Source organism: Crocodylus siamensis, chromosome 4, assembly GCF_052110815.1.
Source record: "Crocodylus siamensis isolate JL-2025a chromosome 4, ASM5211081v1, whole genome shotgun sequence".
Taxonomy (NCBI): Eukaryota; Metazoa; Chordata; order Crocodylia; family Crocodylidae; genus Crocodylus; species Crocodylus siamensis.
This window is the reverse complement of record NC_143398.1, coordinates 145,429,641-145,501,271: the sequence shown is the minus strand read 5'-3', so window position 1 is coordinate 145,501,271 and position 71,631 is coordinate 145,429,641. Positions and strand designations below refer to the sequence as shown.

Here is a 71,631-nt window from a genome sequence, read left to right as displayed (position 1 = left end):
ATTCAGGAGCACAGGCATGACTGGTTGGCACACCAGTGCGGTATAAAGTTCAAGACCTTGTGAGAACAGTGGGTTGTCATCATGGACCACAACTATTGGTTGGGGAATGCCCGCAATCCATGTCCTTTATGTGACAACTGGATGCTTATTGTGCACTAAACTATGCTACTCCATAGCCAAGTGTCTCATGTAGATGCATCCAGGGTTCACTAAACGTATATTTATATATAACCAGCTGCACAGAGTATGGGACACCTGGCATGAAATTGTCCTCCGTGCATAAAGATGAATATAGAAAATCCAAATGGATTTTTTTACCGTAACAACAAACACAATAACAAAGGGGAGATGCCTTGTTGGACCTGGTGCTGGCCACAGGAGATGACCTGGTGAGGGGGCTGCGGGTGCTCGACCACCTGGGCAACAGTGAACATCACCTGCTGGAATTCACCATCCAGTGCAAGGTGGCAAAGGCCTGCAGCAAGGCAGCAACCCTAGATTTCAGGAGGGCAAACTTTACCGAGCTAAAGAGAATAGTCAGGGATGCACTGAGGTCCCAGAGGGGAGGAGAGCCAGGTGTCCAAGGAGAGTGGTTGCTCCTCAAGGAGACGATCCTCCAAGCCCAAAGAGAGGTAATCCCAATGAGGATCAAAGGGAGCAGGAGGGCACACAAGCCCCCATGGCTCACCAAAAGCATCCAGGAATGTCTCCTGGCTAAAAGGGAGGTGTACACCCAGTGGAAAAGAGGGGACATCACCAGGGATGACGATACTGCAGTTGCTTGGGGATGTAGGGGGGCAGTCAGAAAGGCCAAGGCACAGATGGAACTGGGACTAGCTTCCTGGATTAAGGACAATAATAAGTCCTTCTTTAAATACATAGGGGGTAAAAAGAAGGTTCCGGGTAATGTGGGGCCCCTGCAGGACACATTGGGAAATTTGGTCGTCAGACCAGACGATAAAGCCAACATATTTAATGATTTCTTTGCCTCCATCTACCTAAGCAGGGACTGGAACAGCCACCCCGCCCCAGCTGGGCCCCCTTAGGCCCCAGGGGAGGCGCACCTAGGCCAAGGGTTAGTGAAGAAGTAGTTAGGGAGCTTCTGGAGGGATTGGATGTATTCAAGTCAGCTGGTCTGGATGATCTCCACCCTAGAGTACTAAAGGAATTGGTGGAGGTCATTGCAGGACCCCGGTGCAGCTTTACAAGCACTCGTGGTACTCTGGTATGGTGCCAGAGGACTGGAAAAGGGCCAGTGTGGTTCCCATCTTCAAAAAGGGGAAGAAGGAGGACCCAGGAAACTATAGGCGAATTAGTCTTACTTCGATCCTAGGCAAGCTGTTCGAGAAAATTATGCTGGCACACATCCAGGAGGGGCCAGCAGGGGATTTCATGCTTAGGGGCAACCAACACGGGTTCATCAGTGTCAGGTCCTGTCAGACCAACCTGGTGGCCTTCTATGATCAGATCACCAAATCATTAGATGCAGGGGTAGCAGTGGACATAGTCCTGGATGCATCTCAAGCAGGTCCAAGGAGGTGATCCTCCCCCTCTCTGAGGCACTGGTCAGGCCACAGCTGGAGTACTGCATCCAGTTCTGGGCACTGCACTTCAAGAGGGATGTGAACAACATGGAGAGGGTCCAGAGGAGGGCCACTCGTATGATCAGGGGGCAGCAGGGCAGGCCTTATGAGGAGAGGCTACGAGACCTGAACCTGTTCAGTCTCCGCAAGAGAAGGCTGAGGGGGGATCTAGTGTTTTGTTACAAACTAGTCAGAGGGGACCAGCAGGCATTGGGAAAGTCCCTGTTCCCCCGAGCACTGCCAAGAGTGACCAGCAATAAAGGTTACAAGCTGGCAGAGGGTAGATTTAGGCTAGATATCAGGAGGCACTACTTCACCATCAGGGCGGCTAGGGTCTGGAACCAACTTCCAAGAGAAGTGGTGCTGGCCCCTACCCTTGGGGTCTTTAAGAGGAGGTTGGATGAACACCTTGCTGGGGTCATTTGATCCCAGTACTCTTCCCTGCCATGGCAGGGGTTTGGACTAGATGATCTACTCAGTTCCCTTCTGACCCTAGAAACTATGAAACTATGAAATATACAACAAACAACAAATGAAAACCTTACAACTCCCCATTATAAATCACACTGTATACATCTACACATTGCATGGATCCCTGGTAACATAGTAGTAAATAAGCTCCTTGGTAGCAGATAAGGAAATAAATTACTTGGTAGGAAATAAGCTTCATCCTCCTTGATGCTCCTTGTATTCTGAGTCTGGTGAGCAGCAGATTGAATCCATGTGGCTGAGATAGTGGTGTTGATGTGAAGGCTTCAGTTTCTTTGACAATGGGTGGATGTTCTTGGGAGAAGGACTGCTATCAAGAGATGGGAGACATCGGACGAGAACATAAAACAGCATCTTTGGGCATTTTCTGGCCAACTGAGTAAAGGAGGGCTTTAAACTAGGTTTCATGGGGAGTGGCAATTACAACCTTCCAGCAACAGAGCACACAATCCCAAGGTGAAAAAACTAAAAGAAGCAATTCAATGTGGGAAGGGCTAGAGAGCTACAGGACAGCAACAAGTGGAGCAAAAGAGAAGTGAGAAGATCTAAATGCAGTAGGAGGGGGTTTACAGATGCAATCTCCACCCAGCTCAGCCAGCTGAGGACCTTTGGCATTTCCTTGTACCCAGGAAAAATGGGAAACCATACCGTGTTCTGAAAATAGGCTTAAGTACAGATTCTTATCTGGCTATTTATATTCACATCACCTATTGCAGTGGTCTCCAACCTTCTTTAAGTAGGAGATCACCTTTGGCATTTAAAAGCAACCCAAGTTTTACTATGCGTCGCCAGCCCTCCCCACCCACACAGCAGGAAAGCGGGTGCAGATCGAGGCAGAGGGAGGTTAAACATTATTTGGGGGAGCACCTCCCCAGCAGGTAAGTCTCACCCAGCCAGGGCCCCACTCAACTTACCCCTGCTTCTGCTTCTGCAGCACGGTCCCTCACTGTGGGGGCCTCAATCTAAACCCTGCTCCTTCCCTCTCCCATGGACTGATCTGCTGGGCTTGGATGTGTGCACACATGCATGCGGGCACTCAGCCCTCCACCCCAGCCTTGGATCAACTCCAAGAGGCTCTGAGATCTACTGCAAGGGGCTCCGAGATCTACCAGTGGATTGAGTTCCTCTGGTTGATGACCACTGTCCTATTGGATGAAGACCTCTTCCCAGAATCTCAGTGTAGGTTTAGGGCATCAAGAAGCACAGCTGACATGATCTTCACTGGTCACCAGCTGCTGGAAAAATGCTGGGAACAGCATAAGCCTCTTCACAGTCTTTGACCTCATGAAAGCCTTCGATTCTGGCAACTGAAAAGTGCTGTGAAGGATCCTTTTGAAGTATGGATGCCCACCGACATTTGTCACCATTCTTTGCCTGCTCCATGATGGTATGCAAGCAGTGGTTCTCAGTAATGGATCTATCACAGACTCTTTTGAGGCTAAGACATGAGTTGAGCAAGGCTGTGTCATGTCTCCAATACTTCTCGATATTCCTTAGCTTTCAGACTACCGAATGGATGGTAAACTGTTATAATCTCAGCTGTCTCTGTGCCAAAACCAAGACCACTCCGACCTCAATCATTGAGTTTCAGTACACTGATGATGCTGTAATGTGTGCTCACTCGGAAGCAGACCTTCATGTAATTCCTGACATCTTTACTGAGGCGGACAAGAAAATGGGGGCGATGCTTAACATTCAGAAGATTAAGGTCCTCCATCAACAAGCTCTTAATGAGCAGTCCCTAGCTCTGGAAATTCAAATTTATGGTGAGACTCTGAAGAACGTTAAGTATGTCCCATACTTCAGAAGCCATCTCTTGTAGGATGACATTGATGAAGAAATCCAGCATTGCCTCAAAAGTGCAACTGCAGCCTTCAGATACCTAAGGCAATGGTGTCCAGAGATCATGACAGCAGATCCAAAACTAAGCTCATGGTTTATGAAGCAGTCATGATCACCACCTTCCTGTATGGAGCTGAGATGTGGACAACATACAGGCGACACCTCAAGTCTCTGGAGAAGTACCATCGGTGCTGCCTGTGAAAGATCCTTTGAATCCAGTGGGAAGACAGGCACATTAACATTAGTATTCTTTCACAAGTCAACCCCATGAGCATTGAGACTTCAACTTTGCTGGGCCAGCCATGTCATCTGGATGTCTGACTCCAGACTCTCGAAGCAAGTCTTATTCTCCAAGCTCAGCTAAGGTGTATGCTCAAGAGGAGGGTAGAGAAAGTGTTTCAATCACATCCTCAAGGCTAATTTGAAAAAATGCAACACTGACATAACTTATGGGAGACTATTACCCAGCACCACCCCAAATGGAGGAAGAGTCTGTTGCAAGGATCTCAGTACTTTGAAACCTTATGATGACAACAAAAGCTGGAAAAGCAAGAGTAGCAGAAACAGCATATTGCAGACTGAATCAAGAATTCAGTCACCCACTAGAGGTGCACAGATATTTCAGTGGCATATTGAATTGGCACTGATAAAAGGAAAATTAACATTATCGGCAATTGTTTTTTTTGGTTGGTGTAGCTGATAATGTCATTGATAAATGCCATGTGCATGTGCATGTGCATGGCCAGGAATGAACGCTGGCAGCTTGGAGAGCAGCATCTGGCTGGTAAGTCTGTGGGGGAGGAAGAAGCATGGGGGAGAAAAGGCGTGGAGGGGGGCAGATCGAGGACCCCATGGTGAGGGAGGGAGGGAATACAGCAGGGGCAGGTGCTGGCCAGCTAGAGTGGTGAATGAGATCCCAGGAGTGGGATGGAGGCACAGGCGATTTGTCTGGGAGGCATGGGAGGGTGGGGAAGGTGGCAGTGGGAGCATTGGGAGGGGTGGCTATGGGGTGGACTATAGCCACCCAAAAATTTCTCATAACCACCCTTCCTAGTGCTGTCACTGCCTGTCCTGCCCCCTCTCACCCCAAGCACAGCTCTGGCCCAGCCTCCCAGCCAGGAAAAGCCTGGTGCAACCCCTGGCCCTGAGCCTGCAGCCTTTCCTCATTCCACCCACAAATTCGGGGAGGCACATGCCTCCCATGTCTCCTCTGGGGGTGCATGCAGCAGATCAAGGGAAGTGACTCTTCTCTATTCGGCACTGGTGAGGCCACATCTGGAGTATTGGGTCCAGTTCTGGGTCTCCCACTGCAGCAGGGATGCGGACAAATTGGAGAGAGTCCAGCAAAGGGCAATGAAAATAGTTCGGGGGTTGTGGCACATGACTTGTGAGGAGAGGCTGAGGGAACTGGGCTTACTTAGTTAGTAGAAGAGAAGACTTAGATTTAATAGCAGCCTTCAACTACCTGAAGGGAGGTTCCAGAGAGGATGTAGCTAGCTTGTTCTCGGTGGTGGCAGATAACAGAACAGGGAGCAATGCTCTCAAGTTGCAGGAAGGGAAATTTAGGTTAGATATTAGGAGGAACTTTCTCACTAGAAGGGTAGTAAAGCACTGGAACATGTTACCCAGAGAGGTTGTAGAATCTCCACCCTTGGAGGATTTTAAGACCCAGCTTGGCTTGATTGATTTAGTTGGTCTTGCTTTGAGGAGGGGGTTAGATTGGATCATTAGTCTCCAACCTTCTTATGCTAAAGATCACTTTTTGGAACTGAAGGCCATCCCAGGATCTACTGTGCCCCCCGCCTCCACCTGCCCACCCCGATCCCATTCCCTTCCCTGCCCCCTGTTCCGATTTCTGTGCCATAGTTGCACTGAGCTGTGCTCGCCCAGCAGCCAGAAGAATGTGGTGTTGGGCTCCAGCCCAGCTGGGTCTGGAAGTCTCTGTGATCCAGGGGCATGTGGGAGGCTCCTGCTGGTGGGCACGTCCTGGTGGAGGTCCCATGTGCTTGGGATGAGGCGGCTGCTGCTGCAGGCTGACTGCTGTGCCCCGAGCACAGGTTGGGGTGCATGGGCCCCCAATGCCTCCACTGGGCTGTGCAGTGGTAGGACCCTCCACCCACATGCCCCTGGACAACCAGATCTTCCCAGACCTGGCTGGGCCAGGGCCACCCCTACGAGTCCTCACTGCTGAACTGAGCTGTGCCTGCATGTGGGCAGCTGCAGCGGGACTTGAGGCACAGCGGCAGCAGCCTCTGCTGCCTCTGCTCCTGTAGAGATGCAGAGGGAGCCCCCCACACCCCTAGACAAGCCCCCCCTGAGCTCTAATCCTCCCACCACCTGGCTGGGCTGGGGTCCCACTTACCTTCTCTTGCTCCTGGCTGGGGCACACAGTCAGCCACTCACCACAGGGGTCTTAATCTGGCCCCTGCCCCTTCCCTACAGATTGATCTGCTGGGGCTGGGGTAGCATGTGTGCATATGCACGCATGCCCAGATGCCACCCCCCCACCAGTCTAGGATCTACCAAAAGAGGCCTAACCTGTAGGTCAGGATCTCTGGGTTGGTAACTACTGGATTAGATTACTTTCTGTTGTCCCTTCCAACCCTAATTTTTATGTTTCAATGATTTTATAATAGTTCAGAATAAATCTACTACTTCAAAATGACTACACCGAGACTAAAAACACTAGTAAGTAGGTTGACTAGATTTCATAGGACTAGAATTTATACATACAAAAAGAGTAGAATTATTTCAGAACAAAAGTAGACATACTTGCTGGTGCTTTAATCCACAGCAAAGGGTAAAAATCACAGGCTACATGCTAACTGCCTTGGGAAGAGAAGCCTGTCTTGAATACTAATTGGGCAGAGGGATACATCACACCTGCATATTATGTATCGATGTATTGAAATGTCACTCAGACAGGATTCAGGGAATCTGCAAAACTTACCTACAGCTTACACAATTTGCTGTTAAGCACTGTGTTCAGAATAGCTGAGCAAGAAACAAAGATTCCTGGATTTCTCACCTTTCTCTCCAGCTTCTGATCTCAGTGCAGCATCTCAGGGAAGATAGCTAAGAGCAAAAGAGTCAGTGAGAAGGAAGAAGCAGTAAACACTGGTTGGGCCATCTGCTTCCTGACAGCCCATTCCCTCATTCACCATGGACTGCAGGTGCCCATAGGGCACAAAACGACGTACATGCCTCAAGGCCTGCACCATCAGAACAATATCAAGCAGCTCAACCCGTCAATTGTTCTAGCTTTCTCAGTTGCACCAAAAAATGGAAGTGAGGGGAATGACTGAGGTCTCGGAAAGCTGGTGAAATGTGTTGGAGAAACTAGAAAGCAATCCAGAGGAGGACTTTTGGATCTTTAGTATTAGGCACTGCAGTTCCTAGTTGCATTGCCCCTTGGTTACCTTGTCCTTGTTACATACTTAGGTGGTCTATAACAATTGTCAGGGACTCGAACCCCAACTTCCCAGGTCCGTTGTCTGACTGCAAGAGACAGGCAACACCAGCAAGGTCTTATCTCAAGCTCTTTATTAAAGCGTGCACACAACAACAAAGAGTAGCCCATCTCCTCCAAGAACAGCCCCCCTTGATAACAAGTAAGTGAGTTTATATAGACAGTTTTGCGTCACAGATTCTACACCTAATTGACTCAACCTCCATGGTTAGTTAGAAACTTCTAGTGCGCATGACAAGATACGCGCACAGGTGGGAATTTTCCACTGTGAAAGAAAACAAGATATCAGGTCAGTGTGAGAAAACGCCTAATTAGTTCAAACAGGCTTATGGCTACATGCTTATTTTGATATGCTAAGTAATAGGGAGGAGGACTGCATCCTTAGTTGTTTCAGCTGTGTCTTTGAAGCACTGAGTCTGCTTTGTAGTTAACTTCTATACTATTATCTATGGTGTTGTTAGTTAATTTCTACAGCTACACAATAAGAGGCTTTGAGCAGTTCTTACATATAAGCATCTTCCTTATCATCAAACATGCAACTTTCTTTTCAGCACTGTTACTTATGCTAGTGGGTTCAAGGTAGGTTCAGTTTGTACCATCCCTGTTTATCAGTTCACATTCCAATTGTCATACTGCATACAGAGAGCTCATGATTATCCTGTTTGTAGCCTCTCAGCAGTATTTTTCTTTGTGGGCTTTTGGGCCTGCTCTCAAACATCCTATATATCACAATGAATGAGGAATTTGGCACCTATGAAAGGTGTTCCAAAAGCCCACACTCTAAACAGGGAGCTGCCTAGAGCTGGCCAGTAGGAAGCACTAATCATAGGGTTGCATCTGAACTCCCAGCCCTTTTCTGGATCTTCGGTGTGTGAACCAGGACTGTAGGGAAGGCTCACTTGGGATCCAGCACTCCGAAGATAGGAAGTCATAAGTGTTCTTTGAAAAGAATGATTAGGAAAATTGTTTAGATTATTGTTTGACGTACAGAGTTGGTCTGAATTAGCAAAAGCTCACTTCTTCACACACACATCTACTTTAATAACTATGGGCCTTTTTGCACATTGTACTTTGAGCCCCACAAATTATGGTCAGCTTCATGTTAGCTTGGAGTGTAGAGCAATCACACCTTTAGTTTAGAAACCCTCTCCGACTTTCCTCTGCCAGCACTCCTGGGACTTGCCACTAGAGGCCTGGTGAGCAGGGAGGTTCCAACCAGCCCTACTTCTCTATGATTCTGTATACTTCTAAGGCTGCAGCTTGCTCTTTACCTTTCCTGCTAGGCCAAGATCTCCAGCCCCACAGCTCCAGCCCTGCTTGTTGCACCTGATCCACATGCAGCGTGCCTTGGGCACAGGACAGTACTAGGAGATGTAGGTGGAAAGTTTCAAGGTTGTCTTGCTTCTGTCAGCTAGCATGAATCTGCATGGGTGACTGGTGCCTCCTGAGACTGGGGGGGCACAGTTTGTGGGTGGCAGTGTCGGTGGTGGCAGTGGTTGGGTGGCGAGTGGCGACTGCCTGCAGAAGCTGGTGACGGTGTTGGCCATGTTGGGGGTGGAGGGCGGTAAGCGGTGACCGCCCACAGAAGCTGACGGTGGCAGCGGCAGGGTGGCGAGTGGTGACTGCCCACAGAAACCGGTGGTAGCCAACCTCAGGGGGACACGTGTCCCCCTGTGCCCCCCCTTCATAGTTTCATAGTTTCTACGGTCAGAAGAGACCTGAGTAGATCATCTAGTCCAACCCCCTGCCATGGCAGGAAAGAGTACTGGGGTCAAACGACCCTGGCAAGGTGTACCTCTAGCCTCCTCTTAAAACCCCCCAGGGTAGGAGCCTGCACTACTTCTCTTGGAAGTTGGTTCCAGACCCTAGCCGCCCTGACCATGAAGTAGCGCCTCCTGATATCTAACCTAAACCTACCCTCTGCCAGCTTGTGACCATTATTTCTGGTCACTCCAGGCGGTGCTCGGGGGAACAGTGACTTGCCCAATGCCTGATGATCCCCCCTGACTAGTTTATAACAGGCCACGAGATCCCGCCCCCCAGCCTTCTCTTTTGGAGGCTTTTATTTATTTATTTATTTATTTTGCATTTGCTTGGAACAAAGTTCTCTACTGTTTTATTATACACCAGGCCATCACAGTGTTATGATCAGGTTCTTGCTGATTTGGGAAAAAAAACCCCAAACAAACAAACAAAACCCAATTTTCAGGTCAAAAAAGCAACCCAAAATCCACACTCCTCTGTGATCAAAATGAAACAACAGCAATACATAGATATATGTATGGTATGGTAGTGTATGGTATATGTATGGTAGTGATCCCTGGCTACGATGACCAGTTGCCTATGTGGATCTGGACCCCATCCCCATCCTCTCTCTCTCTCTCTCACACACTATCTCCAGGGGTGAAAAGAGGCTGTGAAAGGCATTTTCCTTCTCTTAGCATATCATAGTTCAGGGGGCATGTGGGGGTTTCCTGAGCCCAGCTCACTACAATGAATCTTCAGTGCTGCCTACTTTGACCAGATGCCTCAGCCTCCTGGCCAGGCTGGATATTCCTGATGCTCACCAAGGCTGCTGGCTGAGAGGGGAAACTTGAGCAAAAATAGCCCTCTGCTCCATCCCTGATTGGAGCAGGTGGCACACGGCAGCGTGCGGGGGACAGAGTGGGCTTGGAAAGAGTTTGGAGAGGTTGGACTGGCAGTCGCTGGGTGTATGTGTGTGGCTCAGATGAGCTCTCATTAAAACCTCTGGGCGGCATGGCTCAGTTTCCAACTAGGAGAGGTCTGGCTCAGCACTGAGGGAAGGGAGGAAGAGGTAGGGATGTGGAGCACGTGGGGCAAATAGGAACTTTTAAGGGAGCCAGGGATGGCAGAAAGTCTGGCAGGAAAAATGTGAGGCACTGTAGTCACATTTTGCTTGGTGGTGAGAGGAACCCACAAGGATGAAGGTGGTGGAGGGGGAAGAGAGGGAGAGAGAGAAGGGATCAGCTCTGCCACACACTGCCCATGTGGTGTTGGGCTGATTTGGAGGTGGGAGAAGGGTGATGCAGAGGCCACACTGAACAGGTGTGTGCAGGAGGACCACTGCATCCTGGGATACTGGAGGACTTCAACTTGGGTGGCACATCTGTTGGGAATGGCTACACATTAACATGTGGATCAGAGAGAATCCTGCCCTGGAGTGATGTATCTTTGACCCGCATAATGAGAGCTTTAAGTCATTTAAAAGTGATAATGCCAAACAATCCAGAGGTTAAGAGCTCCAGGAGCTGCTTAAAAGTAACATGTGACAAGGCCCTAAGAGTGAGGGAGACAAACTTCTGGTAATTTCTCCCCCCACTTTCCCCCTTTCCAAAAGATAAGGCTAGAAGTACCCTGTGATATAAGTGTTAGACAGAGGAGATACAGAGAGATCTTTATTCAGTTTCTCAATTAGAATGGAGAAGAAAAAACCCTTAAGTCTTGCTCTGATTAGTAGACTGTACTGCCTCTTGAATACCACACTACTGTCCAGTGACATTTTTTTCCCTTTTTGCAGACTGGCTTTATTCCTTTGTTGGTAATCCAGGAAGAAACAAGTTTTGGTAAAAAATGGGTAAGTATAAACAATGGGAAGACTCATTGTAAAAAAGACATATGGGCTGAAGTTACCAAAGGAGGATATTCTTGCTTAGTCAGCCACAGGAAGTATTAGGAATCTCACTGGAGAGAGCCTGCTATCTTGCAAGAGTCTTTCTGGGTGCATCAACACAAGATGCTGACTGCATAGTAGCTGAAAAATACTGCGCAGTAGCACATCACAGCAAGGATACTGCCAGTACACTACCATGCAGATCTTGTTCTGTAGTGTCACCTAAAAGACATTCGCCAGCACTACTGTGCAATAACTCTTGTTATTGTGCATTTATTTAGTACTTGCCAATACAAGTACTAAATAAATGCACAGTAATGACTGGACAGTAACATCTTGTGTAGATGCACCCCATGTGTCAGATAAAGGTCAGATAAGCTGTGGATGAAAGCTTCTGTATACTTTTCCATCTCACTTCTTTTGGATTGTTGTCTGAAGCACACTGAATGATTGTAAATGAATAAGAGAGAGTCAAAGTCGGAGAAACCCAGAAATCTAGTACATTATGAAAGCTTCAGACCATGAAAAATGGGAGTTATGAAACCTGATGGTATCAAGCAAATGTAGGGGGTTGTACAAACACAAGAGGGGCAAAGAGTCAGAAAGGGTGAATTCATGCTCAAGAGAGAAGATCCACATCTTGTAGTAGTGTCCCTTTCATTTAAGTAGCCCTGATAAAAAAGTTCTATTGAATTTAATAGAAAAGATGTCTTAGGCTCTATAGAAATTACTCAAAAATCCTACAATCTTATAAGGAATAAAAGTATAAGAAAGACTTTTTGCACAATCTACAGAATTTCACAACTGCAATATAATGCTATATGATAACACTCAAAAACTATTGAAAGGGATAAGGGGACAAACAGAGCCCATGAAATTAGGTATTAGGTGTTAATGAGAATTCACTGTTCCTGAAAAGAGAAAAGGGACACTGCAGTAAGGGAGGAAGGGAACAAGGGTATGCACGTACAGTCCCTTCCATGTGGAAGGAAAAGGGAGGACCTTGGCACAGGGAAAGAAAAGGCCATGCAGAGACTGCATGCGAAAAGGAGGTGAACACAGACTCTGCTGTGGGGAATGGCAGGAATGGAGGGCACAAAGGAAGGGAGGGTAAGGCCACTCAGAACTGCAGACTCACTTGGGATCCAGGTGGATGAAAAATGCCGTATCCTACTATATAAGATGCAACAAATGTGGCCTGCACAGAAAGTATGTGACCACAACCCCTCAGTGGACAGTTCAAAGATAAAAGGGTTTCACTATATCAGTGTTTTGGAGCTTCATGTGCTTGCAGCATTTATGTCTTTCTTGTTTTGTTTTTATTTAGAGGATGAACATTCCACCCTCATCATTTACGTGACCAACCAGGATTGGGATAATATTAGTGTCACAGTTAGTGCAAGGCCACTGTTCAAGCTGCTGGATGGAAACATGGTCTTCTTCTGGTTCAAATGGCTGTCATCCTTGATCACAACAGGGGTTCGCCCAGGGCAAACAAAGAAAGTTAATACAGTGACCAGCTGGAACTTTTTTACTCACCGTTTAGGCAAGCGTGGATGGCGGCTTTATTCTATCCAGGTATCGAAAAATAATGGTGAGACTGCAGAGTGTCTGACACCTCTTCATTGTACCTGGATTGTGACTAAAGATGGGATCTTCCAAGAAGAGGACCCTGAAAACCGCTGCAAATTTAAAGGAGACCATGACAGGGCTCGCCTACCTGTCTAGGGCAGTTTACCCTGATTCACTTGCCATACCTTGTTGTAGTAAAAATATCAGTGCAAAAATACAGGAGGCTGCCCAATTAATGATCTGATGCCTAGGGCATTATACACAGCTCTGACCTTCCCTTACCATGTTCCATGCTTTGCACATGGCATCCAAATCAATATGGTATTACTCCCCTAGCTCCATTGCTGGGCCACAGTTGGCCTCTGGCCCAAACTTGGCCTCAGGCACCCAAAGACTTACCTTGGCCACAGGCCCTCTCACCAGGGCCTCAACTTTTACCTGCTTTGCTAGGGCCTCGACTCACACATGCATTCTGGGCTCAGTGCCTCTCCACAGGCTTATATTACTGTGGACCCTCTTATATCACTGTGGCCCCCACTCCACAGACCCCTTACTGTGGTCACTACTCCATCCCCTTTTTGGGGCTACGGGGCATTTCACCCCATGGGCCTCAGGTGTCTGTAGATGTGCCTGGACCCCACTATTGGCCTACAGCCCACTCAGGCCTCAGGCATTTACAGACATACCTGGACCTCCCTAGGCCTCCCTCTGATTAGACATTGGGTGTCAGGCCCTCCTGGCCTCCATGTTGTTGCTCAAGCCTCACTCTCAGGCCTTAGGACTCTGTGTTGTTGTCTGAGCCTGCTGCTTTTTTGTCAGGGTGTGCTCCCTTAGCCTTTCCCCTCCATGTGGTTACCCACAAGGCAGTGGAGGTCAAGGATTTATGGCACCTTATACTCGCTGTTCACTAGGGAGGCACTGGTGGGGCATTTCCTGAGGGCTGCCCTGCCACCAGCAGCCCCACCACACCATGCTTCCCAACAGAGTATAGCTTTAGGTCGTTCCCCAGGACCAATGCAAGCCTACCTGCCCTGGTCTTTCTTTGCCCCTACAGGCTCCTGGGTGTTCTTCCTGAGCTACGCACTCTGGGACTGTATTGCAGCCTCCCTCTACTGGCCTAGTCTCAGTCACTGGCCCAACTTACTCTGACCCCCTTATCTGATGCCTCCCATCCAGAGGCTGTATTTCAGCCTCCTTCATAGTACCCCACATGCTGGCTAACCCCTACTCTCTTTTGGCTGTGATGTCCCCCCCTTGAGGGGATCTTCAGTGTCTTCTAGGCTCTGACCCCACCTCCAGGCCAGTTGGGGTGCCAGATGACTCTCTGCAGCCCTGGCCTGACCCTTGTGGTAGGCTCAATTGCCCTTTGGCCTTTCAGCCCTGGCCCCTTTACAATGACCAGTCAAGGGGTCAGAAAGTCAGCCTGGCAGCTGTCTTTCCTACTCCAGAGGGGTCCCTCCTAGGCCCCAACATAAAGCAGTCACCCCAGGCTGGGCTGGCTTAGAGCCCCAGAGATTTTCATGAGGCCCATTATTCAGCAGGGCTTATCTGAGCCCCTGGCTTCACCACCCCCCCCGTTCTAATCAGGGGCTTGATTAGCCCCTGTCTAGGCCCACCACTCTCAGCCCCTTCCCTAGGCTGACCTAGCTTTGCTTAGGCACAACCATCTCTTTAGGTCTTGGGACCCCACTGGGTCCCTAGGAACATCTTTCATCCCCACAGCTCCTTCTCTGCACCTCCAGATTATTATATGAGCAGCAGCTTCAGCTGGGTGATGTTCTTGCTCCAGCTCCTTGCAGCAACTGTTAGCTTTGCCTCTCAGGGCCTACTTTTATGCTGAGTCTCTGCAGCCCAGCTCCAATCAGATGGCCAGCTGGCTGTCCTATGACTGCCTGATTGGCTCTGCATTCACCTGCAGGCTGCCTGACAGCCTGCTCAGGCCCTTAAAGTGGCAGACACCAAAGGTTCACTGCCCCCCAACTCCCTCTTTAAAATGCACCCCAATGGTGCTCCTCCACACAGACATATCTTAAAAGTTAGAGATGGAAAAGCTGTATTAGGTCTCACCTTGAATTAGTTCAACACAAAAACTATAACAGAAAAATGAATATAGATATTTTACATACAACTGTTTATACCTTTCCAGTTGTCCCTCCTCATGATAGTTACACTTGGAAACAGTTATAAAACCTCCAAAAACTTACCACTACCACCAAAACCAGAATCTGTCATTTATAACATGCCTTTCTGAAAACATGAACAGATACTGAAATACAGAGAGCTATGTATGTGTCAAACTGAAACTACTCTATATAGAATTTTTAACTCTGTAGTTAACTAAGCTACAGTGCAAACTCCTTATATACCAATAGATAGATAGATAGATAGATAGATAGATAGATAGCCATTCTTTTGGTCACATCTATTAGAAATATTGTCATTAGTGGCACTTTTTGCCTTTCTGCTATTTCTCTGACCTGTGTAGTTCACTAATAGAAGTAACATGGGAAAAAAATGTACACCAAAGAACTGAACAGACATTTCTGAATATCCCAAAAAAGCAGTAAGGAGCACTTCTTTTTTTTGCATAGTCATGTTTAGATTAGAACTGCACTTAACTTTAACTGTTTTACTGATAGATCCTTAATTTTGTGGAATATCTGTTAGAAACAAACAAAATTTTGGACACTACACTACTAACTTCTGGTTTATTTTATTTTATCTTGCTAAATAGAATAAAAATATTTGGCCAAATTATTTTATGTCTTAGTTTTTCCATTGTGTTCAGTAGCACTGGAATTTTTTAACACAGGTAAAATAATATTTTGGGGGACATAGTAAGAAATCTAGAAAATTTTTATAGAATTAATTATTGTATTAGAATATTGCTTTCTGTTATGGCTGTTTTATGAGATTTTTCAGAGCCAAGATACTAACCATGTTTTTCAAACTAGATTAACAAACATAATTTAATTTTTTTTATATTCTATATTGTCAATTGCTGTTAAAAATAGCAAAAGTATATAAAAAGATATATAGTTTCATAGTTTCATAGTAGCTAGAGTCAGAAGGGACCTAGGTAGATCATCTAGTCCGACCCCCTGCCTTGGCAGGAAAGAGCACCGGGGTCAGATGACCCCGGCAAGGTGCTCATCTAACTTCCTTTTAAAAATCCCCAGGCTAGGAGCCTGCACCACTTCCCCTGGAAGCCGGTTCCAGGCCCTAGCCGCCCTGACTGTGAAGTAGCGCCTCCTAATATCTAATCTAAACTTACCCTCCGCCAGCTTGTGACTGTTATTCCTGGTCACTCCTGGCAGCGCACGGGGGAACAGGGACTCCCCCAATACCTGCTGAACCCCCTGACCAGTTTGTAGCAGGCCACAAGGTCCCCCCTTAACCTTCTCTTGTGGAGGCTAAACAGGTTCAGGTCCCGTAGCCTCTCCTCATAAGGCCTGCCCTGCTGACCCCTGATCATATGAGTGGCCCTCCTCTGGACTCTCTCTTGGCTTATTTTCTGTTGTTATGTAATCCAATCAGCCCTAAGAAAAAGGGTCATAAAATTAATTTTGTACTTGTGTTAGAAATATTATTAGAAATGTATAATGAATAGAGTGTTGTTAGAACTGCACAGTTTGCATCTCGTACCTGATAAGAAGCAACACCACCAAGGACATTCCCCCGCCTCTTGGCCAATTTACTATCTTTTTCTTATACTAAATCACACACTCCCCCAGCCTCCCTCTAGCCTTTTCTCATGCAGATTACAGAAGCTGGAATTCAACTGACTGTGTCCTTGAAAGCGGGGGGGATTTCAACTCTTGGTGACCTAGAGAGCTTTCTGAGCGTGCATAATTAGCTGATGCATATATGTCTATCTGCCCCGCATACTTAAGTAGTTAATTATAATGCACATGCAACGGATGACGTGACGTAATCACATGTATGTTTGTATGAACCGGAAATGAGTTGTAAGAGTTCCTGTTTCTGCACACGTGCCCAGGAAGAAAGAGATAAAAGCCAGCTAAGAGTTTTCCTTGGCAGCAGAGTAATCTGAGATTTTCTGTCTCTGCTCTGACCCTATTTGCAAATACACCTTTTGTTCTGCTAATAGTGTGTGTCTGAGAGTTCTTCGCCTCCCGAGAAACGAACCGCAACATTTTGCAACACTTGAAAGGTTTGTTTGTCAAAGCCTGAGATCAGCTTAAAATATATTTGCATTAGGATACTTGGGGTGGCATTTTATTTCTTTTCTGGTAATCTAAGTGCCAGGTTCTGGTTGTTTATATGGGATTTTTAGTCATCTAAGTTCCAAAAATGCCACGTACACACAGGCAGGAATTCAGTTCCTGAATACTTAAGCCTCTCCATATAGACAATTAAGTGTGTACATAGACTGACTGAGCATAGGAAAGTGGAGTTGCAAACAATTTCATGAGGTCATCCAGTCTAGCCCCCTGCTCAACACACCCAGTCAAGTATCTGCCTAACCCACTTTTGAAAGTTTCCTGGGATGGAAAGGCCACAGCCTCTCTAGGTACCTTGTTCCAATGCTTAACGTCAGTCCCCTCACTTAGTAGAAGAGAGCTCAAATTACTATGCCAAAGACCAAACAAGTCTGCTTAAAGATTTAAATGGAAATGTCGTTACTGATAAACAAAAGCAACTTGAACTTTGGATTGAACAAGTGGGTGGGCAGTTATTTCAGCTGGAGGTGTTTGCTCATTTGATGCCTTCATACATTCTATGGCTATCACTTGTGTCAGCTGCTTTCTGAATATTATCACAGAGTTTAAGCTAAGAATCTTGGGCACACCTCTTAGTGTTGCCCTGAGGGGTCAGGCCAATGCTGAGGATCTCAATATTGTACTGTTAGACAGGAGGGCGTGGTGTACAATTGCACATATAGAAACACACAGATCAATTAGGTGCATACACACGTACACTACCAGCTCAGGCACATACACATCCAAACCAGCCTAGGCACATGCATACCTATCAATTCAAGCACGTATACTATACACCCCAAAAGTTAGACACAGATCACGAATTTGTATATCATGCACACAGTGCCATACACACACACACACACACACACACACACACCACTCACACTAGCAACTCAGATACACACACATTCAAAACAACTAGTTTAGGTTCACGCACACCTATCACCAGTTTAAGCCCATACATGCTACACACACCAAATTTAGACAGAATCAGTTACCAGTTACCAACACCTGCACATTTAATACACATATGTGGATTACTAATTTATATACCACACACACAATGATATCTATATATATGTGTATTCACTAATTTACACATATACTACCCGCCTACACATACACACAGGTGAGTTTCTAAGTTGGATGTTCTGATGTGTATGTATGTATGTGCTTGGTGTACTTTAGATACCTAGGGAAAGGTTAAGGTAAGAAAGTAGAAGTGTAGGGAGTTAAAGTTACCAGGACTGGGATTAGAACCTATAGACTACAGGGGCCTGGGCTGAAGAATTGAGGCTTGGGGGTAACTTTAGGTTAATTGATCTTAATTGATTAAAAGACAATGCCCAAAGCCTGCAGGACAGGGAAGCAACGCTGGCACAGAGGCTGGGACTGGAGCCAGAGTTATGAGGAAGCTGAAAATATAGGTGGGGAGAGGCAAAATGGGACTAAGGGAAAGTGTGGGTGCTAAAGAGGGACTCTGGGTGTGGGGAGCCAGAGGATGGCTCTGTGGCAGCTAGAGAAGTTGCAGGGAGCAGCAGTAAGTGTTGGTAGTTGGAGAAAGGCTCCAGCTGCTGGAGAAAACTGCAGGACAGCCATGAGGAGCTGGGAAGCTACAGGGGAAGGGAGAAGGGGGATGACTACAGAAGGTGCAGGGGAAGCCTGAAAACAGAGAAACGGACAGCAGAAAATGACAGGAAAAGCAGCAGGAGGGACTGAAAAGCAGCAGGGGCAGTGGGAAAGCAGAGAAAGGCAGCAGAAAGTCACAGGGAAAAGGCAGTAGGAATTGAGAGGAGATTGGGAAACTAGTGGAGAGGGGTGGGGGTAGAGCTGAGATAGAGAGAGAGAATGAGGCTGGATTTAAGATAAGGAAGGGACTGGGCTTTAGTAAAACATGACCCAACTCGGGGTTGCAAATGACAGTGGTTTTATTGAACAGCGGATATGGTGGCACAATGTCTTATTGGTTCCCTTGCACCCACCCACACACATGCACAATGGCAGCAGGGGTTAGAGAGGCTTGGTGCAGGGGCTGAAGTCCACTGAAGTCCAGGAGGAGATTGAGAGAGAGAGAGAGAGAGAGAGTCCAAATTGTAGGAGGAGGTGTGCAGGTTAAAGCTACCTATCCCAGGCTGGAAAGGGTTCCTTGTCCAGTAGGTGTTGTCCAGAGGGAGGTTGCTGGCAGGGCCTCTGGGTGGACAGGTGGTGAGGCATGGTGCTGGTCCAGATGGAGATGGCACCCCACTGGGTCTGTCTTCACTGCCCCTTTTTATAAGGGCAGACCTTGTGTGACCCTAGTAACAGGAGGCATGCCCAGGCAAGGGTCAGCCCCTGGCATACTGAGCATGTGCGTTCCATGCAGGGACGTACAGTTTCGGGTGTCTGTAATGGTGAGAGTTGCTGGTTCTGCAGGGTCTTTTGTCTTTCAAATGCTGGGTTCTTGTCTCTGTTCCTGGGTGAGGTCGGTGGTTCCTGGATGAATCAATGCGAGGTGATGGTCCAGTTGTTACAGGCCATTCAGTAGAGGCCTGCTACCATTGTATTTCAATCATTCCCAATCATTCTCATTCATCAGGGAACCAATTTACATGGGAGGGGTACGTGACTCATACAGTTGTAACATGGGATGCCCAGGCAGGGACAGAAGATGGAGGCTTGACATATTAAATGGAAACTTGACATGACTTTGGTTCACTTACAAACACAGGCCTAAACCATACAATATCCATTTGAAACAATAAAAATCAATATGAAAATGATAATAATACAATATACAACAGTAAGAATCAACACAAACCTAATAATTATACAATATAAAATGGTGGATATCTAAAACCAAAAACTTGCTACCAAAATAAAAATGTTTAAAGCTTATCCTAAGTCTGAGCTCACTTATACTTATCTATAGGGAATAGAGAGGGAGGGAAAAAGTCAGAGATGGTTGGGGAAGGGGAGGGAATGCATTTTAAAGTAAAGAAAAAAAAAGAAAAACTGGGTTTTTCTACATTAGCCTTCTTTCTCTTTAAGCCTTTCTCAGATTTTTCTAGGGTTATGGTGTTGGAAGATGTGTTATTGTTGATTAGCACTGTTCTTTTGTTCTCAACCACAGAAAGTCAGGTTAAAAAATAGAAGTAAAAAGGAAACAAATAAGCAAAGATACCAGTATTGAATGGCTGCATGTTATGGAGGTTTAAAGGCTTCCTCTGAAACGTTTTGACCACTGTCAGATACAGGACATGAGATGACCATTAGTCTGAACCACTTGGCAATTATTGTGCTCCTGTATTCTTTTATGCTTCTGTATCTAGTAAAAACTATGCTTGGACTAATTAGAAAGAGCTTCCAAAGTCCAGATAGTAAGAAAGTTCATTGTTGTTTTTTGAGCTGGTTGGAACACAGCAGATGTACACACATGCACTTGGGGCCATTCAAAGGGGAGGGGGCCACTTTTGCTCCAGAGTAGCAGCTGTTCCCTTCTAGTACTTCCAAGTATTTCACCCAGTTAATTGGAGCAGTTTTGTTACATGTCATTCCTGGCTTGTCCACATATGGCTGTTAGCACATAGCACCCGCTGCTCATTCTCAAGCAGTAGTTTCCCTTTTGAAATTTTCCACTTTTGAAATAGCTTCAAATGCATCCATACTTAGGCTGACTGTAAGGAAATCCAGGACATCTGGGACACTGCCCCTGTCCCCTCCGTTCTCCCAGGTCAGTGGGGGTACTTCTGTTGAGCATGATGATAGCACCAGCTCCACTGTGTTTCTATGACACCTGTGATCAAAAGACTGTCCTGAAGGACAAGTGTCTTGATAAACAAAAGTAAATCTTTAATTGGGGTGAAGAGATAGTAGGCATTATAGACAATGTTGCTCTGCACTTCTCCGCCTTCCTGCCTACCTGCACCCCAGGTCTCTGCTTTTCCGGGATGCTCTTTTTAATTCTTACCAGCAGGCTGGGGATCAGCCTCCAAAGTCTGGGACTGTTCCAGCTAAACTGCGGTATATGGTCATTCTATCCATACTCCAAGCCTGTTTGGTAGCTCTCTAATGTAAATAGAGCACAGGTCTTGCTGCTGAGAGCATGAGGGAGGCTCTTTGCATTTGATCATTGTTGACAGACAGTTAACTGCTAAGCCTAAGCCAAAAAGCAGGGCATGGAGGAAAGGTTTAGAATAGGGGTAGGCAATGCTTTTTAGGTTGGAATGCCAAAAACCCTATAATGTTTATCTTGCAAAGTGCGAGCATGCCAGGAAAACAAAAATGAGGTGGGAAAGGTGGGGTGGGAGGTATAATGCCGCTTTTTTTGTACAGTAAATACCAGGTTTTCTAAACATTCGAAACCTGGTAACAATAAATACAACTTCATATACTACCTTTGTTCTTGTGTATTTTTTTGTTAGGCATGTTGTGATGAGAGAGAGAAAAAAAGAAAGAGTGAAAGAAAAGAAAGAAAAGAAAGAAAGAGGGAAAGAGAAAGAAAAAAGAAAAGAAGGGAAAGAAAAAAGAGAAAAGGAGAGGAGAGAGAGAGAAAAAGGAGAGAAAGAGAAAACAGAGAAAGAGGTAAAGAAAGAAAAAAGAAAGGAGAGAAAGAAAAAAGAAGAGTAAAAAAGGGTAAAGAGAGAAAAAGGAGACGAGAGAGAGAAAGAAAAAAGGAAAGAAAAAAGAAAAGAAAAAAGGGAAGAGAAAGAAAAAATAGGAGAAAAGAGAAAGAGAAAAGAGGAGACAAAAACAGGGGAGAGAGTGATGTAAAAATCGCGGTTCGTTTCTCGGGAGGCGAAAAAAAACCTTCAGCCACAGACACACTCTATTAGCAACACAAAAGGTATATATTTGCAAATAGGGTCAGAGAGAGAGACAAAAGATCAAACACTCTGCTGCTCCCGAGGGAAACTGCCCAGCTGGCTTTATCCCCTCTCTCCTGACCACGTGTGCAGAAGGAGGAACTTTTACAACTCATTTCCGATTCATACAAACATGTATGTGAATACGTCAAATCATACGTCGCATGTGTATTATAATTAACTACTTAAGTATGCGGGGTGGATAGGCTTATATGTATTAACTTATTGCGCATGGGTAGAAAGTATCTGAGGTTACAAGAGTTTAAATTTTCCTTGCTTCAAGGCTAGAATTGCAATTTACTCTTATCTGCATGAGAAAAGCTGAGGAGTATATGCTTTACTGTAACAAAGAGATAGTAACTTTGCAAAACAAAGAGAGAGTGATACCTTAATACAAAGAGCTCTCAGTAGCTCTCCCAGTTCTCTCACCAGGGAGGGCTGACAGCTGCGCTGTTTTAACAAGACTTATTGATAATACATTTTTAATAATATTTCTAACAAGAGAAAGAGAGAAGAGAAGAGAAGAGAGAAAAGAAAAGAAGAGAGGAGAGAAAAGAAAGACAGAAAAAAAGGAGAGAAAAAAAAGAGAAAAAGTGTCCATACTTGGGGCTGAACCTGGCAGGAGCCTCTAGCACATCAGTCTCCTGCAGTGTGTGCCCAGGTCCTGGACCCTGGAGGGGAGCTGCGGGTGGGTGAGGCCGGGCCCTGGGCAGGCGCTGCGGAAGGCCACTGTGCTGGAGGTTTCCGGTGGGGGCAGCACGAAGGCACAGAGTGCTGGGGCTGGGTGCTCGGGGCAGTGCCCGGGCGGCACAGGGAGAAGCAGGTGCAGGGAGAGGCACTGTGGGCGGGCTGGCCCAGCTGGACCCTTGGGAAGGTGACAGCCAGACGAGAGCAGGGGCTGGGGGGAAGTGGGGGTGGCCCCAGGGCTCTGTGGGCTTGGGCCACTGCAGGCAGGTGGGAGCACCCAGACGCACCTGAGGCTTCAGCCCCTGGAGGGGAGCTGCGGGTGGGTGAGGCCAGGGCCCATGCAGGCGCTGTGGAAGGTCACTGTGCTGCAGGGCTTGGGCAGACAGACAACCTGTCCCACCTGGGTGGGGACAGCACCGAGGTGCCAAGCACTGGGGCTGGGTGCTTGGAGTAGGGTCTGGGCAGCATGGGGAGAAGCAGGGCACAGGGAGAAACAGGCATGGGCGGAGGCGCCACGGGTGGGCCAGTCCGGCCGGGTCCTTGGGAAGGTGGCAGCTGGAGGAAAGCGGGGGCTGGGCTGGAAATGGGGGCTGCCTCAGGGGTCTATGGGCTTGGGCCACTGCGGGCACACAGGGGAGCCCAGTGGCACCCAGGGTGGGGCCCAGCCTGGGCTGCAATGGGACACTGCCTGGCCAGGACTGGATGTTGGACTCAGGAGGCTCCCGGCTCTGAGCTCAGCCTCCTTGCTTGCCAGGCACAGCGCAAGTGGGGCGGAGCGGCCCCCGGCCCTGGGAGACCCCTGGGCCCCAGGAACAGCTGCTGTGGGCGGTGCTTGGGACTGAGCTGTCTGGGAGTCTCCAGCACAGCTGCCTTCTGCAGTGCCTGCCTGGGCTCTGGCCTCACCCACCCACAGCTCCCTTGCAGGGGTTGGGCCAGGCTGGAGGGCACAGCCTGGGGACAGGGAGCGGGGTCAGCAGAAGGCAGCCAGCTTCCCTGCCTGTGTTCTCCGGACTCTACCCCTGGTGTCTGCTGCAGCACTGGGACCTGTGGCTGCTCCAGAGAGCCCAGAGCAGCAATGCAAAAAAATTGTTTTCAAACAATTTTGTTGTACACCCCCTAGCATGCTGAGGACAACGTCTCTGTGCGCCACTAATTGGCATGTGTGCTGGCGGTTTCCTATCCCTGGTTTACAAGAAAAGGACGCAGCGATTGGATAGCAGGAAACAGGGGAGTATGATAATTTTCCCAGTGGTAGCCACAGAAATTTTTGGAGCAGAAGTGAATATATGCTTATGAGCATGACTTTTATTATGCATTTATATGCAATGAGGCATTAGGAACCAAATCAAAACAAACCAAACCCTGCCTGATAGCAAATGCATTCTTGAAAATATATAGGAGTAGTGTCCTATTTTGGGGTTCTCACTTCAAGGATTAAAAGAATCCATCAAAGAGTGTCAAAAATTATTAGAGGACTAAGGAAGCATTATGTATGCATAAAGGCTGAAAGGACTAGGATTATTCAGTCTGGAGAAGGGAAGACTGTGGGGGTGGGGAGGGGGCTGGTGCAAATTCGGTTACAAATCTTCAAATACCTGAAGGGAAATTATAGAGAGGATGGAGATAAGTCTTTTCTCTGTGGCCACAGGCAACAGGACCAGGAGCAATAGCCTCATACTGGAGCAGAGGAAATTTAGGGTGGTGGGTAGGAAGAACCTTCTAAATCTTAAACATTGGAACAGGCTACCTAGAGAAGCTGTGGAATCTCCATTGCTGGAAATTTTCAAGCGCAGGTTATACAGATATTGGTGGTTTAGTTAGAGAAGATCTTGCCTTGAGCCGGGGGCTGGACTCAATGACCTTGTGAAGTCTAGGCCGACAGGTAATAAACTAAACATGCTGTAATTACAGTGCATTAAGGCACACGTAGGTTTGCCCTGCAAAAGGATTTGGCTACTCTGCAGAAAAACAGGCCTAAGACAGTGAAGAATGAGTGAAAAACAAAGTGTTGAAAATATATAGAAACAGCCAGTAGTTGGTATAGTCTCCTAGAAGAGTTTGTGCCAGTCCCTATTCCAATGAATACTTAAATACTTTTTACAAAGTAGAATAAATTTTACAGGAAAGCTCAAGCTTTACTTCAAAGCCTGTACCCATTTGTTAGGGCACTCACTTGGGATGCAGGTGATGTGTGTTCATATACCAGCAAGAAAGTAAGTAAACGGGGATTTGATTCTGGGTCTTCTACACACCAGATGAGTATTCTTGGACTATGGGATAAGAGGGAGCAGTACTTTCTTGCAATGTTTTGTGGAAGTTAGGCATGCTTTAAATACACCTATTGAATCAGGCTCTGTAGGGGAGCTAAGCAGGGAAATGACATATGTGTGAATGCTGCTGGTACTCAAGCACGAGATTGGTACTGAACGGCTCAGCAGTGTTAAGACTTAGGCAGTTTTGTACATGCTCGCTGGCAGAAATTTAGGACTCCAGGGTACTTTTATCAGTGGTGGCAGGGAACATTTAGGCAACAGCTTGGGTGGGGGGTGGTGGTGTGAATGCTAGTGGGATCCAAGTTGGACTTAGGTGCCTAAAATGTTTTTGATGAGCCCAATTATGAGAATGTTCAATTCCCATTGTCTTCTTTTTGGACTAAGGGTATTTTGCATCTCCCAAACAGTGTTTAGCATCTTGCAAAGTCAACCCTGTATCAGCCATGGCAGCAGACTCACTCCAGAGCTGTTTTAGAGTCAGGTGCGCACTGAGTCACTCAAAAGTGCACCATAAATTCTCTGTAGTTTTTCCTTGTTTCAAAACTGCCTAGCCTGTTCTCCCTAGTGTCCCCATACAGAGTTTTCCTAAACCACCATAAAAGCCATAGAAAAGTAAGGCTGCAAGGGACCTCAAGAGATTTCATAAGTTTCATAGATATTAGGGCTCGAAGGGACCTTGAAGATCAAGTCCAGCCCGGGCAGGAAGTCAGCTAGGGTCAAAGGATCCCAGCAAGATAAGCATCCAAGCATTTCTTGAATGTGTCCAGAGTAGGTGCCTGCACCACTTCTGGAGGAAGTCTGTTCCAGGTCTTGGGGGCTCAGACAGTAAAGAAATTTTTCCTTATGTCCAGCCTAAAACAGTCTTGGAGGAGTTTATGACTGTTGGACCTTGTCATCCCTTGGGGCGCTCTGGTGAACAGGCATTCCCCCAGATCCTGATGTACACCCCTTACGTACTTTTAGGCAGCCACAAGGTCCCCCCTGAGCCTGCGCTTTTCCAGGCTAAAGAGTCCCATGGCTCTCAGCCTCTCTTCATAAGGCCTGCTCTCTTGTCCTCTGATCATGCACATGGCTCTCCTCTGGACTCTCTCAAACTTCTCCACATACTTCTTGAAGTGTGGAGCCCAGAATTGGATGCAGTACTCCAGCTGCAGCCTCACCAAGGACGAGTACAGCGAGAGGATGACATCCTGGGATTTACTTGAGAAGCATCTATGGATGCAAGCCAGCGTTTTGTTCACTTTACCAGCTGTGACATCACATTGGTGGCTCATATTCATCTTGTGGTCAATCATGACCCCCAAGTCTCTTTCAACCATGGTGCTAGCTGAGCCTATAAGCGTGCTGCAGGTCCCCTCCCCGCCGTCCCCTCCGGGTGGAGTACCTTGCATTTATTGATGTTGAATGTCAGCAGGTTTGTATCCGCCCACTTACTAAGTTTATCCAAGTAAATCAGCCTGGATTACAAGCCTGTCCTCAGGTGTGGGCGCTATGCCCCAAAGTGTAGTGTCATTGGCAAACTTGGGCAATGAGCTTCTGACACCAATGTCCACATCATTGCCAAAGAGGTTAAAGAGAACCGGTCCAAGTACAGAGCCTTGGGGGACACCACTAGTCAGAGGGCAATAATGATTTGCTACCATCAACTACTACTCTCTGGGTCTGACCTTGAAGCCAATTTCCCAGCTATCTGACTGTGGTGTAGCCGAGGCCACAGTTGGCCAATTTTTCCATGAAGGGATCATGAAACACCAGATCAAAGACTTTTTTAAAGTCCAGATATATGATGTCAATCTTTTCTCCTTTATCCAGGTGATTTGTCACCTGGTCATAGAAGATGAGATTGGTCAGGCAAGACCTACCCATGACAAACTCGTGCTGTCCCTCAGGATGTTGCCATCAACCAGTTTATCAAGAAGGATCTTTGATAATTTTCTCTATAATCTTACCAGGGATTGAGGTCAGGCTGATTGGCATGTAATTCCCAGGATCTGCTTTACACCCTTTCTTGAAGATGGATACCACAGTGGCCTTCTTCCAGTCTTCAGGTACTTCACTTGTGCACCACGAGCTTTCAAATATTTTTGCCAATGGTTGGGCTATGACACCTGCCGGCTCCTTGAGTACTCTCGGGTGTAATCTGTCAGGACCAGCTGACTTGAAGGTGTCCAGCCTCTCTAGGTAATCCTTTACTAGGTCTACACTGATGCTAGATATAAATACGCCCTCACCCTGGCCGTCCCGCGTCATGCTAGGCAGGGCAGTCCCTCTGGGCTGATGAAAGACCAACGTGAAGTACCCATTAAGCAGGTTGGCTTTTTCCTGTGTATCAGTTATCAGTTGTCTCATTTGGTTCAGCAGGGGTCCAATGTTACCTTTGCTTTTTTCCAACTCCCTTTACATCTGAAAAAGGACTTTTTATTATCCTTGATATTTAAGGCCAGATGGAGTTTGGTAGCAGCCTTGGTTTTCCTGATCCATTCCCTGCAGGTACAGACCAGTGTTGAGTACTCCTCCTTGGAGATCACCTAGTCCAAGCCCCTGTTCAAGACAGGATGGTTCCTATGTAAACCATTTTAGGCAATGCTCGTTTACAAGGATCCCTAAAAATTCTAGGAACAACTCCCATGCACAACTACTAGGTATAATGCCCAAAACATCAAAAACACCCTTTACCTTGCTACAGGTAAAGCAGGGGGACATGGGCACAGTCCATGTTCTGCTGCTCCATGGAAGTAGTTTGTTAAAATATGCTTGAGGGATCCAGAAGACCCATCTCTCCCAATGCACAGGAAGACAAATCCCACCTCCCCGCTGCTGTCAAAGCCAATCTGATCATGGGGTAAAATTCTTTCGAGTCTAAATGTAGCAGTTGGTCTAATTTTGAGAGGAAAAGCAAGACTCTCTAGCCAAGAAGTTTTAGGTTTTTCAGTCCCAGTAGGAGCATCAGCATACCCCAGTCAAAATCCCCAGTCTTCATTGGAACCAATACCCAATGCCTTTAAGGAAGGAGAATAAAAACCTCTGATGCTTCCAGCAATTGGAGGGGAAAAAATTCCCAGCCCAACATGGTGACCAGCAAAACTGAGAAGCATGGGATAAGCAGATACCCTGCACTCTACACTGCAACCTGCCATTACAACAAGGGCTCTTAACCACACAATGAAGGTTTCTTATAGCTAATGAGATCTGGTCTGGAGAAGTCAGGGTGAGGAATAGGAAGAAGTGAGGACAGGTGATCACTTGAGAGGCACTGATAACTATAAAATATGAGATTAATAGTGTTTCCCTCTCTATTTCTCTCTCTGGATTTGCTGAAGGGAAGAGCCTTAGGCTAGGAACACACGTTACATGTCTCTGGACAGGTGTGCCTGCATTTGTCCTAAGGAAGAAAGTCTGAGGATTAGCATATACAGGCAGTCCTTGACTTACGACTGTTCGAGTTATGACAAATGACATTTATGACCTTTGTAAATGACAATACTGTTTTGACTTTGACGCTGGACGCATCTGCCGGGGCAGGGCAGGGCAGCCACGTCTTGTCCAGGAGGTGTGAGGAGGCAAGGGCGGCTCCAGCTGCTTTTTTGGAGGCAATGCAGTGGTTCTGTTCTGCCCCGGCTGGGCAAGCAGCAAGAGGGCACAGCTCCTGCTCCCAGCACCTTCTGCCACCCACCTGGAGCACAGCCTGGTGCAACCCCAGCCCTGCCTACCCCAAAAAGATCTGGGGGCATGTGCCTCATCCCCATGCCCTCCTGGACCGGCAGTGGGAGTAGTGGCGAGAGCCTTTCTGAATGGCAATTTTTCCTCAGAGTTACATGATTTATATTGGTACAAGTGTGTACATTTTTACCCCAGAGCTCAATTTTTACTCCACGCTGAAGTCAAATTAGTTCTCTCTGGGCATGTCTATGCAAGCTATTAGCATGCAACAATAAACTTTGGTACATATTGTGCCAGATTCATTGCTCTGGGGTGTACTATTTGAACGTGTGCCCAGGACCGCAGCATGTTGAGCTGGGTAAAAGCAGTCCCTGTTGGCAGAAGGCCCAGGGGGGAGGCGTTAGCCTGCCAGGCTGGGGCTGCTTCAATGTGGGGCTAGCTGGCAGGTAGACCCTGCACTGAAGCAACTTTGCACCTCAGTCAGCCAGGTCTACATGTACACTGCTGCACATGAAAAAAATCCACAGCATGGTATTACTTGTATTTACAAGTACTACATTGCTACAAAGTTAATTAGTTTCCTGAGGCTAATAGGACTGAACATGTAGACTTGAGATATTTACTGTGAGATATTTACTACTCTTCAGTAAACTACACACAATAAATGTGTAGACGCGCCCAGTAAATGTGTTGTATGTCCACATCCTAAGAGACAATTAACACAGGTAGAGAAATACCTTTGTGGGGGGGGCATAGTTTAAGTGCCCCAGCAGAATAAAATGGATGCCAGGATATTATTTTGACAAGGTAATTTTTATAGTAGCATTTTATTTTGGGGGGTTAACAGCCAGTACATCCCAAAATACAAAACTTCCAGGTTACCATGATGAAACTTATTTATGATAATGACAGAAGACAGAAACAAATCACAATATGGTAAATCATATTGGAAATCAAAATGAATGTCGAAGTGAGGGTAATAACATGACAATTCATGGATAACACACATATGTAAAAGGCACTGCTATGACAGAACTCTTGGCCCTGTAGACAGGATGGGTGAGTTTGCAGCTGTAACTTAAAATTTCCTCAGCTGTTTCACTAATAACCAAATACTGTCTGTACTGGGCAGACTGAGATAGGAACCTTTCTCACCCTCTCTCTCCAGGGGGGTGAAATGGATTTAACTGTTTTCAGAAAGACTGAAAACTACTTTCAGCATGCAGTCCAGCAGTGACACAGAACTTTACTCAAACTCATCAGCCAACCAAAGCTGTGCTGTTACCATTAGAATTTATTATTACTTAGTGCTACCATGATCCCATCCTGCCTTGAAAACCTGTCCCTATGGAGGAAAAGTTGAAGAGATCACTGTCACCTGCTGAAAGGCTCTGCACTTATGAAACGGATCTTGAACCTTGGAAAATCTGGAGCCTTCTTACAGAGGTCCTCAAGGAAACACTGCTACTCTTCTGCCTCTCTGCATGATAGATGCTGTCTCTGGAATAGGCATTATTGCTTTATTTATTGAAAAATGTTATCTGTCTTCTGGTTTTCATGTATTGCATCTGAATTTCTCACAACTTGGGATTTGGAGATGCAGGAACTGGTCCCAGCCATTTCTCTCCTGTTAAGACAAATAAGCATAAAACATTACATCTCATGTGCAGAGAGTCTAGCATGAACAGCAACACCTCCTGTAGCTGGATGATTCTGTACCTGCTTTTCTTGGAAAAAAATAGTTGTCATGCTACATTAATATTGTCATTGGGACACAGACCTTTTATAGTTAGTTTACTAGATTAAGCTAGCACAGGTATGCATCACAGAATGAAAGGATAGCTAAATAATTCTGTACTTTAAAGGTCTCCAACCTCTAGAGTCATGATATAGACTCTAATCAAACCTTGTACCCTCAGCTAGTTTCCTCAAAGACAATGTTGAAATGGCATGATAATTACAGTTGGGCAAGATACTTTTTTTTCAATCTTGCAAGCATTTTTGATATTTTTACCATTCCACATCAGTAAAAAGCCAGGGCCTTGAGGGGGTGAGGGGAAGAGGGATGGAAGGGTAGGAAGAAGAGGTGAGTTTGACGCTTAGGATACTTATCTGGTTCACGTTCCTACTTTGTCTGATTTGGAGCAAGCACTTGACACAAGGGTCCCCCCCACCCCATCCTAAGGTGCATGTCCTCAAGACTACTGGCAAATCTGGAATAACTCATCACTCTAATTTTGACCAGAGTTGATATCATGGACCCAAGAAACCCTTCCAGGCAAAAGTTTTGTTGAACTCAGAATCATAGATAAGTAGGGCTGGAAGAGACCTCTAGGGCAGTGCTTCTCAAACTATCTGATGTGGTGGACTGGCAATTTCTTTCCCAGTGGGCCAGGGACCGGTGCCCAGTTCAGCCGGTGGCAGTGAAGTGCATGTAAAAGTGCTACACAAATGTATGACCGGCTGTTTCTTTCTCTTTCCTCACTTTGCACATGAACAGACCTCTTGCAGCAGCTTGGCAATCTGCCAGCTCAAGGAGCCTGGAGGGTAGACTTAGCTCGAGGGGCCTAGGAGTGTCTGCAGGCTGGTAAGGACTACAGCTCAGCTGCAGAAAGTGAAATATGATTGTAGGTTGCCTAGAAGGACTGGGCCAACTGATTCAGATAATGAACTTGTCCACAGGAAGAAGGCTCCTGGGGAAAAAAGCCAGGGAGAGAGACACTTTGGGGGAAGGAACTGCAGTGGGAGAGTTAGGCTTCTAAAGAGAGGAGCTGGGGACAGACAGACAGTTGGGAGACTGAGAGCTGAGCAACTGAGAAGCTGGGAGCCAAAAGGGAGAGAGCTGATGGGTCAGCAGAGCAGTGCCTGGGGACCCTGCCAGGAGTGCTTTTCTCTTGGAAGATGGCCAGAACCTGTGAGTGCATCAGAGACTGTGTATGGCCTATGTTGTGTTTCATAGATTTCATAGACATCAGGGCTGGAAGGGACCTTGGGAGATCATCCAGTCCAGCCCCCTGCCCAAAGGGCAGGAAGTCAGCTGGGCTCATAGGATCCCACCAAGATAAGCATCCAATTTACTCTTGAGGGTGTTCAATGTAGGTGCTTGAACCACCTCCGCTGGCAGACTGTTCCAGACCTTGGGGGCTTGGACAGTAAAGAAATTCTTCCTTATGTCCAGCCTGAAACGGTCTTGCAGGAGTTTGTGACTGTTCGACCTCGTCATCCCTTGGGGCACTCTGGTGAACAAACATTCCCCCAGATCCTGGTGGTCACCCCTGATAAACTTATGGGTGGCCATCAGATCACCCCTGAGCCTACGCTTTTCCAGGCTAAAGAGTCCCATGGCTCTCAGCCTATCATCGTAAGATCTGTTTTCCTGACCTCTGATCATGCGCGTGGCTCTCCTCTGGACTCTCTCAAGCTTCTCCACATCCTTTTTGAACTGTGGAGCCCAAAACTGGACGCAGTACTCCAGCTGCGGCCTCACCAAGGCCGAGTACAAGAGGAGAATGACATCCCGGGATTTGCTCGAGAAGCATCTATGGATGCAAGCCAGCGTTTTGGTCGCTTTACTAGCCGCAGCATCGCATTGCAGGCTCATGTTCATCTTGTGGTCAATGATGACCCCCAAGTCTCTTTCTTCTGTAGTGCTATCCAACGTAGCACTGCTGAGCCTATAAGGATGCTGCAGGTTTTTCCTCCCAAGGTGGAGAACCTTGCATTTTTCAGTGTTAAACACCATCAGGTTCTCGTCTGCCCATTTGCTGAGCTTGTCCAGGTCAGCCTGGATCTCCCGCCTATCTTCTGGCGTGGATGCTTTGCCCCAAAGTTTGGTGTCATCGGCAAACTTGGCCAGTCCACTCCTGACTCCAATGTCCACATCATTAATGAAGATATTGAACAGTATGCGTCCAAGGACAGAGCCTTGAGGGACCCCCGCTGGTCACAGGGCACCACGATGAGTTGCCATCAATTACAACCCTCTGGGTCTGACCATGGAGCCAATATCCCAGCCAGCGGATTGTGGTGGAGCCAAGGCCACAACTGGCCAGTATGGCCAAGAGGTGATCATGGGATACCAGATCAAAAGCTTTTTTGAAGTCAAGATATATGACATCAATCTCTTCTCCCTGGTCCAGGTGATAGGTCACCTGGTCGTAGAAGGAAATGAGATTGGTCAAACAAGACCTACCCGCAACAAATCCGTGCTGGCTATCCCTTAGGATGTTAGCCTGGGCCAGTCCATCAAGGATGGCCTCCTTAATAAACTTTTCTAAGATCTTCCCCAGGATAGAAGTCAGGCTAATGGGCCTGTAGTTAGCCGGATCCACTCTCCTCCCTTTCTTGAAGATCGGCACCACATTGGTCTTCTTCCAGTCTTCGGGCACTACACCAGAGCGCCAGGCGTTTTCAAAGATCCGTGCCAGGGGCCGGGCTATGACGCTCGCCAGCTCCTTGAGTACCCTGGGGTGCAGATTGTCAGGGCCGGCTGACTTGAAGGTATCCAGCTTCTCAAGGTGTTCCTTCCCGAGGTCAGCATTTATGGAGGGTAGGGGATCCCCATCACCCGGATCTCCCTGTCCCATAGCAGGCATGGGCGTCCCATGGGACTGATGAAAGACTGACGCAAAGTACCTATTTAATAGGTTGGCTTTTTCCTGGGCGTCAGTTGTCAGTTGCCCCATCTGGTTTAGCAGGGGTCCAATGTTGCCCTTGCTTTTCCTCCGGCTCCTCACATATCTGAAAAAGGACTTTTTTGTTGTCCTTGATGCTTGAAGCTAGTTGGAGTTCAGTTGCAGCCTTGGCTTTCCTGGTTTGGTCCCTGCAGGACCGGACCAGTGCAGAATAATCCTGCTTGGAGGTGAATCCCATCCTCCATCCTTTGTAGGCTTTGCTTTTTAGCCGCAGGAGGTCCGCTAGGTCCCTGGAGAGCCAGGAGGGCTGCTGTGCCTTCTTGCTGCCTTTCCTCCGTGTTGGAATAGATTTAGCTTGTGCACTGAGGATCGCTTCCTTGAGAAGCAACCACTCTTCTTGAACTCCCATCTCCCTGGGGTCATGGTCCCTGAGGGCCTGACCGACAAGCCTCTTGAGCTTGTCAAAGTCGGCTTTTCTGAACTCAAGGACTTCTCTGTGGCTGACTGACTTGCCAGCTTTACGGCGGATGGTGAAGGTGATCAGCTTGTGGTCGCTGTCACCCAGCTTCCCATTGATCACTAGGTCGCCGATTAGGTCGTCCCTCGTAGCCAGTACCAGGTCGAGCAGCGCTTTGCCTCTCGTTGGCCCATAGACTTCTTGAGTCAGGTAGAGGTCATCCACGCACGAGAGAAAGCTTTGCGACCGCTCAGATTTTGCTGAGTGATCTTCCCACGAGATGTCCAGGTAATTGAAGTCACCCATGACAACCAAGGTCCTGGAGCAAGCGGCCTCAGTCAGTACCCGGACGAACTCCTGGTCCTGGCTGTGTTGACTCTTGTTAGGAGGGAGATTGCCCTGGAGGAGTAAGGACAATTACCAGAGGCTGTGAGCCTGTAAGAAGAGACTGAAAGACTGTGTGTAGAGCTAGTTTCCCTGCACCTGCTACACCTCTGAAGAACCCTACCATCAATCTCCTGTTTTCCTGACAGTGACCCACTTGTAGTCACTTCTTGCTGCTGACATTCAGCCAATTTTGTACTGTAACTGTAATTCTATTAAGCACATATTGCTACCATATTTATTTGAATACAAGATGATTTTTCCCCTTTAATCAATGTGGTAAGAGGGGAGAAGAGAGGGAAGAAGTCTTATCTTAGAGTACCAGCCCAGGACAGGTGGCAACTACAGCCCTGGCTCCAGGCCTGGCACTGAAGTTGGAGCTGAGCCACCCCTGCCCTGGCCTAGGGTGGCTTATGTGGCTGGGAAAGAGCTCCATGGCTGGGGAAGCTGGATGGGGGAGACTTTGCAGGGGGTGCGTGGGGGAGACCACAGTGTGCGGCTGGGGAGGGAGTTCAGGGCAGAGCACAAAGCTTGCCCCACTATCCTTCCCTAGCCACTTGCCCTCCCCGTCACTTATCTTTAGTTCTGGCTCTGGCTTTGGCTCTGCCCCTCACCCTGTCGCCTAGCTGGGCTGGGTTGGGGATGGCACCACTGACTTGCTTGGAACTGAAGCCAAGACACCACAGAAGGTAAGCAGTGGAGGGGGAGGGCTGTGGGGGCAAGTGGCCAGGGAGAGAGGCAGCAGGGAGTCAGGCACAGGTATGGGAAAGGCAGGTGGCAGGCATGAGGCAGCAGGGGAATAGGCACAGGCATAAGGGGCAAGGGGCGGGGAATGGGATAGAAAGTGTCGGGGGGGCAGGCACCGGGGATGCGGGGGGTACAAGAGCCAGGCACAGGCAAGGGGGGGCCAAGGTGTGGGGGGGCAGGCAGTGGAACAAAGGGTAGGTGTTTGGCTGCCTGTTCTCTGGCTGACATTTTTTCCACCCAGGAGCGGTGGGGCGACGGACTTTAGATGACCTTCCAATAATTACATTCTTTGTGTGGAAAATTGTAACAAATTTATAATTGTCCACATATAGAACCTAAATACCTGGGGGGGGAGACGGATGGGTTGTCTTAAATTTGAAGTTGTGTTAGATTGGGTAAATAGGGTAGTTTGCTTACCAGGTCATGTGGGACTGTATCAAAAATCCCACATACATTATGCCTACTGAATTTCTTTCTTCCACCCAACTGGTTACCCAAGCAATGAAGGAAATACAGTTCATTTGACAGATTTTTTCTTATCAAATGTACATTGGTTGCCCTCTCTCTTGCAATCTTGGCCCAATCTCTTCAATATTTTTGTATTAATAGACTAGCAGAATTATATAATCATTGATGATCCCTGAAGATGACAGACTGATGCAATTCTTCAAGTGGGAAGAAAATACTAGTCTCAGACACTTTCATTTTTTCCCATTACATAACCAATTACAGCAGGTAGCTAACTGTTAAAATACACACCTAAAACAGCACTCAGCAGCTCTAGGCGATCAGAACCAAAGAAGAGTTGAGGTTCACCATTAAGATGGATCACAACAGCTGGCATCCCGAATGCCTAATGTCATCGTGAAAACAAAACAGGGAGAGTCACAAAGAGAATGAGCCAAATGAATATGATGCCAATTTGTACTGCAAATTCTCCAATGAAAAACTGTGCTTTTCCTTTCCTCCCTTCCATTTTTTATCTTCCTCAATCTCAAACCTAGGCTTTATGCACGAAGCCTGAGCGACACAGAACCTCTAAAGCACCACCTTCCCTTGCGAGTAAGGCAAACCAGTCAAACCAGACTTCCATACATAGCAGTAGAGTGCTCTGGCCCCAGGCATGGGCTTTGAACTCCTTAGCACTCCTATCCGTTAACATCCATTTGGAATTGGGCAGGAATCAAACCTGTGCTTCCTAAATAGGAGCACAGAAACTAACTCTGGGGTACTGAGTGAGTTTCTGGAACATGCATTTAGAAGATAAACTAAGAGAAAAGGAAAGAACCATTTGTATTTTTTCATCGTCCCCTCCATCCTCTCTCACCTTTATGTATCACAAAGAAAGCATCCACAGTTCTAACACTTTGCAGCAATAGGAGGTTCTCACCCCATATTTTAGTGCCTCTTCTGTTGCCTCCTTTAAGCGATTCTTTACTTCGGGGGACAGTATCATTTTCAGTAGCTGCTGGGCCAGCTCTGAGGACAGCCCAGCTTTCCTTGCAGCCTGGAGAGAGAAATGTGAATCAGAGCATCAACCACTTTCATGCTAGTGATACAATAAACAACTGCATCTTCAGTCTTGATAGCCTGAAGGTTTATTACTGAAACATAACAAAATACTCCTCTTAAATAATTTTCTGGCAGGATGGTTAGGGCCTTGCTCACACTTGTTGATTATACCAAGGCACTTTTTAGTAGATTTCTGTATGTGAAGCAGAACAGATATCAACTACCCGGGTTCAATATTTCCAGGCTTTTTTGCGTGGCTTTTACATGGAGAGGAAAAAAAGGGAAAGAGAGAACTTAGTCTAAGTGAAACATTTTCAACCACAAAGGCAGAGGAAAAGTGAAAGAAAAACAATTGTAAGGAGTCTAGGCAGAAATAGAAGAAGCATGGCAAACATAAAAAGAATGAAATTCAGAGTGATACTGTGACAGAAATGGTAATTTACTGAAAGCTGCTGGGGTAAGCTTCGTTACTGGCAGGTTGGTAGAAATGGGTAGCTCAGCCCCTAGCTTTATCAATATACCTCTCAACTTCCAAATTTGCTAATGTGTGATAGGAGGTATCTAAACGGGTAAATAAAGTGTCCTAGAGATCATTTATGTTGTATGATATCACACCAAAATTTACAGATTAGGTTTTTTTTAAAGGATGCTGTTTCCTTGCCTGAATGAAATAGATCAGTCCTTTTTAAAAAAAACAGAACAAGTTCTATCACATATAAATATAATGGGCCAGATTCTTGCTCACCTAAGTACCAAAGGGCACCTAAGTACAAAAGGGCAATTCTACTGCAGCCTTTGTAAGTCCTTGAAAGTCTATTAATGACTTTACTTCTGGAACACAATGGACTAAACATTTGGTAGACAAAATTAGAATACTACGTATCTATGATCCTGAGTTCCATCTGTAGTCCTGGAGGAAGTACAGTATAGGGACTAAAGACAAAACTACACAAAACTGATATATTTGGAATACAGATTCTGCATGATAGCATAACCACATGACTAAGCTGTGGGTCAGCCATATTAGAAAACTTACTTCTATTGCTAACACTGCCTGACAGATGTGTACAATCCTTCTGCTAATTTGTTTGTAAAATTAAGATGGAGAATAATACCCGATTAATCTTTTAAACCGAAGTCTTAATTTGGGGTCATCTGATATAAATGGTGGCCTTCAGGTAACCTTAAACCCAAGCTTAAAGGACCAACTGATAATTAACTTTGATTCACAACACAGAAAACAAGACTGGAAGACACCTTCCAGTCCATTGAGTCCTCATCAGATAATCTCTTTTATAAACCTATCCATTTTACAGTTAGGGTATTTGCTCCCAGTCTTCTCACTGGAAGGTTGTTTAATGAACCCCATCGTTCTAAGGGTTGGGAGGCCTATTCTAATTTATTCAGAGACAGATTACACCCATTTGTTCTTGTGCCATTGCATCTTCAAGTTTAAGGAGTTTTTCTCCCTCCCTGGACTTTACACCTACCCCCCTTCCACCCTAGTCCACCCCAACATAATTACTAACAACCAGTTTCACAGACATCATAGACATCAGGGCTGGAAGGGACCTCGGGAGATCATCCAGTCCAGCCCCCTGCCCAAAGGGCAGGAAGTCAGCTGGGCTCATAGGATCCCACCAAGATAAGCATCTAATTTACTCTTGAAGGTGTTCAATGTAGGTGCTTGAACCACCTCCGCTGGCAGACTGTTCCAGACCTTGGGGGCTTGGACAGTAAAGAAATTCTTCCTTATGTCCAGCCTGAAACGGTCTTGCAGGAGTTTGTGACCGTTCGACCTCGTCATCCCTTGGGGCGCTCTGGTGAACAGACGTTCCCCCAGATCCTGGTGGTAACCCCGATAAACTTATAGGTGGCCATCAGATCACCCCTGAGCCTGCGCTTTTCCAGGCTAAAGAGTCCCATGGCTCTCAGCCTGTCATCGTAAGATCTGTTTTCCTGACCTCTGATCATACACGTGGCTCTCCTCTGGACTCTCTCAAGCTTCTCCACATCCTTTTTGAATTGTGGAGCCCAAAACTGGACGCAGTACTCCAGCTGCGGCCTCACCAAGGCCGAGTACAAGGGGAGAATGACGTCCCGGGATTTGCTCGAGAAGCATCTATGGATGCAAGCCAGCGTTTTGGTCGCTTTATTAGCCGCAGCATCGCATTGCAGGCTCATGTCCATGTTCAACCTGTGCTGGCTATCCCTTAGGATGTTAGCCTGGGCCAGTCCATCAAGGATGGCTTCCTTAATAAACTTTTCTAAGATCTTCCCCAGGACAGAAGTCAGGCTAATGGGCCTGTAGTTAGCCAGATCCACTCTCCTCCCTTTCTTGAAGATCGGCACCACATTGGCCTTCTTCCAGTCTTCGGGCACTACACCAGAGCACCAGGAGTTTTCAAAGATCCGTGCCAGGGGCTGGGCTATGGTGCTCGCCAGCTCCTTGAGTACCCTGGGGTGCAGATTGTCAGAGCCAGCTGACCTGAAGGTATCCAGCTTCTCAAGGTGTTCCTTCATTAGGTCAGCATTTATGGAGGGTAGGAGATCCCCATCACCCAGATCTCCCTGTCCCATAGCAGGCATGGGCGTCCCATGGGACTGATGAAAGACTGACGCAAAGTACCTATTTAATAGGTTGACTTTTTCCTGGGCGTCAGTTGCCAGTTGCCCCATCTGGTTTAGCAGGGGTCCAACATTGCCCTTGCTTTTCCTCCGGCTCCCCACATATCTGAAAAAGGACTTTTTGTTGTCCTTGATGCTTGAAGCTAGTTGGAGTTCAGTTGCAGCCTTGGCTTTCCTGGTTTGCTCCCTGCAGGACCGGACCAGCGCAGAATAATCCTCCTTGGAGGTGAATCCCGTCCTCCATCCTTTGTAGGCTTTCCTTTTTAGCCGCAGGAGGTTAGCCTTCACTTCAAAGTCTTTATTTTGCTCAGCTGAAGAAGCCAAGCTCTTTAACCTCCTCTCATTTGATCAGAGGAATGGAGAGCTTATTGTCCATGAATGCAAGGATACAGAATATACTAATGAAATTCTAAGGCAGTACAAAACTGGGAGAGATTGAAAACTCTTTAGAACAGCGGTAGGCAACCTATTCCATCTATGGGCTAGAACAACACACCCTGGGCCAAATGCAGGTGGGAGGGAGCCTGCTAGGACCCAGTTGCTACCATTGCTGCTTTTCTGAAGCAGCACAGGGAGAGGTCCTGCAGCTATCACTTCTCTCTGTGGCAGCATGAAAAAGTGTCCACAGCTGAAGCCTTTGTTGCCAAATGCTGCTGAAAACCCATGTCCACAGGCCTGATCCAGACTGTGGGTAGTAGGCTGCCAACATGCCAGCCAGCTCTGTAACAGGGAAGTCACATCTTGTCACGTGGCCAGAGAGCAGTAGAAAGCTCACAGATAAACAGAAGAGGACAGAATCCAAAGCAGAGTGGAACAGCAGCTGAAGGACTGCCAACATAGTTCATTGTACAAATGCAAGCATGTTAACATTACTACACAGTAACTTACTGCAATAAATAAATTGCTGCTAAAATCCAACAGGAATAAAGCCACTAAAGGACTTTACTGGTTACATAATTCTTTTAATGCTACGATCTGGATTACAATAGCGTAAACTGCCAAGGTGTCGTGAAGCTTTGGGCTGTGTGTTTTTGTAGCACGGCAGAGCCTCGTCTCACACAAGCAACTGAACAAGACACAACATGAAGTTGTCAGCCTGTCTTGCTGAATAAACGTGGACAGCCACAGATTTCCAAGGAATGGCTAAACTAGGCATGGGTATTATGTACATTTTAAAAATTTCTGTACTCTTGTACTTTATCTTTAAAGTAACGGCATGGCTGGAAACTTTGTGCAAACCCTTTTTGCAACCATTAATGTTTAACCACACCTATCAGGCACTTCTTGAAGAAAAACTATAAACCAGAAATTTTGCTGAGATTCTGAAAAAGAATGTGTTTAAGAGATCTCATTGGACATGGGATCTTGCCTTTAAATGGACCATAAGTTCCAGCAATTAGAAAATGCTAGGGAGGAAGATTTCTCCCTAAGACAGAAACAGCTATGTTCCGACACCAGAGATGGAACTATCTGGAGACTGAGTGGCTAGGCCCCATGACAGCAATTTGATGAGTAGCAAAATGGGACCACCCAACCAAATGCTGTCAACATTTTTTTTGTGAGATACAGCTAGAGAACTGAAAAACAGAAGGAAAAGGAGAAAAGTATGTATAATTTTAGAACAATTTAAAAGAACAGCATAATAAATGGGATCCGAGAATAGAATCTAGATATACCAGCACTACCACTGAATGTTTCAGCTTCTAAATCACAGTTTATTTTAGTTAGAAACCTTCTATAGAAACAAACAAACAAACAAAAGAAACCTTAAAACCTTCCCCTCTCTCTGGTGAGCTATTAAATGTGGTTTATGTTTTTCCCCTCCTAGTGTTAACAAAATGTAATGAAAAGGGTTCCCATTGCCCATTCTAGGACAACCTCATAGGGAAATTAACCCACAAATGTATAGCAGCATATATATTCACCTATGCGTTATAAAGAAATAAAAAAGCTCCAACCAGAATGTCTTGGGAAATTATGTCCAAGGTCCTCATAACTGCATGTGATCATCTAACAAATGAAAACAGAAGCAACAGTGACAGCAAGAAACTTACATCCAAAATACTGTCTGGCTGGGTGATATCTTCATCCTAACGAGAGGAAGAAAGCAAATAGATAAATGAATAACTAACTGTTAATGAATAACTAGTCTGAAAGTGCACCTGAATCTGTTTCAGCTTAAGAAAAAGGGAATCAGAAAAAAAATAACCCCCACCCAAAAGGTAGGGATCTCGCTGGCAAATCACCCACATGAAAGAAAAAAGGTTACCATCACTCAAATTGGAAGCAGATTATGCACTCTTTGCAACGGGTTCCTGGTAAAGCAACCATGCACCAGAAGAAAGGGGAACTGAATCGGCATGAAAATATAGCACTTCCCTTGGAGCAATCCCTGAGCCACTATAGTCTTAAGCTTCCTACTGTGACACTTCCACCTTTCTGTCCATATTCTGTGTTTGACTGAGGGCACATGTGGAGCAAGCAGATGGGAAAAAGTGCTGGATGTGGAGCTTGTAGAGTACTTACATGGGACCAGAGGCGCATCCATAGCTCTCTAGACAAAGGCTCTAGAAATTGTGGTTGTATCATATCAACAGCTGTCAGAAAGCGCATGGCAGAAAGGCTGCCTGGGTTTGATGGGGAGACAAAGACACATACACTGAGAAGATGAACAGGATCAGCAGTGACTACTGAAATTTTCATTAGTGTTATACCAGGACAGGGTGACCAGTTTGGCATTTCCTGGGAATGTACCCCAAGAGCATAGGAGGAAACCTATGAAGGTTTTGACCATGTTAGAGGGTCACCTCTACATGTGATTTCCCTAAGACTGTCCAACACAGCTAGCTCTTCAAGTCTACAGTAGGGCTTACTAGGGATAGAGCTGAGTGAGATTTACTTGGGATACCCAAGAGAATGGCTTTAGCCAATATGGTCCACACTAATTTCTGACACAGATGGGAGTGTAATGGACACTTTATCTGGGCTCAAAACAATAGGCCAAACTTTTAAGCCTGGCTTGCAATTTTGGTTGCCTCCACTACTAAGATCTCAAATAGAAACAAGTGAGACCTGGTTCTCAAAGTTCCAGCAGCTTCATCTGATTTCCATGAGAGCTGTAGGTCCCTGGTACCTCTGAAAAATCAAGCACTGGCTCATTAACAGCTGCATAAGTCACTGCAGATTTTAAATTTTGTGTAAGGGCTAAGAGGTAGGTGCATTTACTAAACCTGAGCACACATTTTGCCAGTTATACACATATATGAAGGGAACAGTTTAGGAAGTTTTAATTCCTGTTCTGCCCTGATTCTCCCTGAATGTATTTATTAGTTCTTGACAAATTAGAACATCTGTACATGGAAATTGCTTTGCCATTTAAGTTGTTATTTTTATTGCTTGTTTTCCTGTTTTGTAAGTTATTCTGTTCTCTTATTGTAAGCTGCCTCTGTAGGGAAGGGCAGCAGATAAATCGACTGAATAATAAATCAATAACCGAAAAGCCTTTTAAAAGAAGCATTATAACAAACATACATCACATCTGCCATTATGAATGTTTTGGTTGAATAATATTATGAGTTAACATCTGAGACTTTCAGGATTTGCAAATATTGTTTAGGAATTTCTGCTAGCTGTCCAAATGGTCAAAAGTAATATGACCCTATGAACAGCAGGGACTGAAGCCCAGTCCTTCTAGCTACAAGCAAATAGGATATTTCTAAACTCAGCTCTGTGCCTCATGTAGTTCAGTTCACCATCAGCTTCTACATTTGCTTGTGGGTATTACTCTAATTGTACCTTGTGTCATTCCCTAGAGCCAGTGCTTCAGTTTTAATTAGCAGCCTCTCCTAAGACATTCAGTTTATATTAAACTAGGCACTGGCTTCCACAATGGTCAGAAATGTGGGAAGAAGATAAAGATTATCAACTCATCTTCACCTAGAGCATCAAGAAAGATATGAAACTACAGACTTCCACCACTGTACTGTCATCCACTGGCCCGGCTGCCTCCTTTACTTACTTTTTTTGATTATACTTCCAATGAAATCCTTCGGAATATGGATCGGGACTTGGTAATACTTTGCCATCCTCTTTATGTCTTTCATCATGTACTCCCCACGTTTGGGCAACAAAGCTGGGGCCTGATTACCTTTTAGGAGAAGGGAAATTTCAAATGGGAGATTCCAGTTAAAACTTCAATTAGACCTATTAGGTCTAATCAAGCACAGGCCAGCATAACTCAAGGTGAGATTTTATGCTCATCTAAGAAAACAGTAACTTTGCTCCTTTTCGTTTTGCCTACATGAGTAAACTTTCAGATACAAGCTTAAACCAATATACCCAACTGTAAATCAAGACAGCAACGTCTACCCAGGGTTTTGTACTGGTTTGACTATCTAGATTTTTAATACTCAGTGGTTGCAACTCTTGTGAACAGTCAGGCCCACAGAACAGAGCAGTGCATCAAAGAGGAAGGATTCTGAGGTTCACATGATACAGTTACAAGGGATAACTGTGATAGCTGTAACACAGGATACAGGCTTTCCTTGTATTGTTATGTGTCTGGTCTAGAGCCGTTCAAAAAAACCAGGTAGATGTACTATAAAGTGATTATTATTCCAAATTGAAAGGTGGGAAACCAAGACACAGAGGGCATGGGGTATGTCAACATGGCAGTCACTGGCTAGCTCAGAAATTGGAAGCAGTTTGGCTGTGACAGTAGAGAAGGTGGAACAGATGAATTTATTCTCTTTCTTGAAATAGTTCTGCAGCCTGTGCTGAGCCACAGGTTGCCACAGTTATGCTGTTACTGGGACTCCAGCTAGTCAACTTAAAGGCAGTTCAATTATGTCTACACTGTTCTTCACTTATTGGGAGAAACTATGTACTGTTTCACAGCGTGCTCTGCCAATGCAAGAATGCTCCTCTAATAGCACACCTTCTTGCAGAACGGTGATTGGCGACAGCAACTGTTTGCAACCTTTTTTTGGCCAAACACCCCTTTACTAGCAAGATACTACTGCTCATACCTCCTACACATTCATTCCTTAGGAAAACTGTTGACAGTAACATCAATGCATTACAATGCCATTATTCACCATGCATTGACCAATCTGAAGTTCCATTGCCATTACTAAAATTTAGAAACATACCCCTCAGTAAAGGGCAATGCATCCCAGTTTGAAAATCACTGAACTAGAGCATCTAGATGGTCTCTCTGTAATGCCCACCTGTCTCCTTCATTATGCCTCCAAGGAAAGCAGGACGCAAATGTAGATCAATACTCCAAATGCGCTGGTAGCGACATAGTGCCTGCAATGGGAAAGGAAGAAGAAATTAATAACGCTTTGTACGTCAAAGAGAGCCATGGATCCAGGGCTGAACAAGAAACCGTTCAATGAAACAAACACATCTAGCAGATAAAACCTTATCTAGAGCTGCCTGAGAATATTAAGAATCTCTCCTGGAATCTGATCTTCATGTTGGGAATACTTTAGGGAAGTTTATTATTCCAGATCAAGAGATCCAGGGTTTGAAGTGCTAAACAGCCTGGGCCATCAGTCAAATTTACTCCACCGGTGCCCATGGAGGTCAGCACAGGGCTAGGTTGGATAAAAATAACACAAAATCAAGCAGGAATGATACCAGCAGAGTCTTAAGATGGGGGGACCTCCAGTGGAGATGCATGTGAACATTTCCCTATGACCTGTCCCTCCCATGTGAACCACTGTTACCTTCCCTAACTGCGTAAAGGAGGTTTCTTTTTTGGCCTCATAATATTAGCAACAACTTGTGTGTTATACATCAGTGAAGAAAAACACTGATGAATAAATATCAATTACAAGAGCCAGTGCTGAAGAAAAAAGAGAACCATATTGGAGTCCTAGACTTGTGTCAAATATCATAGGGACCATTGAATCACACAGTGGGTGCGTCTACATGAGACGCTAACTGTGCAGTAGCTTAATAACATTGTGCAGTAGTATGCTGAGCAAAATCTGTGCTATTATGCTACTGCACACTAGCATTAGGTGATTGTGCAGTTAGCATCAATAAAAAAATGTGCTGGCGTACTGTACAGTAGTGCAAGTTACTATGTGTTGATTTGGTACTTGGTTATCTAAGTACTAAACTTCAACGTGCAGTAACTGTGGCACATTAATGAATGTGGAGACACACTTAGTATTTCCCATATTCCACAAAATTAGCCAGTGCACATCTCTAGTTCTACCTGAGTATGTACCATTCAAACCTGTAGGACACTGAAAAATTTAAGGTTTTCTGCATGAATGAACCTGTCCTCATGACCCTTTACACAGTCATTTCTCTTTGGAGCATAAAAAGATGCAATATACCAGATTAACTTATTTTTATTAAAAAAGTCTTATTTTCCTTTAAAGGGCCTGGCATGTAAATGAGATTCAGCTTCTCTGGCCTTGTCTGAAAAGAGATCCTCTCCCTATTGCTGCTCTAATCTGTTCCCACCAGTATAAGATTAAGATACAGATGTGACAGGGCCAGTCCCTGGAACTGAGACAGAAACAAGATTTCAATGTCCCCTTAAAAATAAGAGCGACTTTACTCCCTACGCTGAGTGGAACTTTTATGTTAGCAGCTGGGATGTAACACAAGGCTCATTTTTCCTCAGGAGTTTGCCTGGAGGGCATGTATATTTTTCTCATTTAAAAAATCATTCATTGTGCTACATTTTTTCATGCATTCTGGGATTTGATAACCAACATGATTTTAAACATTTACTAGCGTGCAAGATGCTTCATACTTTTGCCTCCTTTTCCACTATTTACACCATCCTGAGTTTCTTTCAGTCCATGACCACATTCTGACTGCTGTGATGTCACTGGTATCAAAATGGCTAATTGAAACAGAAGAGAGGAAGGGAGCTCTGTGCCAAACTCCGGCCAAGCTCTTTTTTTCTTCTTCTCCGTGTGACAAAAAAGAGGGAAGGTTAAGAGCTGGCATTTTCTGAGGGGTACCTTGAGTCTAAAAAAGATTGAGAACCACTGGCCCAAGGAGTGGGAATCTGTGTGGGCAACAGATAAGATTAGTCTGCAGATGCCATCTGGATCCAGGAATGGGAATCATGGGAAGTCATAAACAAGTTCCTTGTGACAAACCCCACCTGTCAACCTGTTGGCTTTGAACTACCATGGCCAGAGTGGTCCCTGCTAAGCAGGCTCAGGACAGCCCAAGGCCCCCATGCAGCCAACCTTCATCCGTGGGGCCAGTGCCAGATTCAGACATAGACTAAGCAACCTACAGCTTAGGGCCTCACATTACGGGGGGCCTCTAAGCATCAGCTGCTGAACTGAACACGGCTGCGACCTGGCAAACCGCTGCCCCAGAGCCAGGCAGGAAGGCTGCGACTCCTCCTGCAGGGCCCACGGCAGCAGCGGTTGAGGTTTGGGCCAACCCCTGCCGGCAGGGGCGGGGTGGAAGTAACTTTACCTGTGTTTTGGCTGGAAATACCAGCCGTGGGGCCCTGCAGTTGGCCAGGCTGCAGCCGCTTGCAGCCTGGGCCGTGGCACGGAGGGGTTGGGAATCCTGAGCTCAGGGCCCCACCCTGTCACCATCCAGCCTGGGGCCTCAGCGTTAACCCACGAGGCACTGCGGAGAGGCGCAAACAATGCTGCACATCCCAGGAGCATCCCCTCTATCAATTACGAGGTGGATTAATAACTCTGAATTTAGGGAACGAGGAAGCTATTGTTGGCTTCCCGGATTTGTAGTCGTTAAATAAATTTAAGTAAATAAAATTAGCCTATGGCCGCAGACTGCATTCATTTGACCTTGATCGAATGTCCTGCACCTGACAGCAACACCACGTGCACCCTGCCAGGCCAAACGCGCACACGGGGACATGGCGGGATTTTGACAGGGATTTTCCCAATCATGGCTCGGGAAAAAAGCCCCGGGGCTGGGTCGCGCCGGCCTCTCGTCACGGGAAGCAGCAGCGCGGGGCCGTGCCGGGCCGGGTGGCTCGCGGGGACAGCGGCCCTGCAGCGCGGGGAGGACAGCCCGGTCCCGGTCCCGGTCCCGGGGGCAGCGCCCACCTCGAACGCGAGCCAGGAGTAGGGCGACACCACGTCGTAGAACAGCTGCACCCGCCGCGCCGCCGCCATCGCTCCGCCTGCACGCACTTCCGGGGCGGCCCCAGCACCGCCTTCCGGCTGCGTCCGGCCCCGCCCGCTGGCGCACGTGGGGGCCTGGCCCAGGCCTTCCCTTCAGCCGCGCTGGGAGGCCCTCGAGGTGGTGCTGGCTGGTGGTGACGGCTTCCCAAGGCCCCTTCCCGAGCACTGCCGCTTAGGCCTGCTCGTCTGCCGCACCCGCGTTGCTCCACTTCAGATCTGCCCCAGCTCCCAGGCAGCGGCTTCCGGGGAAGTTAATTTGCCAGCCGAGCTGCGCCACGTACAAACGCAGAGGCTGCTAAGCCAGGGGAGGCGGTCCCGAGCGGGTGTCAGAGGGCAGCACTCGAAGACATGTTGCCTCTGGGTGGATGGAGGGGAAGGGGCCACAACAAGGACCAGGCCGGCCTCTTCGTGACTCCCCTGCCATCTGCCTCATGCACACCAGGGTCTTACAAGTTGAGGTTGCAAAACGTTGCTGACCTGTGCTGATGAGTCTGAGTGCGGGGAAATCGGGGGCCTTGGAAACAGAATTTGAATCCTTAATGTAGTGAGCGGAGCTCAGAAATGATTTCCTACTGAGGATCCTCTTGAAAGCTCAGGACAAGCGTAGTGGCTTATTAACCTATCATGGGAAATACCACGTATCTGTGTCCAAGACAGCAGTTTTCCTGAACCGGACTGCAGGAGAATGGCTCTTCTGGCGTGGCTCAGCACCCGCCAAGGTGCAGTGGCTTTAAGCCCAGTTCATGGGAATGGGAGTCTTCTCCCTTGTTTGCATCCAGGGCCTCATGGCTGAGGGCAAGCAAAACTCGGGCCTCTGGGCATAGGCCTGCAAGTAGGATGCCTGCCAAAGGTTTTGGAAATATCTGAAGCCCCAGGTGTGGGTGGAGGATGTTTGCCAGTAGTAGGCCCCTTACAGTTCTGGATACTTGGATTTGGAATTAGTTTTGGCTAATTTGGCTGTGGATACAAATTAAATAATTTTTTTCTACTAATGGCCTTATTCAAGAAACCCCATAGCATCGAAATCAGAGGAAAGAAAATCAGAAAGTTGGATGGGATCTACAGTTTCTTCTTCAATTGTTCAGAGAACCTTTGTTACTCATTATATTGCAAATTGGGGGTGCTTACTGACCAAAGAGGGCATCTGTTGTATTATGTGAAATACCAGGAATACGTGAGTAATATGTACACTTGCATCTTTGAAAACGTACGCAGTTATGTCTGTCAGATTCTTATTGCATGGGCAACATTTATGTTCCGTAATATGGAGAGTCTTGGGTCAAATATGAGACCTGGCTTTATACAAGTATTGGTGAAGTGGCTTTTTCCGTGGAAATACTTAATTTCAGGATGTTCAAATCATAACATTTTAGGCGTTTAACAAGTCTGTACAAAAATACACATTCAGAGTCCCCAGGTTGTGCGTGTCCAACCCAAAGCTATCTTGGGAAGCTAATTTAGGATGGCGCTTCTAAGTGTTAAGTTAATATAATGTTTATACCTTTTATGATTAAATCCTTTGGGAACACAGGATTCCATGTAGACCAATTCTCATGCTGTCAGCTGTATCTTAGAGACATAAAAAAGGGCTCTTGGTTCTTAAAAAGAGTTGGATAGGGTGTGGGGCTTGACATCTTTGAGTCACTCCTCATGTAAATTTTTGTCTAAGAATCATAGCACGTATTTTCAAGGACAGCACAAACATGGCAGAGCAGTAGAGCACCAGCAAGTTGAGGGAGAATGTTTGCTCTCATCAAATAAATGTAGGTAAGCTTGACACCATGTTAACCTTACTCTTTTCTTACCTAATAAAAAGAAAACATAAACCACATGTTATATTGTGTGGGTGTGTCCTACATTCATATTACTGTGTTAAGTAAGAAATATGCTTATTCAACAAGAATAGGCAAAAATGGAAGATCTGGTAGTTGGGAGCAGGTTAATGGATTAGCTAGTCAAATATTCTGCCTCTGGCTTTGGCCGTTAGAAGCAACAAAGGACAGTAAACTTATTTGTGGCCTGGTTTCCTTTGTCACAAGAAATGGAAAGGTTCTTGTCCACTTTTACATGAAAGTAAACACCCCCAAAACCCTTTCAAAAACAAATAAAGCATGCTTCTTTTAGTTTCTGTTGTACCATTCATCCTGTAACATATAAATACGGTACTGGAAGGGCTGTCCTGGGCTGTCCACCCTGGCATCCAATTCCTGGAGCCCTTAGACAAGCAAAACTCCCAGAGACTCCAAGCAGTGTTTTGCCTGAATAAAAGTTTAATACTGACTGCAAGACTTTGAGCTCTATATGTTTTCTTTCACTATCCACAGAAAGCTGTAGACATGGAGATACAATAAGCTGTAATGAAACGTGATTGTGTAATGATGTTATTCTTGCCTGTGGTGCCACAGACATGTAATTTAAAAATGATTTTTTCTCTATATTGTATCTGATTTATTTTCATGCTTGTAAGTTTTTGCCAGTAAACTTTATCGAAAACTGTTTTTGTTTTTAATTCTACATCTTTTAAATACAGAAAGACCATTGCATCTCATTTGAATAGCAAAGGGTATCATTATTGTGAATTTAAATCATTCCTTTTCTGAGGTGGGGATGATTCTGCCCTTAGCAACGGTTTGTACTAGATGACCTCTTGAGGCCCCTTGCAACCCTATTAGTCTATGGTTCTTTTGATGGCCTTGAATGATCAACTCACTAGCACCAACATCCAGCCATGCATGTGTTGGGTAAACTTTTATTTCTATGGACTTGACAGTAAGCCTTTTCTATCCCTGTAATTTTTTCTGTATCTTGTTTTGTAATACAAATGTTTCTAGAAGTATCCCAGTGATGGGCAAAAACTGTAATGGAGAAGCAGTTAGGGTAAGTAAGCATTTTTATCCCCAACTGTAATCAATACTAAATAAGAAAAATGCATTGAACAGAAGGTGTTAAATATTAGAATTGAATTTGCCATATTATGGTAGGTACTTCATCGGGACACCCACTGACATGACTTAAGTATGATAGAAGGAAGCAAAAATAGAATGAGAAAAGATTTTAGCGAACTGTCTATTACTGCAAAGTATAGAGGAGAAAAAGTCTGCCTCCTCTTTTTATATTGCTTCTGACTACAAACACGAGAGCCTTGCTACACTGCTATATTCAGAAAGGATCAAAAGGAACATACATTTTTCTAGCTCCTGGCTAGCCAATAGGATCGAGTGACTAAGGATTATTTGTAGTCTATCCTTAGAATTCAGAAAGTAAATTTTTTTTAGAGGGATGAGATGTTTCATAATCGGCTGCACCTACACAAGACACTGACTGCGCAGTTGTTACCGTGCAGTTATTTAGTACTTGTACAAACAAGTAGTAAATAGCTGTGCAGTAACTTGAGTTACTGAGCAGTAGCATTGACAAATGGCTTTTTTGTAATGCTGACTGTGCAGTAGCCCAAGACTACTGTGCAGTAGTATTGCATCACAGGTATTGTTATGCGGCGCTACTGCACAGTAGCCTCAGGTTACTGTGCAGTCAGCGTCTCGTGTAGATGTGGCCAATGATAATTTTTTAAGGTACGCAAAGCTTATGATACTTAAACCTCAAACTTCCACAGATAAACTGATCTTTCTGGTTCAGGATGGAATTTTCTTTATATGAAGTATTGGTCTTCTGCTAAAATGCATTGTATTCCTTTTTGCCCTTTGCACATCCTCCATAAAAATATCAGGTCCTATACTAGGGCAAGACAGTCCCTAGCAGTAATATTTAAATTTGGAGTAATTATATACTTTTGTGGCATTGCTTCAGATACACAATGTGGTAAAAGAAAATACAAGTAAATATAAGAGCATTCTTTATGGAGGATTAGTATACCTTAAATTTTACTCCCTAAGCTTAGCTGAACTTGTTTTTTTTTTTGGCGTTTGGGATGTGACACAAGACTCATTTTTTCCTCAGGAGTTTGCCTGTTACGCATTTTTTTCATTTAAAAACCATTCATTGTGCTACATTTTTTCATGTAGCCTGGGATTTGCTAACCAACATGCATTACTGATTTTAAAAATTTACTAGTATGCAAGATGCTTCATATTTTTGCCTCCTGATCCACGACTGACACCACCCTGAATTTCTTTCAGGCCATGACCACATTCTGACTGCTGTGCTCTGACTGGTATCAAAATTGCTGATTGAAATAGAAGAGAGGAAGGAAGCACTATGCTGAACTCCTTCCAAAGTTTTTGTTTTCCCCTCTGAAATCCATTCAGTGGTTTTGCATGGTAATGCATTTCACTTTATATGTACTCCAACTATTGCAGAGAAAGCAGCATAGAAGACAGATGGGGAACCGAACTACTTTGACTGAATTCATCCTCCTGGGTCTCTCCGGTGGGCCAAAGGTGAAGCTTTTTCTTTTTGGGCTGTTTTCTGTCATCTATGTCATCACTCTGACAGGGAATGCGATTATACTGGTGCTGATCTGGCTGGATTCCCAACTCCACACACCTATGTATTTCTTTCTGAGGCATCTCTCCATTGTGGACATCTGTTACACATCCAGCACTGTCCCACAGATGTTGGCCAACCTTCTAAATTCAAGGAAAACCATTTCTTTTGCAGGGTGTGGTGTTCAGATATATCTCTTCCTGGCTTTAGGTATTACGGAATGTGTTCTCCTAGCAGTCATGGCATATGACCGTTTTGTAGCAATATGTTATCCTCTGTCTTATACTCTCATCATGAACTGTAGGGTCTGTGTGGGGCTGACAGCAGTTGCCTGGACATGTGGTTTTCTTCTTGCCATGATCCATGCTGTCCAGACCTTGCGAATGCCATTTTGTGGCCCCAATGAGATTAATCACTTCTACTGTGATATCCTGGCACTTCTGAAATTAGTCTGTGCTGACACCCACGTCAATGAAATCATCGTGTTTGTGATTGGTGTTCTTATTCTTCTCTGCCCTTTTGTCTTGATCCTGACCTCTTATGTCCGAATCCTAGGGGCCATCTTGAGGATTCGCTCTGCTGAAGGACGGCGCAAAGCCTTTTCCACCTGTGCTTCCCACTTAACTGTAGTAGCACTATTCTATGGCAGTGCCATGTTCATGTACATGCGACCTGGGTCTACACGTTCTGCTGATCAGGACAAAATGGTTTCTCTATTCTATAGTCTCATTACCCCCATGTTCAACCCCATGATATACAGCCTGAGAAATAAGGCTGTGAAAGGGGCTTTGGTGAAAGTGCTGCAGAACATCAAAGGGACATAAACTCAAATTCCTGTTGAGTATTTGTTCTTTTACTCTGGTATGTATCCCAGGGTGGAACATTTCTGCCACTTCCTCCTGTAAACCATGAACTTCCCCAGGTAATGCATTGTAAAATCTGTGGCCAATCTCTCTCCTTGTAAATACAAAGTAGGGACAAAACTGACCCAGATCAGTTGGCTTAGTCAACTGATGAATATAGGACTGCAGAAAGTAATTTTCAAGGAGAAAGGAAATATACTAAATACCTTTGTCCAAATGCTGAACAAAAGGGATGGATTAATAATAGCCACAGAAATACCTGATGACATCCATAGAGGGGGAGAAGAATGGATATGAAGGGAAAAAGTGTCTCTGTGTATGTATACATACCCATACATATATATGTGTATGTGTAAATATACACACACAGATAGATACATCTATTGACTGATCCACTATTTTAGAAAAATGGGATGAAATTAAAGGTTAAGTTTTATATTGGGCTTTACTTGAGTCCTCATTTTAAGGGGTGCAGATATTCTGGCAAGAGAAGTCGAAGTCAGTGTTTGATAATCACTATGAGTTTAGTAGTATATTTATATCCTGTTAAACACGTAACTCAGGGGTGTCAAACATATGGACCAAGGCCTGGATCCAGCCCATGTCATCTAGCCTGCGGGGCTCTTAGAAGGGCCATGGATATGAGGGCAAGGTGAGTGGAGTTGGGGTCCATCACCAATATCTGGAGTGCGCAAACCCATTGAGGACATGTGCCACCACCGGGGATGAGCGACAGCTATGTTAACCTCTATGACTCCCTGATATCACTCACTCCTTAGCTACAGATGTGTCCAGATCTAGCTTACAAGGAGCCCCACACTTCAGATTTGGCTGGTTGACAGGGCGGGGTGGTAACTCTGGTTAATGTACATTTATTTAGTTCTTGCTAATACAAGTACTAAATAAATATGGAGTAACAACTGCACAGTAGCAACTTGTATAGATGCGTCCAGTCATTGTCACAAAATATGAGATTCTTGTAATGTAACTGTTTGAACTATAGTGAATTAACCAAAGAAATCTGAAAAATATTCTACTACTCTGTGAACGTCTTTTTTAATTAACATATTTTTTTTCCTGCTAGCGTGTACAGAGTGTATAGTGTGGAACAAATATAAAAGTAAGGCACAAAGAAATGCAGTGTATTTGAAATGATTACAAAGTGGGTTTATAACTGTTTGGAAAATTGTGCTTAAAGAGTTATTATCAATGTTAAACTGGAAGGATGTGACACGTGGGGCCTCTCCTGGGTCTGGTAGTCAATTAGCCTAGAATGTAGGCTGCCTAATCTACTACATGTTTTAGATTGCATAAATATATAACTATATCTATATGGTCACAGTGCACAGAGTATCTTCCAACTCTACAAAGCAGTGGAATCATTATAATTTTAATATTTTCTCAATCAAGGTTTTAAATCTTTGTTAGTGGTCTAGGGTTTGCATTGAGTTCACATGTAAGGCACACCTTAATTTCAGGTTTTGGTATTTAAACAGAGTCTAGGACTTTTATTTTGTCTTATGGTAGTATAGAATTAGCTTGAATGAGTACCCATGGAGGACAGAGGGGTGGGATAGAGGCTAGGAAGAGAAGATTAATTCTGACTTCAGCTCTACTTAATTGTGGCATCATACTTAAAGATTGATCCAAATTTGACAAATGCTGTATCCCTTAAACTACCTCTATCACCTATTTCTACAAGTTCTCTTTGTTAAGGTCAAAAAATTGATATCCCTGGGTTCTCTTCTCTAAGGCAGGTTTTCCAGTTCTTATTCATGTAACTGTTCTATGGATTTTCTGCAATTCTTCAACATCTTTCTTTACTTGTCAACAGAAATACTATCCCAACAGTGGTTGTACCTACACCAAATACAAAGGTAGTATAATTTCCTTACTCCCTGTTCCTATATAATGTTTACTCAGCCAAGGATTCCATTAACCCATTGGGCCCCAATGTCCTAGTAAGAACTCATATTCAGGTGATTATTTGCTACTTTTTATCTCAATTGTCACTTTTGGGGCATTAGTAAAATGTTCTTAAATAGTTTCCATTTATTATTCAGAATATCAAGAAGAAAAGTGTTGCTCATTGTTGAATCTTAGCTGTATTTCCTATTTGATAACAATGTTTTTTGCTACCAGGCCATGGGCTAAGCAAGGGTAAGAGCACCCTTCACTTTTCCTGTTGAAGCTGGCCTACTAGGCAGCCAAAGAGGGAGTATGGCTTAATGAGTTGGGCCCTTGCCCTCCATGGAAGGAAAAAGGGCCCTGGATTCTGGTCTCTTATCCTACTGCAAATACAGCAAAAGCTGTGTTATCCAACATTATACCAACCGGAAAGCTCCGCTGTCATATTGCTGAGGGACGCGGCAACAGTGAAACTAGAAGTCCCACTTCTGATTTTGCTGCCACAAGCAGAGTTCTTTTTCTTCTTCACTCCTTCCTTGTGAACCATGGCCCAGGGCAAAGCAGCCTGCATGGGGCTCCCATCCCTGTCCCCTGGCACAATGATGCTAGGGAGTACACCGGATGGTGCATATTTGATTAACCAGCATCTCCCATTCACAGGGTATGCTGGATAACAGAGCTTTTGCTGTAGTGTTTTTGCATTTTGTACAGTATTTAATAGCTATTGGCCAAAATGGTTATATATCAATGGTATAGCTTCTGTCCAGAACTGAGAATGCCCTCCTTTCTATCTCAGGAAGTTGCACTCCCTCTGACTTGTTCTAAAGGTATGAATGAGCAAAATGAGACAATCACAATGGAGCAGCAAAAGAGAAACACGGGAAAAGTGTGGTTATAGCTGGTAGGGTTGTGCAAAGCTTTAGTCCCTGATTCAATTCAGCAGAGATTCAGCCCAGTTTGGCGGCTGAATCTCTAAATCTGAATCAAATCAGGAGACCCCTTAATTTCTCTGAATCAAATCAGAACTCCGAATCAATTCGCAGAGATTCAGAAAGATTTGGCTATTTGGACATAGATACAGCTTTAAATGTTTTTTCAACATACCCCTAGGTACCAGGCAGCTCATGAATGCTGAGATGCTGGGGTGGATGGAGCGTCCCACAGCAGCATGGTGGGGGGGTGGTGATCTCCAGTGCCCTTGGTAGCAGACCTGGAAGCGGTCCCCTATGTCCCCCTAGTTCGGCAACTGGTGCTGCCTCGGTCTGGGGAGCACCTGAGGTCCCCCCGTGGTTGATCGCTAAGCTGGGGGTGGTACAGGGGACCCCCCCCACTGCGTTCTCTGACAGACCCAGAAGTGGCCTGGAAATACTTCTGGTCCACTTCCAGGTTCGCCGTTAAGAATTTGGGGGGCCCCCCCACATTCTTGTGGGATGCTTCATCTGCCCCAGCATCACAACGTTCATGAGCCATGTCCGGTACCTCCAGGTGTGTAGAAAAAACATTTAAAGCTGTGTCTACGGCTGAATCGCTGATTCTCCAAATCAGCATTGAATCTTCAGATTTGGATTCGGCCAAATTGAACTGGGGACAGCAATCTGTATCAACAAATCGAATCACTGTTCCTGATTTGGGCTGAATCCGAATTGAATACGGCCAGCTTGGCACACCCCTAATAACTGGTAATGGCCCTTTAGAAGTGACAGACGATGAAGAAAGAGGACAGCCTAGGGGCTCATCTACATGAGGAGTTTTACTGTGCAGTAGACTAATTTTCTGTGCAGTGTAGCGTCATTGTCTACATATGCAAGTGCTTATTGCACAGTAATTTATTCTACTGTGCAGTTTGTTTATCACTTGCAAATGTTGGGGCCTACGGGTAGAGCAGCCATTGCACACTGGGCACAGGCTCTGAAGACAGTGTCACACTGCAGACTGCTCTGGGCCAGAAAAGCAGGTGGCCAGGGAGCACTGCACAGGCCTGCTTTTTAAAGAGTGCCCCTGGTACCTGAGTACCTGCAGTCAGAGCCTCCAGCTCCACCTGGCTGCTGCATGGGTGTGGAGCAAGGCTGGAGGATGCCTGGAGCAGGCTACTTCCATAAGCAGAAAATCTGTTCCCAAATTGCTGCACATGTAGATGTCTACCCAGGCTGGTTTACTGCACAGTGAATTACTGTGCAGTAAATCCAAATAACATTAATTGCACATGAATATGCACCCTAGATGTAGTAATATGTATTTTGTATCTGGCTAGACATGAACAAAGTGAATACGTTACTTCTGTCCTCTGCAGAACAGGATATCAGTCCCATTTGAGTGTGTGTATAATCACCTCATGCAATAGGGGGTAGCTCAAAAGTAAGTCTTATTATTATACGTAGTATAAACAGGTGTGTTACTATAAGTTCCATCCATTGGACACCAGGTGGTAATAGAAAATAAAAATGTTTAAGTTTTAGCAACTATCATTTTAATATATGATCTGCTGTTGCGGTTCAGTAGTAGCATCCTTGCGTACTACACGGGAGACCTGGGTTTGATGCATATAACTGCCACCATTGAGGCAGCAAATGTCCAGACTTAGTCCAGCCTTTGGATACTGTTAGGACGGTCTAAAAGGGGGATGGGAGGTCTGGGCAGCCTTTGTTCCTCCATATTCCTGTGTAGGTGTATGTTTTGAAGGTCTTGGTGAAGGATTGATGGTTGCTTCTTTTAACTGATGTCAAAACTCAATGCATGACATATTTTTATATAAACTGCATTAAAAATAAATTGTTTGTAAATCAAATCACTTGAAAGTGATTCAAGGCTGGCTGTGGAACTTTTATTCTACCTTGTATGTGGGGGGGCAAGTATGCAGTGAAAATCATGATATAAAATCATGTTAGTAAAGCTAAAACATATGATATGATATAATATATAACATATAATTAAATATAATATACACAGATCAAATATTAAATGTTTTTAATGTTATGATCATATATTATGTTTTACAGTGCACCTCTGCTTCATTTAGTGAAGAGAATAAATCAGTTTGGTAATCAGGGAGACTATTTACTACAGGACTCTGCTTCATTCACTCCAGAAACAGGAAGAAATACACATCAGTAATCTCTTTTGGTTTAAATACATTCACACAGTATCTGCTGTCAAGAGCTGTCTCCTTCGAATTTTGTCTGGATGCCTAGCTATCTATTCCTCTCAGTAGCAATTTTGTGCCTGCGTTAACCAAACTCCAGAATTTTTGAGGAACTTCTAAAAGCTAGTGAAATTTTCACCCACAGCCTAAATATTGACTAAAAACCTGAAGCTTAGGCAGGTATGAGTGACGAACCTTGTTTAGGAGACACGGGTACAGGTTTCAGATGTTCCTGATTTTTTAATGATAACACACACTGATTTGAGCCCCTGTGCCATTTGTCATTGAGTTTGGCAGTACATTCTGCTTCTCAGAGGGAGCCAGGTCCCTGAGTTAAATGGTTCACCTTTGCACTTGGCTACAGTGGGAGCTGCCAAGGTATGTTATGATGTCATCTGAATCATGACAATAGATAGAGTGCCTATTCAGCTGAAGATCCAAAGTAGGAGCGCTATAGGAAAGAACTGGCATATGTGCTAGCATAACTGAACAGGATGGACACCAGCCAGTATCCCAACTGAGAGGGGCATCTGTCTTGGCTAGGCCAAAATGAATTTTGAAATCAGGATACATACGTTTGTTCTTGCCTGGGGCATTTGCTTGCAGCTTTCAAAATGCCCACCAGAAGGATGCTCCCCTCTCCCCCTAGGAATATTACCTGGCCAGGTCACCTGATTGACCAGCCTGAACCAAGAAGAAAACCAGGAGAGAGAGAGGGGTCACCTGGGATTCTCCAAGTGAGGGGCAGAGAGAGGGGGAGGGGATTTCTTCACCGGGAGAGGTTGTGGAAAAATAAACAGCTGCTGCTGCAGTTGTGCAACCACACTGGCAGCTAGAAGTTGCCACTGGCCCTATGCCATCACCACTGCCTCAGGTGCCCAGCTGCCCTGTTACATCTCTGCATGGACAGGAAGGAGCCATACTGAGCTTGGTAAAGCTGGCAGAGCCTGATAAGCAGTAGTGGCAAGGGAGAATCTTTCATGCCTCATTGAGCACGTACACAAAGCTGCATGGACAGACAAGTACTAGAAAGGCATCCACTATGTTGGGGGAATAATTATGGCTGTAATATAGGAGAAGAACTAGAATAAGCCCTGCAGGGAGGACAATGGAGATTGAGTCGGGCACAAGAACTGGAACAGTGGTGTAACAGACAAACCCGCAGTGGCGATCATGAATGACGTGTGCCCCTGGCAGCTGGGTGGTGGGGGGCATGGCAGCGCTGGTGGCAGTGGGAGCAGGGTGATGGTAAGTGGGGAACTCTCACAGACGCTGCTGGTGCTGTCAGCAGTGAGGGCAGGGTGGCTAGCACCAACCAGGGGTTGGCAACCACTCACAGATGCTGCCAGCAACATTGGCAGTGGACAGCAGCAATTGCTGACTGCCCGCTAATGCCACCTGCAGTGTCAGCGGTGGGACGGGGGGATGGCAAGCGGCGACTACCCGCAGGCACCACTGACAGTGTTTGCAGCACTTTTTCGTAGGGGGTGCACTGCCACACTCAGGGGGTGCATGTGCACACGTTGCCAGTGGTGGTCATGGAGATGGAAAAGTAAATGACTGACTAGTACAGGGACAGGGACAAAGAGACCTTGACTCCACAGAGGAAACTGGAAGGCTAACATGAAAGAATGGTTAGCAGGGGGCTGCCACCAAGGAGTATACCTGCTTGGCTTGAGCTTGCAGGGAAAGTGTGAGGAGAGCCAAAGCGGAAATGGAACTTAGGTTGGCAGGAAAAGTTAAGGATAACCAAAAGTCATTCATTAAGTACATAGGAAGGAAAAAGAAGGTTCAGGGTAACTTCGGGCCCCTTCAGGATAAACTAGGGCAACTGGTAACAGATAGGATGGCCAAAGTGGTGCTTTTCAATGATTTCTTTGCATCCGTATTCCTGGATACGAATACAAATATGCATCCCATTGGGAGTTTAGGTAAGCCCAGTATAGATACCAACCCACCAACTGTTTGTGCTGACCTACTAAAGGGGCACCTGGAGGGGTTGAATGTGTTTAAGTCAACAGGACCTGATGATCTTTATCCTAGGGTGCTTAATAATTAGCTGGAGTCATACCAGAGCTGCTGGCACAACTGTTTGGGCACTCGTGGTGCTCAAGACTCGTCCCGGAGGATTGGAAAAGGGCCAATATGGTCCCTATTTTCAAGAAGGGGAGGAAGGAGGAACTGGGTAACTATAGGCCGGTTAGTCTCAGCTCTATCTTTGGCAGGGCTTTGAGAAAATTGTTAAGGATCACATCTGTGGGGGACCAGAGGGTAAAATGATGCTAAGGGGCAATCAGCATGGGTTCATACCAGGCAGATCCTACCTGACTAACCTGGTTTCATTTTATGACTGGGTCACAATATGCTTGGATGAAGGAATAGAGGTAGATGATATTTACTTAGATTTAAAAAAGGCCTTTGACACAGTGTCACACCCTTTTCTTATAAATAAACTAAACAGTTGAAATGTAGATTATTACACAGTCCGGTAGGTAGAAAATTGGCTCATGGGATGCACCCAAAGAGTGGTGGTGGATGGGTTGGTTTCTACCTGGAGAAATGGAGGCAGCGGAGTCCCGCAAGGCTCTGTCCTGGGACTGGTACTATTAAATATCTTCATTAGTGACTTGGATGAGGCAGTAGAAAGCATCCTGTCCAAGTTTGCTGATGACATCAAACTATGGGGGGAGGTACACAAACTAGACGGCAGGGATTCAGTCCAGGCTGATTTGGACAGGGAAATGGGCTGAACAGAATAGGATGCACTTTAACAAGGATAAGTGTCATGTGTTTCACCTGGGGAGTAAGAATCATCAACACATCTATAGCCTGGGAGGTACCATTCTAAGTAGCACAACTGTGGAAAGCGATCTTGGAGTAGTAGGCGACTCCAAAATGAACATGAGTCACCAGTGTGATGAGGTAATATGTAAAGCTAACTGCACCCTTTCTTGCATAAGTAGTTGCATTGCAAACAGGTCTAGGGAGGTGATACTTCCCCTCTATGAGGCATTGGTCAGGCTGCAACTGGAGTACTGCATTCAGTTTTGGGCACCGCACTTCAGGAGGGTTATGGATGGCCTGGAGAGGGCTCAGAAAAGGGTCACTTGTCTGGTTAAAAGCCTACAGAAATAACCCTATGTGGATTGATTGGGAGAGCTGAACCTCTTCAGCCTCCGCAAGGCAAGGCTGAGAGGTGATCTCATGGGCGCCTACAAACTCATCATGGGGGCCAGCAAGAAATAGGGGATACAATGTTTACCAGGGCGCCTGTCGGGGTAAATAGAAATAATGGCCACAAACTGAAAGACAGCAAATTCAGATTGGACATCAGGCAAAAATTCTTTACAGTGAGGGTTGCCATAATATGGAATATGCTTCCAAGGGAGGTGGTGCTTTCCCTTTCACTGGAGGTATTTAAAAAGAGATCAGACAGACACCCGGCTGGGGTCATCTGACCCCAGCACTCATTCCTGCCCAGGGGAGGGGGTCGGACTCGATGATCTAATGGGTCCCTTCCAACCATAACATTCAATGAAACTGTGAAACAGTAGTGGAACAGCCTATCATCTGGGTGGATGGAAGCAACAATGATGAGGCTTTTCCTTGAAGTAGTGGATCATATTAAATATGAATTATATATGACAGAGAATAAAGTTGATTTCGAAGGTGTTTCCAATCTTTCTGTTCTTGATATTTTCTGATGTTCATCCTTCCTAATTAACACCAAATCAGACCGTATCCCTTGTGCAAAACCTGTAGAATACAGTTAGTTAACAAGCCACCAGGGGTGTAATTAATGAGCTACTGCTTGATGTTTTCCAGTCATTATATTAATAATACAAAAAACAAAAAACCCTAATAACAACTACAAAGTCAACTAAAATTAGATGATCTGTTGCAATGGACCTTGTTATAAGATGATGACAATTGTGTTTGTAGACATGACACAAATACCCAAACTTATATAATTGTTTTCATTGCCATCTATCACACCTAATTACTTGAAGAAAATATTCTTATTTTCTCCCTTAAAAACAGTTCAATGACAAACCCAAATGTGTTGTGGAAAGTCTTGACAGACAGCCATGCAAAAAAAAGAAAAAAAAAAAAAGAAATCAGTATCCATATGAATTTGACAAAAATAATACAGTGTTAAGTCAAGCCAGTTCAAGCAGAACATCAAGATCATCCCTATCCAAACCATCCCATACAACTATAATCTAAACCAGTGGTTCCCAATCTTTTTGGAAGGGGAGGAGTCCCCCATGCACCCATGCATTAATGAGCCACTTGGCCGTGAATCCAGAAGCACTGTGCACAGGAGTGCTGACAGCAAACCCGGAAGTATTCTTCTTGAGCACTTTGCAACCTTCCTGAGGGCCCCCTGTGACCCTGATTTGGGTTGCATCCCTAGGTAGGGAACTGCTGATCTAAACTCTACATAAGACTACCCTCAACTCTGACACAACACAGGCATAACAGCTTAACCTGCCACATGTAAAGCAAGGGAACCACAGCAGCCAAAATCCTGCTTCTATGAAATGCTGTCGATATATGCTCAAGAGGTCCTGGGTAAAAGGCCACTTCCCCCGCTAGAGAGGAAGGCAAAAAACCCCACAGGCCATACCAATATGATCATGGTCCCAACCTCACCCACCAAAGTCACTTCCAAACACCATATATCGCCCTTCTGCAGCCCCATCCCATATATGGAGTTTTGGTGAGCTGTTGTGGCAGGGGGAGGTGCTGACATAGCTCACTGTGATCTCTGGGGTCTTATGTATTGCACAGCTTGTTGGGTACATATCCCTGCCCCTCAACTCTCCTGCCATGACTTTGATGTTAAACTATCAAGAGAGGGGGTTCAGTGGAGATCTTCCTGGGAGGGCCTCCTGACAAATGGCAGTACTCATGATTCGTTTGGCACGATGTTCCATGGGGCTCCGCCTCCCCTACACCCCGTCCACTCACCAACTAGATGGATATTCGTAGAGAGGGGATTTCAGCCCTGTGGGGTTGCCCGCAGCTTACCTTGGGTGAGGTCCCACGTCGACGTGGATGCAGATGACTCTTCTCCCTCTGATCTCGAAACATGGCCTGCCTTCTCTAGGCTTCTTGATTTCCCTTTCCCTTTTCTCTGTCTCTCTTTTTTTCTTTTTAGAAGAAATACTCCCCTGGGGAGGAGAGGGCTGTGGAGCTGCCTCCCTGGCCCCAGACTCCTCCAGGGGGCTCAAATGCCTCCTCTTGCCCTGCTCCCTACAGGGAACTTAAATGCTTCCCTCAGGTTGCCTTCAGTAGGGAGCTAGAGGGCTTCCCTTGCTCTGCCTCAGCAGTTTCCCCTGCATGGCCTGCGGGAGCTGCACAGGCTGTGCTGCTCCTCTTCTACACTGGAGCCTCAGCATGTCTAACGTGCTGCCCACCAGTGTTTTCTCTCCCCGGCTCACCCCCTGCCCTGGTTCTGGCGGGGCTTTTCAACTTTCCTGAGGCGGCCGGTATGGCCGCTGCAATTGGTTCAGCTGTTCTCCGCGTGGGGAACAGCTGATTAAACAGCCGGTGTAACGCTGGCTCGCATGGCTGCGGCCACAGTCCTAGCTCCTGCTCTGGCTGCCTGGCAGGGGGTAACTCACCACTGCCGGGGTTCTGTTTCCGGGATTTGGGGCCTGGGGGGATTACCCTCTCCCCTTCAGGAGCCTGTAGTGGTGCCTCGTCGCCACTTTCACAACAACTTGTTAAAAATCTGTATTTACCCCGGGCCCAAATAATTACACACCCCTGGCCTAGATCATCCCCAAACAGTGCATATTCTTGAACACAATCTCTTCTGGAACACATCCAATGATGGAGACACAACTGCCTTAGGCAGTCTATTCCACTGCCTCACTGTTCTAACAATGAATAAGTTTTCTGGATATCCAATCTAAATTGACTTTACTGCAACTTCAGGCCATTGATCTGCATTCTCTTTGCAGCAAGAAAGAAAAGGTGCTTTCCTTCTTCCATATGGCAGCCCTTCAAATATTTGAAGACTGCTGTCATATCCCATCTGAAGTACTCTTTCTGCAAGCTGAACATGCCTCTCCTCATGTTAAGGGGCTGTGACTTGGATGACTGCACAGTCCGGTGGGTGGAGAATTGGCTGGAGGGTCGCACCCAGAGAGTCGTGGTGGATGGGTCGGTTTCGACCTGGAGGGGTGTGGGCAGTGGGGTCCCGCAGGGCTCGGTCCTTGGACCGATACTCTTTAATGTCTTCATCAGCGACTTGGATGAGGGAGTGAAATGTACTCTGTCCAAGTTTGCAGATGACACTAAGCTATGGGGCGAAGTGGACACGCCGGAGGGCAGGGAGCAGCTGCAAGCAGACCTGGACAGGTTAGACAAGTGGGCAGAAAACAACAGAATGCAGTTCAACAAGGAGAAATGCAAAGTGCTGCATCTAGGGAGGAAAAATGTCCAGCACACCTACAGCCTAGGAAATGACGTGCTGGGTGGCACGGAAGTGGAAAGGGATCTTGGAGTCCTAGTGGACTCCAAGATGAACATGAGTCGGCAGTGTGACGAAACCATCAGAAAAGCCAATGGCACTTTATCGTGCATCAGCAGATGCATGACAAATAGGTCCAAGGAGGTGATACTTCCCCTCTATCGGGCGCTGGTCAGACCGCAGCTGGAGTACTGTGTGCAATTCTGGGCGCCGCACTTCAAGAAGGATGCGGATAACCTGGAGAGGGTCCAGAGAAGGGCCACTCGTATGGTTAAGGGCCTGCAGGCCAAGCCCTACGAGGAGAGATTAGAGAAACTGGACCTTTTCAGCCTCCGCAAGAGAAGGTTGAGAGGCGACCTGGTGGCTGCCTATAAGTTCGTCAGGGGGGCACAGAAGGGAATTGGTGAGTATTTATTCACCAAGGCGCCCCCGGGGGTTACAAGAAATAATGGCCACAAGCTAGAAGAGAGCAGATTTAGATTGGATATTAGGAGGAACTTCTTCACAGTTCGAGTGGCCAAGGTCTGGAACGGGCTCCCAAGGGAGGTGGTGCTCTCCCCTACCCTGGGGGTATTCAAGAGAAGGTTGGATGTGTATCTAGCTGGGGTAATGTAGGCCCAGCACTCTTTCCTGCTTATGCAGGGGGTCGGACTCGATGATCCATTGAGGTCCCTTCCGACCCTAGCATCTATGAATCTATGAATCTATGAATCATATGACTTGCCTTCCAAACCCTTGATCATCTTTGCTGCCCATCTCTGGACCCTCTCTCAAACTTCGTCACATGCTTTTTAAAAAGCCCGCTGTACTGACCTCCTCAACAGCTGGCAGGCGTTGTGGCTTCAGAAGGGGCCACCATCCCTGCAGCTGTCACCCTGCTGTACCTTAACACACACAGGATCACCCATGGCACGAGTTTTGCTTGTCCGCAGCTTGAGGGGCAGTTCCCCCCAAACCCCTGCACCGATCTTCCTGAGGCTTGTCAGTGAGACCCTAAGGGACCATGACCCCAGGGAGAGGGGAGTTCAAGAAGAGTGGTTGCTCCTCAAGGGAGCAATCCTCAATGCTAAGTCTATTCCATCTCAGAGGAAAGGCAGCAAGAGGGCACAGCAGCCCCCCTAGCTCTCCAGGGACCTAGCAGACCTCCAAAGGCTAAAAAGAAAAGCCCACAAAGGATGGAGGACGGGATTCACCTCCAAGGAGGATTATTCTGCACTGGTCTGGTCCTGCAGGGAGCAAACCAGGAAAGCCAAGGCTGCAACTGAACTCCAACTAGCTTTGAGCATCAAAGACAATAAAAAGTCCTTTTTCAGATATGTGGGGAGCCAGAGAAAAAGCAAGGGCAACATTGTAACCCTGCTGAATCAGATGGAGCAACTGACAACTGACGCCCAGGAAAAAGCCAGCCTATTAAATGGGTACTTTGCGTCGGTCTTTCATCAGTCCCATGGGACGCCCATGCCCGCTACGAGACAGGGAGGTCTGGGTGAGGGAGATCCCCTACCTTCCATCAATGCTGATCTTGTGAAGGAACACCTTGAGAAGCTGGATACCTTCAAGTCAGCTGGCCCTGACAATTGACACCCCAGGGTACTCAAGGAGCTGGCGAGCACCATAGCCCAGCCCCGGCACGGATCTTTGAAAAGGGCAATGCTGTGATTAGGGGGCCAGTACACACATCCACAGGAGGCCTCAAATGCCTCTACACAAACGCCCATAGTATGGGAAACAAGCAGGAGGAACTCACCCTCCTGCTGGCTGACACCAACCCAGACATAGTGGGGATCAGTGAAACATGGTGGGACTCAACACATGACTGGGCGGTTAATGTCAAGGGCTATAGGATGTACAGGAGGGACAAGACAGGGAGGAAAGGTGGGGGCGTGGCACTCTACATTAAGGAGGAATACGCATCCTCATCAATTAATAAAGAATCAGAGGAAGAGCACTCTGAAGTGCTTTGGGTTAGAATACAAGGCAGTTGAAGGGAAAGAGATTTAACAGTGGGGGGTGTACTACAGAGCTCCCAACCAAGGAGAAGAGCTGGACCAAGAATTCTTAGGTCAGTTCACGGAGGTAGTCGTGGGGGACCTGAACTTCCTGGATATCTGTTGGGAAGAGCAGTCAGCCAGGTCTGACCACTCACGTAGGTTCTTAGCCAGGATGCAGGACCTCCACCTAACCCAGGAGGTGCACAGCTCCATCAGGGGAGACGCCTTATTGGACCTGGTGCTGGCCACAGGAGATGACCTGGTGAGGGGGATGCGGGTGCTCGACCCCCTGGGCGACAGTGATTATTGCCTGCTGGAATTCACCATCCAGTGCAAGGTGGCAAAGGCTTGCAGCAAGGCAGCAACGCTAGATTTCAGGAGGGCAAACTTCACCAAGCTAAGGAGAGTAGTCAGGGATGCACTGAGGTCCCAGAGGGGAGGAGAGCCAGGTGTCCAAGGAGAGTGGTCGCTCCTCAAGGAGACGATCCTCCAAGCCCAAAGAGAGGTAATCCCAACGAAGATCAAAGGGGGCAGGAGGGCACACAAGCCCCCATGGCTCACCAAAAGAATCTGGGAATGTCTCCTAGCTAAAAGGGAGGCGTACATCCAGTGGAAAAGAGGGGACATCACCAGGGATGACTATACTGCAGTTGCTCGGGGATGTAGGGGGGCAGTCAGGAAGGCCAAGGCACAGATGGAACTGGGACTAGCTTCCCAGATTAAGGACAATAAGAAGTCCTTCTTTAAATACATAGGGGGTAAAAAGAAGGTTCCGGGTAATGTGGGACCCCTGCAGGACTTGTTAGGAAACTTGGTCGTCACACCAGACGATAAAGCCAACATATTTAATGAATTCTTTGCCTCCATCTTCTTAAGCAGGGACTGGAACAGCCACCCCCCCCTCTGGGCCCCCCTCAGGCCCCTGGGGAGGCGCATCTAGGCCAAAGGTTAGTGAGGAACTAGTTAGGGAGCTTCTGGAGGGACTGGACGTGTTCAAGTCAGCTGGTCTCGACGATCTCCACCCTAGAGTACTAAAGGAATTGGTGGAGGTCATTGCAGGACCCCGGCGCGGCTTTACGAGCACTCGTGGTGCTCTGGTGTGGTGCCAGGGGACCGGAAGAGGGCCAACGTAGTTCCCATCTTCAAAAAGGGGAAGAAGGAGGACCCAGGAAACTATAGGCCAGCTAGTCTTACTTCGATCCTAGGCAAGCTGTTCGAGAAAATTATGCTGGCACACATCCAGGAGAGGCCAGCAGGGGATTTCATGCTTAGGGGCAACCAACACGGGTTCATCAGTGTCAGGTCCTGTCAGACCAACCTGGTAGCCTTCTATGATCAGATAACCAAATCATTAGATGCAGGGGTAGCAGTGGACATCGTCTTCCTGGACTTTCGGAAGGCCTTTGACACTGTCTCTCACCCTGTTCTCATTAAGAAACTGGGGGACTGTGGTATTGACGCCCACACAGTCAATTGGGTTGCCAACTGGCTGGAGGGCCGCACCCAGAGAGTGGTGGTGGATGGGTCATTTTCATCCTGGAGGGAGGTGGGCAGTGACCACCAGTACCTGGGGGAACGTTTGTTCACCAGAGTGCTCCAAGGAATGACTAGGTCAAACGGTCATAAACTCCTACGAGACCTTTTCAGGCTGGACATAAGGAAGAATTTCTTTACTGTCCGAGCCCCCAAGGTCTGGAACAGCCTGCCATTGAAGGTGGTTCAAGCACCTACATTGAACACCTTCAAGAGCAAATTGGATGCTTATCTTGCTGGGATCCTATGACCCCAGCTGACTTCCTGCCCTTTGGGTGGGGTCTGGACTCGATGATCTTCTGAGGTCCCTTCCAGCCCAAATGTCTATGAAATCTATGAAATCTATGAAAAACTTGGCAGGCTTTGTGGCCTCAGTAAGCCACCACCCTTGCAGTAATGACCCCCCTGTGTTGTAACATAGACATGACATGAGGTTTGCTTTCAAGAATTTGGGGTGCCGGTCCCCCCAAACCCTGCACCGATCTTCTTGAAACTTGGCACGCTTCATCCTCTCTGCAGAGTCTACCACCCCGGAGATAGCTCATGAGACTGGAGATAGCTCATGAAAAGGTGGGCCACCTGAAGTGCTACCAGGAAATAGGGAGACTCAGGAGGCAGTTGTTGGGAGCTCAGGGAATTGTGGCTGCTGTGAAGGCTAGAGGATTCCCTGAAGGTGATCCTGAGATTTTTCTTCTGCCCTATCATTTCTCTTCCTCAGGGTATTGGGGCAACCTTGATGTAGACAGTAATGGTCCCATGGGTAAGGGATGTCACAAAGCAGCACTGACTTCATCTGCTCCTCGAGAGCCTGTAGCACTTGTGGTAACATCGTATACCACTATCATCATCCCGGGGGGCAGCAACAACCCATTATCCAGTGAATGGAAGTAAAACCCTATTCACCAGAGCAGCTCCAGGCGATGGGGAAATCTCTGAGTCCAGTCAATAAGAAAACTGTAGTTGGGTGGCTGGCTGCGGTAGTATCCCTGCCTACCAACTTGATTGAAGACCTGATTGCTTTGGTCAGGGAATTCATGACCAAGGATGATTTTGGGGCCTTCTCAGTGATGCCAAGTGTGGGGTATGGAGAAAGATGTACAAGGGTGTGTTGATGGTGTATTTCCCAGATGAAAGCTTGCTAGCTAGGTGCCATAACACGGTGCAAAAAGGAGAGAGACTTGAGGTCTATTCAGAGAGGAAGAAGATTCTGTATATGGCAGCTGGAATAGCAAGACAGCCACTGTATAATTATGATGTGCCCAAGTTCAAGGAGCTATTATTGAGACATGTTCAGCCAGAGTTGCAGCTGGCTGCACAAAGAATCAATGCCCAGCCTCCGTTGAGCTGAATAGAACATCAGTTACCAGATGCTTGTAATCTTGCATCCCAGATTTTTGGGAAGTCAAGGCAGAGGGGAAAGGTTGCAGCCATAGCAGGTGGTCATGGTAGAGGTTGGTGGGGAAAATCTCCACAGAGATGGCTGGATGACCCTGAGAGGCTGGAAGTGTTGGGGCAGTTGTTGAAATATGAGAATAGGGAGGATATCGATGGAAAACTGACCTCTGAGTTATTGTACAGGCTAGCAGCTCACAGGGACAAGGAGCAGGAGAGAGGGCAAGTGGAAGTTGAAAGCCCCTGCCCTGGGGTTTCCCAGTAGGGGTGCCCCAGTCTCATCCCCTGAAGTTGTGGTGACTATTAAAATAGATCAGTGAGGATGGCCAGTGGTTGTGGTCTGGTGGGAAGATGACAATGGGGCTACAGCGGTTCAGCCAATGGTAGTGGATGCAATTAGTATGACTCTTCCTGATGGGTCAAATTGAATTTGAAATTCAGAAGAGTCCCTTTTGTGGGAAAAAGATTTGCTCTAGCAAAACTGAGTGGGTCAAGGATCTTCAGTATTGCTACACTACAGAAGTTGTCTTTGAGAACAGACTTGGTTAACAGGGAGCTTAGGCAAGTGGAGTCCTGACTCTGATGCAAGAATAGTGACTGGAGCAGCACATCGGTGTGCTGCCCTAGAGACAGTTGAGCCTCTGGATGTGCGGGGGGGCTGGAGTGCTGCTGTATGGGATCTGGTGCAGCAGGTCCAGTCAATCTGGGCACGGACTAAGAGTGAGTGCGGTAAGAATCAGGCACTGGAAAAAGTATAAGGAGGTGATTCAGCCCCTCAGCAGCAGTACAAATTCCCAGAGGAAGCATTCAGTGATATTAGGAAAGTCAATGATGATTGGGTTGAGCAGGAAGTGCTGGTTGAAAAGCTGAGCAGAAATAATAGTCCCATCTGGCCAGTGTGGAAAAGTGATGGAAAAACCTGGTGGCTGACAGTGGACTATTGGGCTCTCAAAAAGGTGATGTCACTCTGAGCACCTGTGGTAGCCAAATTTCCCAAGATGACAGCATCCATCAGTGAAGGGGCAAAGTGGTTCTCAGTACTGGACTTGTCTAATGCATTCTTTGCAATCCCTCTGCATCCTGATTGTTGGTATAAGTCTGCCTTTACTTTTGAAGGTACACAGTACACCTTCACTTGGGTTGCACAGGGATTCCATAATGGCTTTGCCATATGCCATCACCATGTGGTTAAGATGTGGACAAGGTTGACAGATGGGGACCAGAGGTATGTGTTGTCCTATGTAGATGATATTCTGGTGCTTGGTAGGAAGGAGCAGAAGTGGTTGGACCATACTGAGATAGTGCTACAGATTATCCAAGACAGGGTTCAAGGTGAACCCCAGGAAGGCACAGCTAATTATGACCTCCTGTAAATTCCTTGGGGTACAGCCAGGGGAAGAAGGGTGGTCCCCTGACCAAGATAGGGTCAGGCTAGTTGTACAGTTGCCAAGATCTATGGATATTACCACTCTGAGATCTTTTCTAGGCTTGACTGGTTTTCCCACAGAATTCATTGAGGACTATGCCTCAAAGGTGAAGCCATTGTACTGTCTGCTTCAAAAAGGGGAAACCCTGGAGCTGGGGACCAGAGCAAGGCTCTGGCAGCACTAAAGAAGGCACTGGCCCAAGCCCGGCTCTGGTGTACCCTTGATATAGCCACCCATTTGTGCTCCAGTTGGTATCGACTTCCCAAGGCATAGGAGCAGTCTTCATGCAAGGTCATGGTACAGGTTTGCAACCAGTAGCATATGCCTCCAGGGTCCTCATCTTGGTGGAACAGGAGTTCTCTTGTGAGAGAGAGGTGCTCACCCTGGTGTGGGCACTCCAGCATTGGGAGTATTTGGTTGGGATGTCCCCAGTGGTTCTTAAAACCACACATCCACTGGTGTGACTGGGAAGACAAATGAGGGGTGAAATGTCATCCCCCTGGTTGGCTAAGTGGACTTTAGCACTACTGAATCACAATGTGCAAGTGGAGAAAGCCCTGTCCCCTGTGCCCTGTGTCAGAGAGGGAGCTGAACACCTGTGTCCCCTCCCAGAGGAATATAGGCCTGACAAGTTTCTTTTCAGGGCCATACCTCTCAAGGAAGTGGATTGAGAGCAACAGCAGATGTAGGCTATTGATTGGTCAAATTATTATGAAGGAGGGGGAACCACAGACTGGATTTGAAGTGGTACGAGTGCCACCTGCTGGTCAAGATACAGAACATATTCAGGTTACAATAGGGAAGTGTAAGCCACGTTCAGCGCAGGCACTGAAAGTCGGCCCTCTGGGGTTGTCATCAGTTGAGCACTCACTGGTAATTTTGCCTGATTCAGACTGGGTTATTAGAGTGCTGTCAGATTGGTTGCTGGTCTGGGAAAAGAGAGGAAAGAAAACAGTAGATGGTAAGCCTGTGGTGCATGCAGAGGTATTGAGGTACATCTGGGGAATGGCCCAGTGATGGGACACCCCAATGTTGTTGCGGAAAGTGAAGGCATATGCAAGAGAGGAGCTGTATGTGGAGTGGAACCAGATGGCAGAAGCAAAAGCAAAAAGAGGGGTAGTCTAAAGCCAACCGTGGAAGCCAGAAAACCCAGAAATGGCAAGAGCCACCCCTGTATCCCCTGTTAAAAAAAAGGTGCTCTCTTGACATAGAATTAGTAACTCTGCAGCAACCTCTATTACAGAGCCGGTATAGTGGACAGAATCACGAGACTGGAAGGTCTGGAAAAACCCAGGTAGGCTAGTCCTGGCCCAGAAGGAGAACGAAGAGGCTTCTGTATGGGTGGTCCCTGAAGGAATCTGGGAGGAACTGATTCTGATGGTACACAGCCAAGGACATTTGGGGACTTGATAAAACACTGAAGTGGGTACAGGCAGCAGATTGGTGTCCCAAGATGCAAGAGGATGTGGAGTGGTGTGTCAACAACTGCCTTCCCTACATTGTTTATGTTCCAGACACCAAGATTTTTAAGGGTCCTCTGGATCATCAGCAGATTGACTGGGCATATGATGCGCCTCCCTGAACATTGGTAGCTAGGAGGGGAGCCTCTGGATGGGCTGCAACACAGGGTCCTCCCAGATCAATGGCTTCAAAATCTGGTTCACACCAT

General features: G+C 46.5%; 2 protein-coding genes and 1 long non-coding RNA gene across 3 annotated transcripts in view; 2 read left to right on the top strand and 1 right to left on the bottom strand.

Annotated features, from left to right (window-relative positions):
• The window catches only part of LOC149866704 (uncharacterized), a 22,034-nt gene extending 6,767 nt beyond the window's left edge, over window positions 1-15,267 (top strand). The window contains exons 2-3 of the long non-coding RNA XR_016441600.1: window positions 10,922-10,978; window positions 12,342-15,267. This is a non-coding gene — a long non-coding RNA (uncharacterized LOC149866704). The remainder of the gene's footprint in view (window positions 1-10,921; window positions 10,979-12,341) is intronic.
• Window positions 15,268-29,067: 13,800 nt separating this feature from the next.
• Window positions 29,068-46,836, bottom strand: GSTK1 (glutathione S-transferase kappa 1). Its single transcript, XM_090044023.1, has 8 exons — window positions 46,705-46,836; window positions 43,864-43,945; window positions 42,654-42,782; window positions 41,162-41,262; window positions 40,690-40,725; window positions 35,886-36,002; window positions 35,255-35,348; window positions 29,068-29,900 (listed from the first exon to the last, which is right to left on the bottom strand). The coding sequence occupies exons 1-8, from the start codon at window positions 46,771-46,773 to the stop codon at window positions 29,851-29,853; spliced, it is 678 nt and encodes a 225-aa protein (XP_089900149.1). The 5' UTR covers window positions 46,774-46,836; the 3' UTR covers window positions 29,068-29,850.
• A 4,283-nt stretch (window positions 46,837-51,119) lies between these two features.
• Window positions 51,120-52,049, top strand: LOC149866702 (olfactory receptor 2A5-like). The gene has a single exon (XM_090041163.1). The coding sequence runs from the start codon at window positions 51,120-51,122 to the stop codon at window positions 52,047-52,049; it is 930 nt and encodes a 309-aa protein (XP_089897289.1).
• The last annotated feature ends 19,582 nt before the right edge of the window (window positions 52,050-71,631 follow it).

Excerpts from the sequence above, each read along its gene's own strand:
- GSTK1 (XM_090044023.1), bottom strand. The coding sequence starts at position 46,773 with ATGGCGGCGGCGCGGCGGGTGCAGCTGTTCTACGACGTGGTGTCGCCC. Across the intron at positions 40,726-41,161 it reads GGATGCGCCTCTGGTCCCAT|GATGAAGATATCACCCAGCC; the intron begins GTAAGTACTCTA and ends TCCTCTCGTTAG. Across the intron at positions 35,349-35,885 it reads AAGAGGCACTAAAATATGGG|GCATTCGGGATGCCAGCTGT; the intron begins GTGAGAACCTCC and ends CGATGACATTAG.
- LOC149866702 (XM_090041163.1), top strand. The coding sequence starts at position 51,120 with ATGGGGAACCGAACTACTTTGACTGAATTCATCCTCCTGGGTCTCTCC.